Source organism: Schistocerca cancellata, chromosome 2, assembly GCF_023864275.1.
Source record: "Schistocerca cancellata isolate TAMUIC-IGC-003103 chromosome 2, iqSchCanc2.1, whole genome shotgun sequence".
NCBI classification, from domain to species: domain Eukaryota; kingdom Metazoa; phylum Arthropoda; class Insecta; order Orthoptera; family Acrididae; genus Schistocerca; species Schistocerca cancellata.
The window spans coordinates 273,672,573-273,744,661 of NC_064627.1; positions in this window are offsets into that span (position 1 = coordinate 273,672,573).

Consider the following 72,089-nt stretch of genomic DNA (forward strand, 5'->3'; position numbering starts at 1 on the left):
ATTTTCAGTCAACTTAATGTTGGAGTGTGATTTCATAAGTGGTACTGGGTTGATGTTAGATTGTCAAGAGAGATTGTTTATTTTAAATTCAACCCAGCTGAGATCCGTGTTGCTCTCCTGCAGGTTGCCACGGGAATTATTATTCTGTTAGCGTGATGTTCACCACTAGGCCCAGGCACCTGGATCCAGTAGAGGTGAGACAGGTGCTGGAAGGTCTTGATCGATTTTCGCAAGTGCTGTCTAACAGGCTGGGTATCACCAATGAAATCCAGTAATAGATTCGCCTTATGGACAATCCTTACAGGATTTCTCCACCGAAGATGAAATTTTTACGTACTTTGGATAACAATGTTGCGCGATGGAGTCATCAGGCCCTCCACCTCGCCCTACGTTATTCCCATATTCTTAACAGCTAGGAACATCAATGGGTAGTTTCGTTCACTGGTGGATTTGTTTGAGTCACGAGTCTTCTCACTGGTTTTATGCGGTCCGCCAGGAATTTCTCTCTTGTGCCAACCTCTTCATCTCAGAGTAGCACTTACAACCTACGTCCTGAACTATTTGCTTAATGTATTCCAATCTCTGTCTTCCTCTACAGCTTTTGCTCTCTATAGCTCCCTCTAGTACCATGGAAGTCATTCCCTCACGTCTTAACACAAGTTCTACCATCCCGTCCCTTCGCCTTGTCAGTATCTTCACATATTCCTCTCCTCTCTGATTCTGTGCAGAACCTCTTCATTCCTTACCCTATCAGTCCACTTAATTTCCAACATTCATCTGTAGCTCTGATTCTCTTCTGTCCCTGTTTTCCCATAGTTCACGTTTCACTACCACGCAACGCTTTGCTCCAAACGTACATTCTCAGAAATTTCTTCTTCAAATTAAGGCCTAATTTTGATACCAGTAAAATTATGTTGGCCAGGAACGCCCTTTTTCTAAGTGCGAGTTTCCTTTTCTGTTCTCATTTCTGCTACATCTCATTACTTTCGTCCTTCTTCGCCATATTCTCAGTCCATATTCTGTACTCATTAAACTGTTCACTCCATTCAGAAGACCAAGTAATTCTTCTACATTGTCATTCTGGATAGCAATATCGTCAGCGAATCGTATCACTTATATCTGAGCCGTGTACGGCTCGAGTTTACCCCATTTATTGTTTGTCATCTTCTACTACGATACTGGTGCCTCGTTTTCTAATTCTATTTACTGGGGCCACTAGCAACCTGCCTTACTTGCCCGTGAGCGGCAGCAACAGTACGTATCGATAAGTGCACTGTCGTTCCATCTCTGGAGCGACCAATAGTATTTTCGGATCGTGGTGTGTCTGGCCGTTAGTTGGAGATGGACCATCAGTGCAGTCGGAATGCAGCAGCAGTGAAGTAGGAGACGGAGCGCCGCTGAGGCGCCGAAAGCCAGTGCTCGCCGACAGCTGGCGACACACATAAATTGTCAGCCGGCCGGTGTGGCCGTGCGGTTTTTTAGGCGCTTCAGTCTGGAGCCGCGTGACCGCTACGGTCGCAGGTTCGGATCCTGCCTCGGGCATGGATGTGTGTGATGTCCTTAGGTTAGTTAGGTTTAAGTAGTTTAAGTTCTAGGGGACTGATGACCACAGATGTTAAGTCCCATAGTCTCTGAGCCATATGAACCATTTTTTTAGGTTGGAAAATTCTAGCCACTCCCTGGTGGAGTTTCATTGTTTTTGGTTATTTGAACTGAAGTGTACCAGCGGAATCTTCTACCTTGTGGCCATTAACGTTCCGGTTTAAATGGCTCTGAGCACTATGGGACTTCGCATCTGAGGTCATCAGTCCCCTAGAACTTAGAGCTACTTAAACCTAACTAACTTAAGGACATCACACACATCAATGCCCAAGGCAGGATTCTAACCTGTGACCATAGCGGTCGCGGTTCCAGATTGAAGTACCTAGAACCGATCGGCCAACCTGGCCAGTTAACGTTCCCGTTACCTGCTCAAAATTCGAATGGTTCAAATAGCTCTGAGCACTATGGGACTTATCATTTTAGGTCATCAGTCCCCTATAACTCGAAACTACTCAAACCTAACTAACCTAGGGACATCACACACATCCATGCCCGGCCACAGCTGCGGGACTGGTTATCTGCTCTGGCCGTTATCGTAAATTTGAGGCACTGTAGTTTCTTAATCGTGTTGTTGCTGTCCAACATGGTTTATAGTTAGACAGCTCCATGTATGATTGATTGTGGGCGTCAATATCTTCTGCAGTGTTCCGTTGAACCCCCGTTGTGCCCTGGTCAGGTGAAGTGGAAGTTATCTTGTAGGAGGGTTGACTGTCAGTCAGTTGGGTTGTCGTCGGATCGTGGATGGTTGGCCCGACTGCTTGTCTCACCTAAGGGAGCGTTAGTGTTTGGATTCCAGGCCGACCATCGAACATCTGAGCGCCCTTGTGTGTACTGCTTTTTTAATTTTGTTCTTGTTGTTTATACTTGTAAGGCTTTGTTGTTTTGCTATTAAGATGTAAAATTCTTTAGGCCTTAAGCCTCATTTAAAGAGCTGTTTCACGTAAGACTTTTGGCATTTTAAAAATTTTAGTGTTGTTGAATCTGAAGTGTTGGACCTTCAGCCGATTTTGAGTTTGAGTTGTTTAGCCTTTAAGGCCTTCGGCCTAGTTCAATGAACTATTTCATGTAAGACCTTTAGCATCTTGAAGGTTTCATGGTTGTTGAATTTTAAGTGTTGGACCTTCAGCCGATTTTGAGTTTGAGTGGTTTTTCTCTTAGGCCGTCAGCCTAGTTCAAGGTACTGTTTCACGTACGGCCTTCGGCATTTAAAAAAATTTAATGTTGTAGAATTTTAAGTGGAGGGCCTTCAGTCAATATTGAGTTTGATTTGTTTTGCTTTTAAGGCCTTCAGACTAGTTCAAAGAATGGTTTCATTTAAGGCCTTTGATTTTTTTAAAAATAATTAATGTTGTGGAATTTTAAATGTTAGGCCCTCAGCCCATCTGAATTTAATTAGTTTGATCCTGAAGTGTCTGATTCTTTGGGCCTTCAGCCTAAGAAAAGAACTGTTTTAAGATAAGGCTTTGCCTTTAAATTTCTGTTTTGGTTGAGAACTGTTTTACGTAAGGCCAAATTTAATGTTGTTTAGGCTTAAATGTTGGACTTTCAGCCGATTCTGAATTCAAGTTTTTTGCTTTGAAAGTGTGAGATTTTTTGGCCCTTCGGCCTAAAAAATGAACTGTTGTAAGATAAGGCTTATCTTTTCAATTTCTTATTATGCTTGCGTTTTAAGTTATTGGCCTTCAGCCGTTTTTAAATTACAGCCGGTAATTAAGTCCCAAAGATTAAAGCTATGTGTTTAAAAAAATTCTTTTAGGGGCTCTTGTGATGTTTGAGCAAATAATAAAGTTTTGTGTTCGAGTGTAACTGGCAGCCCCCTTATTTTGGCCCCTTCCCATAATATAAACTACCTGTTCTGTCTTGCGGGTTAAGCTGGGCATCTCGATATCCTTTCACCTTGAATTTTAATTCCATTCCTGAAGTTTTCTTTTATTTCCCTTATTGCTTTTTCAATGTACAGATATAAAAATAGAGGGAAAGGACTACATTCTTGTCTTGGAGTTTTATTCATCCGAGCGCTACGTTCTTCGCCATCCACTAGTAATTTTCCCTCTTGGCTCCTGTACATACTGTACATTATCCGTCTCTCCCTACACCCTACTCCTATTTTTCTCAGAATATCGAATATCCTGCCACATTTTACATCGCCCAACGCTTTTTCCAGGTCACCATATGCTTTGAACGTGTTTTGATTTTTCTTTAGTCTTGCTGCCATTATCAACCGCAACGTCAGGCGTGCCTCTATGGTGCCTTTACCTTTCCTAAAGCCAAACTGATGGTCATTTAACACATCCTCAATTTTATTTTCCATTCGTATGTATATTATTCTTGTCAGCAACTTGGATGCATGAGCTGTTAAGCTGATTGTACGATAATTCTTGCACTTGTCAGCTGCTGAAGTCTTCAGAATTGTATGGATGATATTTTTCCTAAAGTTAGATATATGTCGCCAGACTCATACATTCTACATGCCACCGTTAATAGTCGTTCTGTTGCCACTTCGCCTAGTAATTTGAGAAATTCTGATGGAATGTTGTCCATCCCTTCAGCCTTATTTGTTCTTATGTCCTCCATAGCTTTCTTAAATTCCGATTCTAATACCGGATCCCCTGTTTCCTCTAAATAGGCTCCCGTTTCTTCTCCTATTACACCAGACAGATCTTCCCCCTCATACAGGGCATGCAGCTTTATTGTGTTTAAATGATGATGTATTCTTGGGTAAAATATTCCGGAGGTAAAATAGGCCCCCATTCGGATCTCTGGGCGGGGACTACTCAGGATAACGTCGTTATCAGGAGAAAGAAAACTGTCGTTCTACGGATCGGAGCGTGGAATATCAGATCCATTAATCGGGCAGATATGTTATAAAATATAAAAAGAAAAATGGATAGGTTAATGTTAGACATAATATGAATTAGTGAAGCCCGGTGGCATGAGGAACAGGACTTCTGATCAGATGAATATAGGTTTATAAACACAAAACCCAATAAGGGTATTACGGAGAAGGTTCAATAATGACTAAAAAAATAGGAACGCGGAAAAGCTACTACTAATAGCATAGTGAACGCATTATTGTAGCCAAAACAGATACGAAGCCCATGACTACCACAGCCGTACAAATTTATATGCCAACTAGCTACACAGATGATGAAGAGATTGAAGAAATGCATGATGCGATAAAAGAAATTATTCGGATAGTTAAGAGAGACGAAAATTTAATAGTCATGGGGGAAAAGGCAGAGAAGGAAAAGTCAGTGATGAATATGGAGACGGGGTAAGGAGTGAAAGAGGAAGCGGCCTGGTAGAATTTTGCACAGAGCAGAATTTTATCATAGCTAACACTTCGTTTAAGAATCATGATAGAAGGTTAAATACGTGGAGGAGAGATGGAGATACTGGAAGGTTACAGATAGATTATATAATGGTAAAATAGAGATTTAGGAACCAGGTTTTCAATTGTAAGCCATTTCCAGGGGCAGATGTGGACTGAAACCACAATTTCTTGGTTATGAGCTGTAGATTAAAACTGAAGAAACTGCGAAAAGGTAGAAATTTAAGGAAATGGGACATAGATAAACTGAAAGAACCAGAGATTGTAGAGAATTTAAAGGGAGAGAGTTGGGGAAAGATTGACAAGAACAGGGCAAAGAAATACAGTACAAGCACAATGGACAGCTTTGAGAGATGTAAATGTCATCAGACTAGGGCCTCCCGTCGGGTAGACCATTCGCTAGGTGTAAGTCTTCCGATTTGACGCCTCTTCGGCGACTTTCGCGTCGATGGGGATGAAATGATGACGATTAGGACAACACAACACCCAGTACCTGAGCGGAGAAAAATCTCCGACCCAGCCGGGAATCGAACCCACGCGTTAAGGATTCACATTGTCGCGCTGACCACTCAGCTACCGGGGGCGGACAGCTTTGAGAGATGAAACTGTGAAGGTAGCAGAGGATCAAGTAGGTAAACAGACGAGGGCTAGTAGAACTCCTTGGGTAACAGAAGAGATATTGAATTTAATTGATGAAAGGAGAAACTATAAAAATGCAGTAAATGAAGCACGCTAAAAGGGATACAAACTTCTCAAAAATGAGACCGACAGGAAGTGTAAAATGGCTAAGCAAGAATAGCTAGAGGACAAATGTAAGACTGTAGAAGCATATATCAATAGGGGTAAGATGGGTAATGCCTACAGGAATGTGGAAGGAGTATACAGAGGTTCTATACAGGGGCGATGTACTCGAGGGCAATATTATGAAAACGGGAGGGGACGTAGATGAAGATGAAATGGGAGATATGATACCGCGTGAAGAGTCTGACAGAGCACTGAAAGTCCTAAGTCGAAACAAGGCCCCGAGAGTAGATAACATTTCGTTAGAACTACTGATACTCTTGGGGGAGACAACCATGAAAAAATTCTTCCATCTGATGAGGAAGAAGTATGAGACAGGCGAAATACCATCAGACTTCAAGAAGAATACAATAATTCCAGACCCAAAGAAAACAAGTGTCGACAGATGTAAAAATTACCGAATTATCAGTATAATAAGACATGGTTGCCAAATACTAACACGGATTCTTTACAGACGAGTGGAAAAACTCTTAGAAGTCGACCTAGAGGAAGATTAGTTTGGATTCGGTAGAAATGTTGGAACACGTGAGGAGATACTGACCCTACGACTTATCTTAGAGGCTAGATTAAGGAAAGGCAAACCTACGTATCTAGCATTTGTAGCCTTAGAGAAAGTTTTTGACCATGTTTACAGGAATACTCTTTCAAATTGTGAAGGTGGCAGGGGTAAAATACCGAGAGCGAAAGGCTGTTTGCAATTTGTACAGAAACCACATGGTAGTTACGAGAGTCGAGTGGCACGTAAGGGAAGTAGTGATTGAGGAGGGAGTGAGACAGGGCTGTAGCCTATCTCCGATGGTATTCAATATGTATATTAGGCAAGCAGTAAAGGAAACAAATGAAAAATTTAGAGTAGGAATTAAAATCCATGGCGAAGAAATATAAATTTTGCGGTCCGCTGACGATATTGTACTTATGTCAGAGACAGCAAAGGACCTGGAATAGCTGTTGAACGGAACGGGCAGTGTCTTGAAATGAGAATACAAGATGAACATCAGTAAAAGCAAAACGTGGATAATCAAATGTAGTCGAATTAAATCGGGTGATGCTGAGGGAATTAGATTAGGAATTGAGACACTTAAAGTAGTAGATGAGTTTTGCTATTTGGGAAGCGAAATAACTGATTATGGTCGAAGTAGAAAGCATATAAAAATGTAGACGGCAGTGGCAAGGAAAGCGTTTTTTGAAGAAGCATCGAGTATAAATATAAGTGTAAGGGAGTCCTTTTTGAAAGTATTTGTTTGTAGTGTAGCCATGTGTGGAAGTGAAACATGGACGATAAATAGTCTAGGCAAGCCGAGAATAGAAGATTTTGAAATATGGTGCTACAGGAGAATACTGAAGATTAGATGGGTAGATTACGTAACTAACGAGCTGTACTTTGTGAATAAACGTAATTCAGCATAATTCTCTGTCGTCTACAGCAAGTACAGACGTGAGAATTGAAACTTTTCTATTAAATTATTTATTTATATTTTATTTATTAATCTGTGTATTTTATTAATTCTCAATTCTAACCAATGTATAGGCTTTTTAACTCCAGGGTTACAGCTTCAGGTCACTATTTGCAGCGAGTTAGACAGTGGGCATGAAAGCAGACATGGGCGGCTCGACAATACAACATCATGAAGCTACTTGTTTTAAACAGACCCATGCACATCCTACTTACGTAAAGTACGAGTCACTGGTGGTAAAACTGCAGTTGTTTCGCTAGTATATACTGCTGGTTAGGGAGCTCCTACCCATCAGAAAATCGTTAGGTGATGTAGCAGTTCTCAGAAGTAACTTCCTCATATAGAGACCTGTGTTTGCTGTTGGTGGACTTCTTTTAGTACAAAACGCTGTCTGTGAACACGTCAGCCTCTTACACTATCCTTGCTTCATCATGTGTTATTTTAGTTTCGGGAAAACACAATTCCTTCACATTCTCATTTCTGCTACTAATTACTTACTTTTCTCCCTCTTCATTAATCTAAATGTACATCATATGCTCAGTAATCAGTTTATTCCATTCAACAAGCATATCTTTTTCCCACGCATTCACTGAGATTTGCATTGTCATCAGCGGGTATTATCGTTGACATATTCTCGACTGTTTTTTACTATATATATATATATATATATATATATATATATATATATATATGTATATGTATATGTATACATATATACATATTCCCGTCTTTCCTTCTTCGATCTTCGATGCACAATAACGGCGAAAGCCTGCATCACCACCCTGTGTGCTTTTTAGTTCGATATCCTCTCTCTTGGTTTTCTTATTGTCTCGTCTTGGCTGTTGCCGATATCGTGCATTACCTTTTCCGCCTCAAACTTACACTTATTTTCCTATAAATTTAAAACATCCTCCATCGTTCTGTGGAGTCGACCAATTTTTACAAGTCGATAAGTCATATGTATGGAAGTGGCTAAGCGTCTGCGACCGGAGAATGTTAAGATTAAGTTTTGTGTCAATGGTTTTGCTTCAAGTTGTCAGTATGCTCGTCAGTAGATCCAGTAGAAGGTCAGCGCTACCGTGGCCGAAATGTCAGTTTTATGCACTGACAGTTTACTGCTGTCACGGCACCATAAACTGAAAAGTTTAATCTTGACTACCTTGTTTTACTAAATGTTTCAAGAGATAACTCAACACAGTTGCCAAGAAGTTCAATAACTGTACGTTTGTCGTCAGATGTACAAATTTATTGTGTATTTTCTACAGGTTTCAGTCTTATTGACCATCTTCACAGGAAAAATGCTATACATTGTTTCGATATGCGATGCAACTTTCCACTGGATAAACTGAAAGCCGTAAGAGCCATAAAATGTCTACAGAACCACTTATAACAAGTCTTTATATTGATAACAGCATAAAATTCACTTCACTGAAATTAGAGCAGATGGTAAATATGCGGTTTTCAAATATCTTGGTTAAATTGACGCCTGTCCTTCATTATAATCGCAACGGCAAGCTGCTTCTTCCGTGTATTTTTCTTTTCTAAAGCCATATTTGTTGTCAACTAACACATCCCCAATTTCATTACTCAGTTTTCTATGTAATGTTCTTATCAGTGTCTTGGATGATTGAGTTCTGTTTATCTGCCTCTGCCATCTTCAGTATTGTGTGCATGATGGTCTACCGATGGTATGTCTCTAGCCTACATACACATCGCTCATATTAGACAATAGTTCAAAAGGAAGGAATATTAAAGGTGAAAACCAACACTTTTTTTAAAAATCACAAATGACTTTATTGACTATTTTTAAGTAAGACGCTGTCCTGAGGCCGTTACAAACCCTTAGATACAAAATTATATAGATACTAGGAGTCCTGAACTCAGTACTAACGTTCATTTTGAGGTTGACTCCAACTCTTGCGTCCGTTGTCTGTGTTTGCTTATGATTAAATTAGTTTTTGTCTCTTATAAACGTTGAGACGACGCAAGTGTAAAGTGCAGTTTTCACAGTGAAGGCAGCGTAGAAACTCATAATAGTAAGTGTACACACACATACATACACGCTCACACACACACACACACACACAGAGAGAGAGAGAGAGAGAGAGAGAGAGAGAGACGCACGCGTGAATACGATCTCTTATGTAGAGTGAAGTAAAGTAAACCGTAACAGTCAATCACTCGTAGTCGTAATTTTCGATATAAAAAAGTTTTCTATCTTGCGCTATTTACGGCTGCAGATAACGTACTGTAAACCACTTAAGAAAGAGCGAGAAACCATTTTCTGTTGTCATATTTGTGAATACCTTAATCAAGAGCTGTAGTATGTATACAGAAACATTAAAAAACAATTAATCTTGTTAGTCAACAGAAAACGAATAACAAACATGCCGATGATGATAATGGAACTTCAGAGAAACATGTATTGTTAAAAAGAAGAAAAAATAGTTTGCTCAAGTCGGACTCATTCCAAAACCAGGTTTCGAGTACTGAAGATGGGAAATTGATTTTTTAACTTTAATTGATATGAACAACTTACACATTACAGCAAAAATTACATCGCAAAGCATCTGTTCAAAGTGACGTTCGCCAGTGTCAATGCTTACTTTGTAATCCATTGGCATGACCGTACAATGGACTGAAAACTGCTTAGTCTCATTGCTTGCGTACGTCTTTTATGATACAGGTGTTGCTGCTGATACATCAGTACTCTCCAGACATTATCCTTCCAGGTGATCATTTCCAGAGCAAGTTGACGGCTGCTCACTGTTGAATCTTCTCGAGCACCATCCAACACTATACAAAGTTCCAATGTGCGAACAGTTCCTTCTCCTTGACATGGCCCAGCTCTCTGTGGCTTGAACCACCGAGTTTGTAGTAAATTTCTATCAACGTAAGTTATCCCTTTAGGATTGTAACTGTAATGAAGCGTATGTCTGTCAATTCATTTCGCTTTTTGCGCTATACATCTTGATGCAACGTATGATAAATCCCGTAACACAGGTTCTTGTAACGTGTAACATGTGATGAAGTTTCGAAAGTAGTGAGCATCGTAGACGGAGTTATTTTGTTATGTAGTGTTACGGTCATGTATGAGACAAACAATTACTGACATGAAAAACGACGCACGCCATTCACAAGGCGACTTTGAAACCTTCCCTGCTTCCTGGATGTTCTTCGTACATCAGGTTTTTAAGGTCAGTGCCCGAGCATCGACGAAGAATAACGCGTTCCTCAAGGAAATATGTGAACAAAGTAGCCTTTGGAATGTAAAAGCTATCTCAGCGCCTTTAAGTGCTGACCTTCTAGGGCACTGAAACGTAATCGAGGATTGAATACTTAGCTTAAGGAGACTGTAATGTTTTTTTTTTTTTTTGTGTGTAGTGTGGACTGAAGAGATCATCCTTGATGACTTATTCTTCTAGGATGGGATGTAAGGATAAAAGGAAAACACTTTATTTATTACGCATTCAGTTAGGCTTGGGCACGCAATGGGTCCTTTAGCCTGCTGTCTTTGGTGATGTCTATCTCCTGTGGAGGGTGAAATGTGTCAAGGCTGTTATGTGTGACTGCTTCCTCGTGTTATGACAGATTGCCTACGGGGGGTGAAACGTTATTGACTTCGGTACGCGATACTTGTGCCATCTTGCAGGGTTTACCGTTCCTACCGATTGTAATTGTCGAACTTCGTCCCTAAGGGCATCGATCTTGTCAAAAACTCGTAGAGCCTTGTCATGGACCTTCTCTAGTATAGTGGTCTCGTGGAGTGCGGTGCGGATGTCGACGTTTCTTGTCCACCATGGAGCTCCTGTGATCCATCGATAGCAAATGTTTTGCAGCGCTTGGAGTTTGTTGTAGTTGGAGACGCACGTAGTTCCCCACGTGGTGGAGCCATACAACATTGTGGGTTCCACCGTTGTCTCATACAATTGGAGTTTAGTCTTAGGGTTGAGATCCTTACTCTTCAGGAACGGAATCAACGACCTGGCCATCTTCTCGGCTGCCGTCTTCTTGTCGTCAATATGCTGCGTAAAGAGTAATTTTTTGTCAAGGTAGACAGCGAGATACTTCACTCCCGGTGACCGTGGGATAAATTGGTCAGCTATTTGGAGTCTGTCGTTCAGAACTGGTTTCCTCCGTGTGAACAGAACTGCTGCCGTCTTCGTCGGGTTGATCGTTATCTTATTTTGCAGCGCCCAGCGTTCCATTACAGCAAGTTGCCGTTGCATGCTGTAATGGTAAAGCCACCCGTTCGCATTGTTTTGTATAGCGCCTGGAAGGTGGCGCGTGTGTCTGCTCCTGTAATCTGACAAAGAGGCCGAATGAAAGGAAGCGAGTAGGAGCAGTTGTGGTGAGGCACGTCGGTACTGCAAGTAAAGTAAAAGAGGTTTTTTACTGGTGTATGAACATATACAACTGAATACGTATCTTTGTAGAGATGCGCACATAGGTGTGCAGCCAAAGTCCAGATAAGACGGTCTCAATAGCGAGTTAAGCTACAGCGATGCTTCTCGGCCGTCCGCTCTTCATGAACTGGGCGCAAGTGGAGCGGCACTCGTGAAGCTGCACAGCGTCCGTTAGAGGGCGCTGTGGTCGGCGGAGATCTTCCGGTCTCGTAGTGCCAACCTACGCTGTGGCATTGGAACTAGCGATACACGCATGACGTTAAGTAAAAATTTTTTTACATTTATATGAGTTCCATATTTATTAAAATCAAAAATAGTGCTCAGCAATATATTTAGTAATAGGAACATCTGTTAATAAATATTTACAACTTTTAATAAATATGGAATTTAAATGAAAGTTAAAAATAATTCTGCTATGGAGATTCGAGGCAGCGACTTAACAATCACAAACATATTTCAGTACACTGAACTATCGATGAAAACCTTTATAACAAATATAATTAGCAGAAATGAATAGTTTTCTGGTTAAAATACATAATCAACAGGACAAAGCTGTACCCTAAGGTCGCATTATACAGCCTACGTATTGAGCCTTGAGCCTTGGTCCGTCATCTGACGTCTTTAAGTGTCTTGGAATTCTGTATCTGCGACCCTAGTTCCTACAAGGGATTTGATGTTGACAATATTTACTCATTCAGAAGAAACTGAAAATTGGAGACAATGACCACTAAGTGGATGAACGATTTCATCTGGGCTAACACTTCTTTAAGCAGTGTATATAATGGTGTACACTCTTCAGTACATTTTATTTTTGGTAAGCTTTCAGCAGAATTGATAGAAATTAGTTCAATACCAATCAGTTTTTAATATAACTCTGGTTTAACCCAAATTAAAAATTCTAAGATAATCGTACCCCTATACAGATAGCCCTGAAAATTTATTACTGTGAATTTTTAATAGTTACAAAAGTGATTGCAATAATTAAAACGATAAACATCATCTATGCATGCAATCGCCTCAGTTTTTCATAGGTATTAATTCACAATCACAGAATTTCAGGACTGTCTGTATGGAGTTTGAAGAAAGTCTTTACACTTGTTAGTGCCGTTTAAAAATGTGGTACATAAAATCTATTTTTATTTACATGATTATTTTCTGCTTTTTAATTATGTGTGCGTGAAATTTTTCAATCGATTTAAAAAATCTCGATGAGATTACAACAGAGACATGAGGTAAATTACAGGTACAGTTTCTATTAGCTCAGGGGAGCAATACATCTACGTATATTTCGCGAAAAGGACGTGAAGGTAAAACCTGGGGCGATTTCAGCGCACACGAGGGCTTACCAGCAGACCACCAAGCAAGACAGCGAGTTAACATTGCATTGTCAAATAGTTCTGTGACATGTCGAACGTCTGAGGTCTCCAGCTCATCGGGAAATGGCTGTGGTAAACAAAGTACCCGCCGCCACACAACAGACATTAAAGCGATTTAATATTGCATTGTTGACCGGTTCTGTGCTACACTGAAAGTTTCAGACCTATAGCTCATTCTGAAGTTAATTCAAAATCAATTGCCAAATTTCCACCGAATGGCTGGGCAAACAAGGAAGCGATATAGATTAAACGTTTTTAAAAGGGTGATCATTCTGAAGTCCTCAGATCTAATTTGACACTTTTCCTTGTGTAACACTGTCCTATTCCATACAAGAGTTTCTAGAAGTAGTTTAGAGCTTTTCTCTCTGATCAGTTATCTGTTCGTATACTTAATCAATTATTTCATTAATTCTTTAGTTTCTGTCGTTTATAAATTTACAAATCAGCGTAAACTAACCCTTACTAAGGAGCTTAGGGTCTTATGGTTCCAGCGAGCCTGATAAATTAATAAATAAAATAACAAATGAAGAAGTCTCCTCTCCACTTTTTGCTTTGAAGGTTTTGTGACACGGGGTATAACTTTCACCTACGTGCTTCATCACAAATACGACATTTCCACGAAAATTTCACACGTGTGACTTGGTTCTTAAGTTCCGTTTTTGCTGTGCAGAGTTCCACCGAGCTGTCGAATTGCAAGATGTACTTCAAGAGCGTGGCAAGCGATTTTACGTCTGCCGTTGACAGAAGCACCGAGTCAATTTGTTCCCCTGAGGGAAAAAGACGGAGCTAGTCATTTACTCAGGGTAAATTAAAAACGAAACACTTGGCTGCAACTTTTAAAGGCTCTATTATTCTCTTCTCTTGAGAAGCTATACAAAGGAACTTGGAACAAAAGCGGACTCAGCGCTTTGCACAAGTAGTTCCTAACTGGAGCATTACCTCCTAAGGCGTAATCTTTCATTGCATTACATGTTAACATTTCACCATCATCACATGCAAGGTTCAACTACACACATCAAAAAAAGTTTTGCATCACTTCGGTTCCGAGAGTTCCGGAACCTGTACAGAAAATTGGAATAGAGATCAACATAATCATCGTTTCCTCCCTGTTTATTGCTTGTGAAAACGACACATTGCATGTTGTACCATCATACAACGAAACCTTCTGAGGTCGTGGTCCAGATTGCCGTACACACCGGTACCTCTAATACCCAGTAGCACGTCCTCTTGCATTAATGCATGCCTGTATTTGTCGTGGCATACTATCCACAAGTTCATCAAGGGAGTGTTGGTCCATATTGTACCACTCTTCAACTGCGATTCGTTGTAGATCCCTCAGTGTGGTTGGTGCGTCACGTCGTCCATAAACAGCCCTTTTCAATCCATCCCAGGCATGTTCGATAGGGTTCATGTCTGGAGAACATGCTGGCTACTCCAGTCGAGTGATGTCGATACCCTGAAGGAAGTCATTCGCAAGATGTACACGATGGGGCCTCTAATTGTCGTCCACGAACACGAATGCCTCGCCAATATGCTGCCGATATGGCTGCACTATTGGTCGGAGGACGGCATTCACGTATCTACAACTGTTACGGCGCCTTCTATGACTACCACCGGCGTACGTCGCCCCACATAATGCCACCCGAAAACAGCAGAGAACCTCCACCTTGTTACACTCACTATACAGTGTGTCTAGGTCTTTCTGCCCGACCGGGTTGTCACTAAAGACGTCTCCGACGACTGCTGAAGGAATATGCGACACTCATCGGTTAAGAGAACGTGATGCCAATCCTGAGCGGTCCATTCCGCATCTTGTTGGGCCCACCTGCACCGTGCTGCATGGTGTCGTGGTTGCAAAGATGAACCTCACCCTATTGCACATAGTTGGAGTCGTAACAAGACATCCTGTGGTTGCACGAAAAGCATTATTCAACATAGTGGCGTTACTGTCAGGGTTCATCCGAGCCATAATCAATAGGCAGCGTTCGTCCACTGCTTAGTAGCCCTTGGGCGTCCTGAGCGAGGCACGTCATCGACAGATTGTGTCTCTCTGTTTCTCCTCCATGTCCGCTTCAGTTCACTCCGAGACGCCTGCATACTTCCCTTGCTGAGAGCCCTTCCTGGCACGCGACCGAATCTCGGTATTGACCGTCTATGCATGGTTGAACTACATTCCTAGTGGAATGACTGGAACTGATTGGCTGTCGACCCGTTGCGTTTAAAAGACGCTGCTCATGAATGGTTGTTTAGATCTTTTTTTGGGGGTTGGGGTTAGTAACGTCTCTGCACAGTCAAATGGACTGTGTCTGTGATACAATACCCGCAGTCAACATCTATCTTCAGGAGTTCTGGGAATCGTGGTGATGCCAAACTTTTTTTGATGTGTGTATTTTAGCAGTACTATGTTCGCTGAATAAGAAATAGCTTTCTCCAGCCTTAGCTGAGCTCCAGGACAGCTTTTGACCACTATATGAGCAACCAGTCAAATTCCCTGTAAATAACGTGATGATGCTTGAAGGCTGTTAGAAATGAGAGCGTGAGGCTTCTCGGTCTCTCTTGCATTGGCGTAAGAAGTAAAGATGTAAAGGGGACATCAGTCATTTACGTGAGCACAGAACAATGTGTGTGTGTGTGGGGGGGGGGGGGGGGGGGAATATCCGGAAAAATCACCACATCTCATTTAAATGGGTTATCTTTTTCATTCAGAGAATACACATTACTGTAACAGACGATACCCGGGATTCCTCTCTGATACAATTACTGGACAAGTTAGATTCCATTCAGAGACTTCACCGACGCCCCGATCGAAATCACTGTGTGTTAGTATAGAGTGTCTCGTGATATTCTTCGATCCATATAAGTCCGATGTTATTGTGTTCAACATAAATTTGTAACAAAATTTTTAAAATGCGCACATTAAGCGGCAGGCCGACAAGTCGAAATATACATGCGAGCTAGAAGTTTATCGTTAGCGGAAGGAAGCTAAGTTGAAGTTCACTAACAAGAATAATTCTTTTCGTGATCATATAATTCAAGAGACTAAAAAGCTACGAAATCATACGGTTCAAAAGAACATACAAGTAATGTTGCTTTTATCTGCAAAGTAAATAAAGATTCGATGACATTTAATGTTTGTACTATACCAATAAAAGCTCAATCGTGGAGCCTTTTTGTCCATCTGTTTCTGTCTTTCTGACCGTCCGAATACTACTCAGAGCTAGCGTATTTAAAATAGCGTTTTAATCGCATGCGAAAAGGACTGTTTAATACGCGTTCTAAATAAATACCACACAAAGATTCTTCATTAAATTAAATAAATTCGTGAATGTTGTTCTAATTTTAAATGCTCACAAAAAAAGTACTTCGTAACCTGAAGAGTGTCCGAATGGGACGGTTAAACGGTAGTCGTAACGTTCATGTACAGACAAACAAATTATAAGTTTCAGAAAAATTTAATTACTCAGTAGAAACTGTTTCACAAACTGAGAAAGTCAATATCGCGTTGGGCCACCTCTGGCCCTTATGGAAGCGTTTATTCGGTTTAGCATTGATTGACAGTCACTGTATACTCTCCTGGGACATATCATACTAAATTCGTCCAATTGGCACATTACATAGCCACAATCCCGAGCCGGTTGGAAGTCACTAGCCGTAATGTTTGAGGAGAGATCCAGCCACATTTCTGGCCAAGGTAGGATTTGGAAAGTACGAAGACAAGAAGTAAAAAATGCTCGTCGAGTGCAAGCGGCTATTGTTGTTGTTGTTGTGGTCTTCAGTCCTGAGACTGGTTTGATGCAGCTCTCCATGCTACTCTATCCTGTGCAAGCTTCTTCATCTCCCAGTACCTACTGCAACCTACATCCTTCTGAATCTGCTTAGTGTATTCATCTCTTGGTCTCCCCCTACGATTTTTACCCTCCACGCTGCCCTCCAATACTAAATTGGTGATCCCTTGATGCCTCAGAATATGTCCTACCAACCGATCCCTTCTTCTGGTCAAGTTGTGCCACAAACTCCTCTTCTCCCCAATCCTATTCAGTACCTCCTCATTAGTTATGTGATCTACCCACCTAATCTTCAGCATTCTTCTGTAGCACCACATTTCGAAAGCTTCTATTCTCTTCTTGTCCAAACTATTTACCGTCCATGTTTCACTTCCATACATAGCTTCACTCCATACAAATACTTTCAGAAATGACTTCCTGACAAATAAATCTATACTTGATGTTAACAAATTTCTCTTCTTCAAAAACGCTTTCCTTGCCATTGCCAGTCTACATTTTATATCCTCTCTACTTCGACCATCATCAGTTATTTTGCTCTCCAAATAGCAAAACTCCTTTACTACTTTAAGTGTCTCATTTCCTAATCTAATTCCCTCAGCATCACCCGACTTAATTCGACTACATTCCATTATCCTCGTTTTGCTTTTGTTGATGTTCATCTTATATCCTCCTTTCAAGACACCATCCATTCCGTTCAACTGCTCTTCCAAGTCCTTTGCTGTCTCCGACAGAATTACAATGTCATCGGCGAACCTCAAAGTTTTTATTTCTTCTCCATGGATTTTAATACCCACTCCGAATTTATCTTTTGTTTCCTTTACTGCTTGCTCAATATACAGATTGAGTAACATCGGGGAGAGGCTACAACCCTGTCTCACTCCCTTCCCAACCACTGCTTCCCTTTCGTGCCCCTCGACTCTTATAACTGCCATCTGGTTTCTGTACAAATTGTAAATAGCCTTTCGCTCCCTGTATTTTACCCCTGCCACCTTTAGAATTTGAAAGAGAGTATTCCAGTCAACATTGTCAAAAGCTTTCTCTAAGTCTACAAATGCTAGAAACGTAGGTTTGCCTTTCCTTAATCTTTCTTCTAAGATAAGTCGTAAGGTCAGTATTGCCTCACGTGTTCCAGTATTTCTACGGAATCCAAACTGGTCTTCCCCGAGGTCGGCTTCTACTAGTTTTTCCATTCGTCTGTAAAGAATTCGTGTTAGTATTTTGCAGCTGTGGCTTATTAAACTGATTGTTCGGTAATTCTCACATCTGTCAACACCTGCTTTCTTTGGGATAGGAATTATTATATTCTTCTTCTTGAAGTCTGAGGGTATTTCGCCTGTTTCATACATCTTGCTCACCAGATGGTAGAGTTTTGTCAGAACTGGCTCTCCCAAGGCCGTCAGTAGTTCCAATGGAATGTTGTCTACTCCGGGGGCCTTGTTTCGACTCAGGTCTTTCAGTGCTCTGTCAAACTCTTCACGCAGTATCGCATCTCCCATTTCATCTTCCTCTACATCCTCTTCCATTTCCATAATATTGTCCTCAAGTACATCGCCCTTGTATAGACCCTCTATATACTCCTTCCACCTTTCTGCTTTCCCTTCTTTGTTTAGAACTGGGTTTCCATCTGAGCTCTTGATGTTCATGCAAGTGGTTCTCTTTTCTCCAAAGGTCTCTTTAATTTTCCTGTAGGCAGTATCTATCTTACCCCTAGTGAGATAAGCCTCTACATCCTTACATTTGTCCTCTAGCCATCCCTGCTTAGCCATTTTGCACTTCCTGTCGATCTCATTTTTGAGACGTTTGTTTTCCTTTGTGCCTGCTTCATTTACTGCATTTTTATATTTTCTCCTTTCATCAATTAAATTCAATATTTCTTCTGTTACCCAAGGATTTCTACTAGCCCTCGTCTTTTTACCTACTTGATCCTCTGCTGCCTTCACTACTTCATCCCTCAAAGCTACCCATTCTTCTTCTACTGTATTTCTTTCCCCCATTCCTGTCAATTGTTCCTTTATGCTCTCCCTGAAACTCTGTACAACCTCTGGTTCTTTCAGTTTATCCAGGTCCCATCTCCTTAAATTCCCACCTTTTTGCAGTTTCTTCAGTTTTAATCTACAGGTCATAACCAATTGATTGTGATCAGAGTCCACATCTGCCCCTGGAAATGTCTTACAATTTAAAACCTGGTTCCTAAATCTCTGTCTTACCATTATATAATCTATCTGATACCTTTTAGTTTCTCCAGGATTCTTCCATGTATACAACCTTCTATCATGATTCTTAAACCAAGTGTTAGCTATGATTAAGTTGTGCTCTGTGCAAAATTCTATCAGGCGGCTTCCTCTTTCATTTCTTAGCCCCAATCCATACTCACCTACTACGTTTCCTTCTCTCCCTTTTCCTACACTCGAATTCCAGTCACCCATGACTATTAAATTTTCGTCTCCCTTCACTATCTGAATAATTTCTTTTATTTCATCATACATTTCTTCAATTTCTTCGTCATCTGCAGAGCTAGTTGGCATATTATCTTGATGAAATGTAAGCCCAGGATGGCTTGCCCCGAAGGGCAACAAAACGGGTGTACAGTACCGTCGACGTACCGTTGTGTTGTAAGGGTGCTACGAATGACAGCCAAAAGGTTTCTGCTATGGAAAAAGTGGCATCCCAGACCATCACTCCTGGATGCTGAGCAGTGAGGTTGCTATCCCACGGCTGTCCGGGGCGTCTCTATACAGGTATTCGGCCTGCCGTCTCACTGACTGGAGTCGAGTTGTCTTGCGAGTGAGCTCCGATGATCAGCGAAGACTTGTTTGAAAGGCACCAGACAACAGTGGAATATTAAACAACCTGTCTCCCTCCATACGTCCCGACAACCAGGAGTTATACATGCAATACTTGAAATGTATTTTCATTTGAGAAAATAAACAACCATGCGCTGCTTTATGGAATGACAATAAAAATTTGTGCCGGCCCAGGACTCGATACCGGATTTCCCGCTTATCGCAGCGATCGCCTTACGCTGTGGCTATCTGAACAAGACTCAAGGCCATACACAAACTTCGGTACGCCGTCAAGCATGTATCTGCAATCTGAACAGGAACATCTATTATGTATATTATTATAAAGGACAGAAAGTTTATTTGATAGTAGCTTGCTCGGCGTCGGCGGAGAAATGAGATACTGCAGTGCATGTGTTATCCCGAATCACGATACAATGATCTTTCAGAGATGCATAGCAATTGGTCAGAATCTGGCACGGTATCCGTCAGGAGGACATACAACAACTCTATCAATTAATGCCAAGCCAAATAACTGCTTGTATAAATTTCACAGATGGAGCCAAGTGCTGCTTCTCTCGCATAAATCATCCAATTTTGTGGAAACTGTCATAATTTGAATTAATTTAAATTTAAAGCGATTCCTGAGATCTTTAAAAGATATAGTGAAAGGCCGGAAGAATTAGATTTCCGCGATGGTACTAGCTTTAATAAAGAGGTGGAAAGAATGAAAATAGTCTTTTTAATTCCAGAATTTACAAATATTACACTGGAAATCGGAAAAAGAGGGACAGGAATAAAAATAGTACCATCTAATAAAAATAGTATCACCTAATTTTATAGTGATATGTTAAAATTAACCCTACTTAACTGCTGAAGTCAAATATTACATGTGAAGGATACTTGCCACTAACTAGCGAAAGACTGGAAAACTGCACACGAAAATATTACAAAACTGTGAAAGATTTTTATCTGTATACCAGAAAAGGAAAACGTAGATTTGTGTCTAATACGAAAAGAGAATATTATTTTCATAAATTCACGTGTAATTCCTACAGTTGTTCAGCACTTCTGCTAACAATTTTTCGCTTGCTTCAAAAAATTATGTGTGAAAACTTTGTAGCCCTTAAGCAGCAGATAGCACTTAACGTGCTGTTCTCAACGGGACGAAATCGACAGTTATGTAGATAATTATTTTTTCCCTTGACGAAACCATTCGGAGCCGCCCAAGAAAATACCCTGTTGTTTGACATTCGGAAGCCCTGAATATATTATTACGATTCATATAAATGTTTATTGTCTTTTTAGTAACATTTCTGCTGGCAACCAACCAATCGTAGTTATATTGTAAACGGCTTGTTTCCACATCGACGTTTATTGCAAAGGTTTTTCTTGTACACACATCAAAAAAAGTTTTGCAACACCACGGTTCCCAGAACTCCTAAAGATATACGTTGACTGCGGATTTTGTATCACAGGCACAGCCCCTCTGAATGTACAGAGATGTCACTAAACCCGCCCAAAGAGGCACACAACCATGCATGAGCAGCGCCTATTAGACGGAGGGGTTCCGACAACCGATCAGTTCCAGTCATTCCACCAGAAAGGAGGTACATGGCTCTTGTTGTCTGTAGTTCAGCGATGCGTAGACAGTCGATACCTCGGATCGATCGCGTCCGCATTGTTACATTATGCCAGGAAGGGCTCTCAACAAGGGAAGAGTCCAGGCGTCTCAGAGTGAACCAAAGTGATGTTGTTCGGACATGGAGGAGATACAGAGAGACAGGAACTGTCGATGACATGCCTCACTACGCCCGCCCGAGGGCTACTGCTGCAGTGGATGACCGCTACCTACGAATTATGGCTCGGAGGAACCCTAAGATCAACGCCACCAAGTTGAATAATACTTTTCCTGCAGCCACAAGACGTCGTGCTACGACGCAAACAGTGCGCAATAGGCTGCATGATGCGCAACTTCACACCCGACGTCCACGGCGACGTCCATCTTTGCAACGACGACATCATGCAGCGCGGTATAGATTGGCCCAACAACATGCGGAATTGACCGCTCAGGATTGGCATCACGTTCCCTTCACCGGTGAGTGTCGCATGTCGCTTCAACCAGACAATCGTCGGAGACGTGTTTGGAGGCAACCCGGTCAGGCTGAACGCCTTAGACACACTATCCAGTGAGTGCAGCTATGTGCTGTTTTGGGGTGGCATTATGTGGGGCCGACGTACGCCAATAGTGGTCATGGAAGGCCCCGTTACGGCTGTGCGATACGTGAATGCCATTCTCCGGCTGATACTGCAACCATATCGGCAGCATATTGGCGAGGCATTAATCTTCATGGACAACAATTCGTGATTCCATCGTGCACATCTTGTAAATGACTTCCTTCAGTATAACGACATTGCTCGAATAGAGCATCAAGCATGTTCTCCAGACATGAACCTTGTCGAACATGACTGAGACAGATTGAATAGGGCTTTTTATGGACGACGTGAGACACCAACCACTCTGAGGAATCTACGCCGAGTCGCCGTTGAGGAGTGGGACAACCTGAAACCAACAGTTCCTTAATGAAGTTATGGATAGTATGCCACGACGAACACAGGCATGCATCTATGCAAGAGGACGTGCTACTGGGTAATAAAGGTACCTGTTTGTACAGCAATCTTTACCACCACCTCTGAAGGTCTCGCTGTATGGTGGTACAACATGCAATGTGTGGTTTTCATGAGCAATAAAAAGGGCGGAAATGATGTTTATGTTGATCTCTATTCCAATTTCCTGTACAGGTTCCGGAACTCTCGGAACCGAAGTGATGCAAAACTTATTTTGATGTGTGTATTATCGTATACCTTCACCAAACTAAATTTTCAATACTAACTACGATAGCTTCCTGCATACTGATTTGTGACTTGGTCACTTCTGGGACTCCTACCACAAATAGCTCCACAAAAGGCCGCTTGTGTCGCCTGGGCCATTAATCGGCTCTGCGAATCCACTGTTTGATCAAAAATATATGAACATTATGATGAAATGAATCCACACTTCGCCTTTATAACGGGTTGAACTTAGCCGGGGACACTTTCAATGATATTTATGAATTTCGGTGAAGGTTACAAATGGCTCTAAGCACTATGGGACTTAACATCTGAGGTCATCGATCCCCTAGACTTAGAACTACTTAAACCTGACTAACCTAAGGACGTCACATACAGTCATGCCCGAGGCAGGATTCCATCCTGCGACCGTAGGAGCAGCACGGTTCCGAACTGAAGTGCTTAGAACTGCTCCGTCACAGCGGCCGGCTTTTTGTGAAGGAATTGCAGTCCATTCTTTCTCAAGAGCATAAACCAGAAATGATAATTATGTGATTTTTGGTACATAGGTCTGAAGCGAAGTCGATGTTCTAACTCACCCCAAAGTTCAGGCCTGGACTTCATCAGACAAGTCCGTCAAGAATTTTATTGTCCAAAACCCACTACTTTAAAGATCCTGCTTTATATCGGGTCACATGGATATTGTAATACAATCAACCATCGTCTCCCATCTTTTACTATTCTGTACATGGTACAAAATTCTGTGTAATTTGTGCATATTCCTCCGCATTTATCCTCTTCGTAAGCACAGCGAGGGGACCATATCCTAACAACGGAAAATACCCCCACACGGCAGGCCAACCTCCTGAGTACTTCACTGCTCACCTTACACTTGACGCCAGATACGGTAACACCAAGCATTCCCAGATTCATAGTATCGTCACAGGGCATAACGTCGTTCACCATTGCAAAGCACTCATTTCGAATCATTCGCCCTCCATTGTCGTCGCCCTTTACTCCGCCTCAAGCCTAGCATTGATTACGGAAGTTTATGAGGAGTTGCTCGGCCGTTGTAATCCATTCATTTTTAAATCCCAGTGCACATTTATTGTGCTGCAGCACTGTGGATCTCACGAGTTTTATTTTATGCGATTGTTTTAAAACCACGCTCCTCAATGCTTGACGGTTCTACTCCGTCAGTAAACGATGTCCGCCTGGTTTTGTTTCAGCCGCGGTTGTTCCTTCGTGTTTTCACTTTAGTTCATCAACATCAACAATCGTCTTGAGCAGCATTAGAAGAGTTGAAATGTCCGTAACGCGTCTATTACTCAGGTGTCATCCAATAATTACTCTACGCTCGAGATCAGTAAGCTCAAATGATGGACCCATTCTGCTTTTAGTTATTCTCCATTGAAAACGAAATCGTGCCCCCATCCTTTATTACTGTTGTGTCCATCTTCTTTGTCATCTAATGGTCAGCTCTACGTTACATAGGTATCGTCGGATACTCTTGATCTGATAGTGCAAGTACGAGGGCTATTCTGAAACTAAGGTCTGATAGATGGTGAAACAGAAACCACAGTGAAAATCCGATGAAGCTCTTCGTAGGTGTGATTGAGAGTCTCTAGTTAACCCGTTGATAGCATCACGTTGCTCTTTTCAGTTCTGAACACAAAGTGAGCACGTAACGATGACTAGAAAATAGTTCCTCCTGCCAAGTATGAGTGCCTGTGAGAGATTCCGCTTAATTTATTGCGACCCACACAATGTAGCTGTCATGCACTACCTTCTTCGGCCATATACTGCAGGGGCAATAAAGACATTCCTGCAACGTTTCCGATGGAAGTGTTTGATCACCCACCATTCACCCAGAATTGGCTCCCACTAATTTTCATATATGCTGACATGAACCGCTGGCTATGAAGGCAATATTTTGGCACAGACAACAAGTTGCAGATCAACGTAGAGCATTGGCAGAAAACAAGGCTGTTGGCGTCTATGACAAAGGTATTAGGAAGTCCGTACAATGCTACGACAGATGTCTCAGTCGGAGCTGCAATATTGTAGAGGAGTATCTGGAAGGTTTAGCTAACTGTTGCAAATAAAATAACTGTTGCAAATAAAATAACTGTCGCAAATAAAGTAACTGTTGCAAATAAAATAACTGTTGCAAATAAAATAACTATTGCAAACAAAATAACTGTTGCGAACAAAAATTTTTGATTTTAACCGTGTTTTCCATTTCGCGATCTATGATACCTTTCCTTCCGAATAGCCCTCGTAGTATGGATGGAGAGCCACAGCATAGAAGGACTGTGGTGTTGCTAGTAAGTGCTATGCATAATATTTATGTGGTGTTAAGACTGTAATTATTTGTGACATGTCTTAGGAATGTACACTCAAATAAAATTTGGTCACTAGATAGATTGTAGGAGAAATATGTAAATTGTAGTGCGATTCTGACAGGCCAAAATATTTTCATGGTATGATGAGGAAAACATACCGCGTCGGGACTGAATTAAAGACAACACAAGTTCGGAACTCTCAGATGGAAATCTGCGTAACGACCTCGGAGCGTACGGGGAACAATTGAGACTTATAACTAATAATGGTTTGCCACTAACCTGCCCTGACCGCTAGTAAAATAGTACAAAAATGTAACAGTAATTTGGATGGAGGTCATTCAGAATGTACGCAAGTGCTTTCGTAACTTGTGAAACTATTTATTGCGTCCTCCACTAGTATAATTAGTGAAATTGTTGGTGTTGTCAGGAAGAGTGGGGCTCGCGCATTTTATTTCTGTAAGTAACACCACACCCGCCTGGTTTAGGTGCGCAGCCCATCCGCCAATGAGTGGTTTACTAGTGTGTCAGAAAATCTTAGAAAACCCTAACTCCACATGTTTAGCTATTAAGAATGCTTCCCACACTACTGCGGGAGAGGAAGTATAAACACAGGAAGCTGTTATGTTCAATGTTGGTGGTCGTGGCTGTTTATCTGCAACAGAGTCTTTCATTTAGACAGGATTAACGCTTACACATCAGTACAAAAGGTGGAATTCAACCAACTCACGTACCAAGTGTACTGTACAGAGAGCCCACTTGTCTTCACAACGAAAGAGGTAAACACGCACGGCTTAAGATGGAACGCAACTTCGCACATTCGCTACGGAATGACCCGCAATGTGAAATAATAACTCTGCATATACATCTAGAACAGGAATGCACAGAACACGGCCCGCGGCCTTAATTGGGGCATAGGAATCCCATTTCGGAATAATAACTTGTCTCACAGCACGATATTATTGAATTTGAAGCCATTACGTAGTCACAATAAAGAATTTGCGGTCCGCGGTACTAGGTATTCTGTACAACCCTGTTCTATAGTCATTCTTTACATATCACTGTTAAGTGAAGGATATTAACACATGGGTAGCTGGCAGAATAAATGTTCAAATGCCTCTGCGCGCTCTGTACTTAATATAACTTTGTCGTGATTCGTAGGTTTAGATTTAAAGGCGGTTCTTAAAACTTCGTAAGTAGTCTTTCTCGGAATAGCGTTGTGGCTATCCTTAGTCATCCACACGACTCCTAATAGAAATGTGTTAAATTCGGTTACACGATAAATCAGTCCGATAGTCGTTAATGCAACCGACTGCGTATAAATTACAACTACGAACCACTTCAATTGGAAGGAACACACGGCATTTCTCGTTGCTGCGGGATCTTGTCAAGAAATTTCAATTATCAACTTTCTCCTTCCAATGTGAAAATATTTTGTTGACGCCGTCCTACTAAGAAGCGATCATCATAATAAAATAAGGAGAATCATAGTTTTCACGGAAAGAGACAGGTGTTCGTTTCTTCAGAGCTCTGTTCGAGAGCGGAATAATAGAGAATTATTGTGAAAGTGGTTCAGTGAACCTTCTGACAAGCGCTTGTGTGACTTGCAGAGTATCCTTGTTGATGTAGATGTAGATTTTGCAACTGGCTGCATACATTATGGTTCACATAAAGAAATTCCGTGATCAGTCGTAGAGGCTCAAAACCGTCATTGCATACTCGGTAGGGTGTTCCGCACACTGGTCTCTCAGCCGTTGTCAGCTTTCCAGTCCAGCTCTTCTCGTTGACGTAGCTCCACAATTGGCCTGACGACGCTGTGTGCACTCATCTTCAGTCTGCCCACCAAGAAATAAAATCCTTGCCAGAATCAACAATGTAGCTCGCGTCCTCTGCAACACATTCTTACTGCTCAGTTATGGACACGGACTTAAGTTCACGCCGGCCACGGTGGTCTCGCGGTTTTAGGCGCGCAGTCCGGAACCACGCGAATGCTACGGTCGCAGGTTCGAATCCTGCCTCGGGCATGGATGTGTGTGATGTCCTTAGGTTAGTTAGGTTTAAGTAGTTCTAAGTTCTAGGGGACTGATGACCACAGCTGTTAAGTCCCATAGTGCTCAGAGCCATTTGAACCATTTTGAACTTAAGTTCACCGGACAAGAGTTAGTCACCCCAGTGCACATTCCCAGATGAAACGCCGAGCCTTTATAGATGGCATAAAGATCCTATCATGTGTTCAATCGGACGTGCACAGCCTCTACACGAGCATAAAACAGGAACGATCAGTGAGACATTCATGTTTCAAGCTTATATTGTAAGGGAACAGTCGTAATTGTAAGTTTGTGACAGGGTGGCAAAAACGGGCACTCGTCTTTTGCCAATTCGATGACCACACAGTGTGTTTAGTTGCTGGATTTGTTGGTGTTTCAGGGTGGACTGTCAAAGAGTCTATAAGCAGTGACGTAATACACGTGGCAACGAAAGAAGACGTCGTAAGTATGGTCGAAGAAAGATCCTGACTGACAGGGACCGACCGGAGACGCCTCCTGAATCAAAATCGCTTCCAAACCCGACAGGAATTGCTGAAGGCAATTAATGAACGTCCAGTCCAACCTGTTAGCTAGAGAACGTTAGGACAGGAACAGGGAGCAATGAAGATATAGAATCGCTCACCTGGCAAGAGGCCACTGTTCGCAGAGACATATACAGACAACAGCAAAGTTTATCGGGCTGGAAAACTATTCGACTGTTTTTTCTGATCACACCCCAACTCTATTACTTCACGACTGTCCTACTAAGCCATCTGACCTGAAACACGTAGAAATCTGCGGAACATGGCTGAAACACCGCGTGAATAGGAATTTTGTGGAACTGCGATATTAAATCTTCAGACAGTGGCTTTATCTGCTTGTGAGGTACCTGCGCTTCCTAATCGATTCCAGGCGGTATCAATTCCAGGGACGGAATTACGCGGTATTAAGTGATCCTTCTAATGATTTTTGTAGAGGCGAAAAATTTTTTGTTTGGGGGAGATTAGTTTACTTCACAGATGAAGAGAAATTCGGTTACCGCTACAGTGAAGGTGTTGATGTGCGACTGGAACCGTAAGAATAATTAACTGCACTGACACAATGAGATGCGCTCTCTGTCATGATCTTCACAGTGCTTCATAAAGCAAATGTGTAGACAGCATCGCTCCACGGGCATTCATCTGAAGTTTCTCTCCAATTCATAAACGAAAGCCGGAGTGGTTTTATTACGTCCAGCAGTTTGTCACAATACCAGTGATTTGTGTCATGAGCCCCAATTGCTGCGCTGTAAATAATTCGACCTGCAAACGCAGCGGTGTGTCACTCATTGGCTCCGAATTACGTGGGCGAGCAGTGCGATTCCAATTCGGCTATGATGTAGTTAATAATACAGAAACCAACAGCGAGACCAGTGTTCGTGTGACATTCATCGATAATACACCCGGAAACTTAACAAGAGACAAAATATTTCCCACACTTCACAAACAATAACAATTGTCTGGATATCCTGGTGTTTGCCTCTGTTGTACAGGAATATCAGCATAATTGCAATCTCGCGGAATTTCATTGACAAATATGGTAGGGCATTAGTATATTCGTATTTCAATTAATGTCGATTTTCTACTACTGTCCCTGCCTCATTTACGATGATCGTGAGTTACAGAAAGTAAGAACATTTGGAAACGTTACACTTACACGTGGTTGGCAGGCAGTTTCCCTGAAGTGTCCTTTCTTTAATGCAATTAAAATCAAAATGTAATACAGTCACTTAATATTATGCTTTCTTTTATTTATTTACAACTCGTTTCGGAGGCGTTTCTCCAGTGTCAGGTCACAGCTCACGTGCATTGTACCTAGGAAACCAATGACTGCCTGCAGTGCAGCGCATCGTAGAGTGCTCGAGAGTACTGCGACGGAGCTGTGCACATGTGTTGTTAATAAACATGTCCTGTAAATTTTCTAGACAGTCAATGTGGAAAAACTCGGTGATGAATGTAAGCCATGCCGGCTTTACAGCTATCGATATTCGTTCAGAGATGCTATCTTTTCGGCGCTTGGGAGTCGGTGGAGAAATGGCGCGGCGGTGAGCGGATCGACGGGGGACCGCGAGAGGTTTTGGGAGGTGAGAAGAAGACGATGCGATTGCCCGAGGAGGGGAGGTAACACGGTCGGTGAAGAGGTGTTTTTGAAAAGGCATTGCACAGGCTACCGTTGTAACGGCTTTGTCTTGAGATGGTCTGCGCAGCCAAGCCTTAGGTGACAGTTAACCGGTTACATTTTATTGGGTGATTGTACTGGTGACCTACTTCTCTGATCCTGTTGGACGATTATTTCGCTCACCTGATAGAGAGACATCATTCTATTTATGTCTTTCACTGACCATGCACTTTCCGCCTCCTCTTTGCAAGTGTAACTCACCAGAAATAAACTATCAGCGTGTGCTCAGTTCTGAAAATCTGTTAGTAGTCCATGTTGTAGTCGGACGCCACGCTTTATTGCGCTATTCTGATCGAACTGTTGTTGCTTGGTGTCTAGTAGCGACGGCATTCTGCCTTACCATCCAAGCCGTTGGGCTAATTGTGTATAATGTTTTAAAACTGAGTGATTAGTTTTTCCAGACAATATTGTGGATCTTGAACTGTATGATGTACCAAAGTACACTAACTCCGTGAGACACTTGTGCGGTGATTTGAATGTCAGCAACCACGAAGGGCTCGATTATCGTAAGGATAAAATATCATTTGGTGATTTTTTTTTTTTTTTTGGGTGCCCGAGAAGTGAAGTCGGACGCACCTACTGTACTTCGCGCCCACAGTCGGGCTGCTAAATCGGGCCCGAACGGCACAACCAGGTATTGGCTGCTGCGCAGGACGTTCATGGCCGCACTTGGCCGACGCCGTGAGCTGGGAACTACTGTATTTGTAAGAGAAGTGTCTGATGTAGATTGTTGCCTGTCTAGTTGGGAGTCCGTGTGTAGCGTTACTGTTTCTTTTAAATGAATATATTTGGGCAAGGTTTTAAAACTGTCTGTAAGTGAGCTTACGGTAGCCCTTCAGGTGTTCAGTGTATTCTACTTTTAAAATTATTGAAAACGTAGTCACTGATCTTAAAATTTGTTAAAATTAAAATTTAAAACAGTTCTGCAGTAACATGAGTGTCGAGTGTCGACGGAAATCGTTTGGCAGTGTCCATCCACTTTTTATGAAAGGTATCTTTCCCGTTTGTAAAGTTGTTATATTTTCTTTCGTATTTAAATCCAACTGCTGGCCTTCATGTAGAAATGTTCTCTCAGTTGATGTTTATGATAATAGTTATTTGTATTGACTGACTTCAATAAATACTGTGAACAATAAAAGGTGAATGCTCCCCTGCCCTGACGTCCAGTCCTTCCGCTTAGTCCATTCAGCGTTTTATGATACGTCGAGGTAATACCGGTCTCAGAATGTATTTATGTATTCTGTGTGCAGAGACTCAGTAAGAACAAATATTTTCAGACTACATTACTCTGTCATACTGACCAACCACTTCGCGTGATGTTATTGTGAGCCAGTGGGTACACAAAGCGATCTTCTTGTACTACGACTGTAGTCATGAAAGGTGAAATTGTTACTGCAATTTGTGTAAAGTTAACTAACTACATCCCTTATAGACACTTGTAGTCCAACAACTGTCTGTTAATGTAAATTTCTTTTACATAAATGTCAAATGTAAATGTCAATTTTATTTACAGTACTCTGAGAAAGTTACAACTCTGGCTGATTATCCATTGTATTGATTAACACAAGTTGCTGCCCTGCAGTTACCCCAGAATGCTGAAAGTGCGTGGTTTCCTTCACGATTCATTTGTGCCATAGTTCTGCTTTTGTTTGATCTAATCTGGTCGCAAAACGACATGTTAGTGAGAGGAATTGTGATATGCAATATTTGCTCTTGAACACTGCATTCCATAGTCGTTAAAGAGTGTCACTTGAAGAGACGGTTTCCGGAGCACGGCAGACATGTGCTCTTTTTAACTGCAACATGACGGCAAATCTTGGTTGATTGCATCGGTCTTTTCATGGTATCTTTTTGTGGAAATGTAGTCAAATCAATAAACAAACACGCAACGAGTCGTTTTACATTGTAAATTATTATTGTTCTCTTTGCTTTTTTGGCACGAACTGTTAGCATAGAAAACGAGTACCGACTGCATAGGCTCGAGTAATCATTCCGAGCGACGCGGCGCAGTGATTAGTGCACAGCATAAACATGGGGAAGGACGATGGTTCAAATGTGCTGGCGGCCATCCAGATTTTGCTCTCACGCGATTTTGCTAATTCGCTCCAGGCAAGTATCGAGATCGTTCCTCTGAAAATGGCACGGCCCATTTCTGTTCCATCCTTCTGTAATCCATCTCTAATGACCTTGCTGTCTACGGTACTCACTTACTCACGTGAACAGCAGGGAGGGGTTGACAACAAGAAGACACATGCCCTTCACGTGCTCGACAGAGAAATGCAATTTCCTCTTGGAAAAATTCCTTGTCTTTACGGAATTTTTATAGTCAAATACACACGTTTCCACTGCAGGGGCGCATTTAGATATTCTTTTACATGTAAATAATTTTAATCATCTCTGAATTAATAAAAGTATGAGGTGACATCTGAGATCTCTAAAGATATGGCCACTTTACAACCTCGACTTTGCTTAGCTGGTACTTCACCTTCCCCCCACCTCCCCTCTCCCCACCCGATAAAGGCTGTTTGACTACTGGTTGTATTGGCCAGCACGTTTTCCACTGAAAACATCTCGTCATGGGTTGCCGACCACTGGCACATCATCACTTGTCAGACGTTACAACTCATTACCTCTGTCATAAACATGAAGCTGAATGGAATGATGTAGATGTGTCTCTCATCCAAGTTCAATTCGATTCGATGAATAGCTAGTTTAGAACAATTGTCTACCAGAGGTGACACCTCTGTTCTACTAATCTTTGCATAATGTGCATTTACCACCAAATCACCTACAAATTTAATCATGAGTTCCTCCAAATATACAGGCTCACAATAATAAGTTAAATTTCGTTTTCAGCCATTCTTCTTAGTGTTCAGTTGCAATCAGTGGCGGACATAGGTGGAGAGGTGGGGGGGGGGGAGGGTGGCAGAGGGGAACCCTGCCCCCGCCCCTCCCACCTCCAGGACGGGGTAGCATAAAATATCGCTTGTCAGAACAATGATCCTTGACCCACGTACTCTGCACGTTTGTACTTGCAACTTTGGACGCAAGGTGATTGTATTCTGTTATACCCGTTCGACATAATTTAATCAAGCAAATGTGGTAAGCTGTTACTACTGAAATGAACATGACGGGCGCTGTCACATCAGCCATTGTTTGTAAGAATACATTATTGTGTTTGCTTTCCATTGTGTGTTAAACAAGAGACGACATGAGTGCCTCTAAACGGCAAAAGACGATTAACGGGTTTTGTCCCTCGTAAAAACTCAAAAAGTGAAAGAGGAATTGATGTCGGAGAAGGAGCATGACTTCCAACAATTTCGGATTCAGCTCCTACTAGGAATCCCTCTGTAAGTAATGTGACTGGTTTATGTAATACTGAGACAATTGTGGATAAACATGATGGACAATCATGGTATCGGTAATTTGGTGAACAGAAGACGACATCTGATGCACGGGGAAATATTTCAAGGGTTAAACTGCATTTGGGTGTCTCCTTTGGGTAATAAAATGCGATCGATTTAGAGAAAATGGCTATAAGAAAACGTTTGGCTAGCCTACAGCAACAAATTAAGTGGCAGATTTTGTAAAGTTTGCGTCTCTTCGGTAGGGCCGAAGGAGGCAACACTGATTGAAAATTAGGAAGACTATTGAATGAACCAATGATACTGTATAAGAAAGAAACTGAAATTATATACAAACACAGACAGAAAGAGAAGCACAAGAGCAATTTTGGTTGACTGGCAGAAATTTCTGCACGTGAGTGAAGTCAACAGATGTTTTAGTAAGAATGGATGAGGTTAGAACGAGAAGAGTGGACGTCAACGGAAAAGAACTAATCCTATTTATAAAGACAATAATGTTATGTTATATAGGCTTGTGGGAGCATAGAAGTGATGTGTTACTGATCGATGAAGGCAGGCAGAAGATGGACAGTGAATCATTGTATGCAGTCGATCTCAAAAATGCCAGTTGTATCAATAAGAAAACACAAAATGGTGTTCTAGATTGCTGTGCTGATGTCACTACTGCAGAAATGGTTGCTTCAAAAAATGGAACTGAAATTTTTGCAATAATAGCAGATGAGGCAACTGATATAAGCATCTACGAACAATTCGTATGTTTCTGTGATGTCGATAGTAGCGTTGCAACAGAATACTTTATAAAATTCATTGCTTTTACTTACCCCATGGGTGAAAACTTTGCAAACACCATCATGCCGCAGATTAAAGCAAATGGCAATGACGTTGCTCATAGCCAAGGACAGTCCTATGACGGAGAGGCGAATATGAATGGTAAATTTAAAGGATTTCAAGCAATGTTATCGCAGGAACAGCTATTAGGAATTTACAGCCACTATATTAGTCACAGGCTCAGTCTTGCACTAAGCAAAACCTTTTCTGTAAGCAGCATACGAAATGCTGTGGCCGTAATTGGAACAGTAGCGAACTTCATCAGGGAATCTGGCCTAACGACCACACATACTACAACAGTCAAGTCTGCCAGCAGAAAAGATTCACACACTACAGAAACTGTGTGAAACACGTTGGATAGAGAGGCATGATAATGTCTTGCATTTTCCAGACATCATTCCTTGCCTACATATTGTGCTGCTGTGGAAGCAGTATTGCAACAACTGCATTTTCCTTACTTGATGCTGCACAGTCATTAGAATTTGTTGTAAGTGTGTGTTCTTGCAGAGTGTTTGGGATAACATTACCACTTGCTCGACAACTGCAAGGCAAGGAAATCTATCTATGCCAAGTAATACGACTCATGGAAGCAGGTTGCGACAGCTTAAGAACTTCTTCAGGACAGTATTTTATACTTCCATATCAATATTTTTAGTATTTATTAAGATCAAAACTGCAGAGAACTTCGGTAACTGACGATCATTTAAACAATTCAAATTACAAATATTTTATTTGAAAAGAGCAATCACGAGAAATGAAAAAAATTTTCTTATGAAAAGTATGTATGTCACTATTCCAGTCTCAACATTAACAAAATTCACAATTTCGCATCTACAATTCAACCTTTTATGTCTATACTTAAACACTACTCTCCCTTTTGAAATGTCATTTACGTCTGACTTTCATAAACAAATAATTAGACGCCCTTTTCACAGTGACTCACAAGGCTCCAAATAACTATACTAAACCCAAGGCTAAAATCGGTAAGATTACAAAGAGTACCAAAATTAACAAGTTGTAGCGAACAGAAAGGAAATTCGTTTCATGATTTCTAAAGGATTCAGTGGCAACTAGCTGGTATTAATGCTCACGGCACAGACATAATTAACAAAGTGTGGCCCTGTCCCAGCAGCTGCAGCATCACGTACACTGTTCGTCGGTATCCTGCATCTGTTTACTTCAGTCCACAGAAGGACTAGACAATACCACTCTTACACGTGGTTGTTGTTGTTGTTGTGGTCTTAAGTCCTGAGACTGGTTTGATGCAGCTCTAAATGCTACTGTATCCTTCGCAAGCTTCTTCACCTCCCAGTACCTACTGCAACCTACATCCTTCTGAATCTGTTTAGTGTATTCATCTCCTGATCTCCGTCTACGATTTTTACCCTCCGCTCTGCCCTCAAATACTAAATTGGTGATCCCTTGATGCCCCGGGATATGCCCTACCAACCGATCCCTTTTTCTAGCCTAGTTGTGCCACAAATTTCTCTTCTCTCCGACCTCCTCATTAGTTATGTGATCTACCCATCTAATCTTCAGCATTCTTCTGTAGCACCACATTTTGAAAGCTTCTATTATCTTCTTGTCTAAATTATTTATCGTCCACGTTTCACTTCCATACGTGGCTACACTCCATACAAATACTTTCAGAAACGACTCCCTGACACTTAAATTTATACTCGATGTTAACAAATTTCTCTTCTTCAGAAACGCTTTCCTTGCCGTTGCCAGTATACATTTTATATCCTCTCTACTCCGACCATCATCAGTTATTTTGCTTCGCAAATAGCAAAACTCCTTTACTACTTTAAGTGTCTCATTTCCAAATCTAATTCCCTCAACATCACCCTACTTAATTCGACTACATTCCATTATCCTCGTTTTGCTTTTGTTGATGTTCATCTTATATCCTCCTTTCAAGACACTGTCCATTCCGTTAAGCGGTTTTTCCAGGTCTTTTGCTGTCTCTGACAGAATTACAATGTCATAGGCGAGCCTCAAAGTTCTTAGTTTTTCTCCATGGATTTTAATACCTACTCCGAACTTTTCTTTTGTTTCCTTTAGTGCTTGCTCAATATACAGATAGAATAACATCGGGGATAGGCTACAACCCCGTCTCACTCCCTTCCCAACCACTGCTTCCCTTTCATGCCCCTCGACTCTTATAACTGCCATCTGGTTTCTGTACAAATTGTAAGTAGCCTTTCGCTCCCTGTATTTTACCCCTGCCACCTTCAGAATTTGAAACAGGGTATTCCAGTCAACATTGTCAAAAGCTTCCTCTAAGTCTACACATACTAGAAACGTAGGTTTGCCTTTCCTTAATCTATCTTCTAAGATAAGTCGTAGTCCGTATTGCCTCACGTGTTCCAACATTTCTACGTAATCCAAACTGATCTTCCCCGAGGTCGGCTTCTACCTGTTTTTCTATTCTTCTGTAGAGAATTCGTGTTAGTATTTAGCAGCCGCGGCTTATTAAATTGATAGTTCGGTAATTTTCACATCTATCAACACCTTCTTCCTTTGGGATTGTAATTATTATATTCTTCTTGAATTCTGAGGGTATTTCGTTTGTCTCATACATCATGCTCACTAGATTGGGGAGTTTTGTTAGGCCTGGCTCTCCCAAGGCTGTCAGTAGTTCCGATGGAATGTTGTCTATTCCCGGGGCCTTGTTTCGACTTAGGTCTTTCAGTGCTATATCTCCTATTTCATCTTCTTCTACATTCCCTTCCATTTCTGTAATATTGTCCTCAAGAACATCGCCCTTGTATAGACCCTCTATATGCTCCTTCCACCTTTCTAATTTCCCTTCTATGCTTTGAACTGGGTTTCCATCTGAGCTCTTGATATTCATGCAAGTGGTTCTCTTTTCCCCAAAGGTGTCTTTAATGTTCCTGTAGGCAGTATCTATCTTACCCCTAGTGATATGCGCCTCTACATCCTTCCATTTGTCCTCTAGCCATCCCTGCTTAGCCATTTTGCACTTCCTGTCGGTCTCATTTTTGAGACTTTTGAATTCCTTTTTGCCTGCTTCATTTACTGCACTTTTATATTTTCTCCTTTCAGCAATTAAATTCAGTATCTCTTCTGTTACCCAAGTATTTCTATTAGCCCTCGCCTTTTTACCTACTTGATCCTCTGCTACCTTCACCATTTCATCTCTCATAGCTACCCATTCTTCTTCTACTGTATTTATTTCCCCCATTATTGTCAATCGTTCTGTAATGCTTTCCATGAAGCTCTCTACAACCTCTGGTTCTTTCAGTTTGTCCTGGTTCCATATGCTCAAATTCCGACCTTTTTGCAGTTTCTTCAGTTTTAATCTACAATTCATAATCAATAGATTGTGGTCAGAGTCCACATCTGCCCCTGAAATAGTCTTAAAATTTAAATCTGGTTCCTAAATCTCTGTCTTACTATTATATAATCTATCTGAGACCTTCCAGTATCTCCAGGCTACTTCCATGTATACAACCTTCTTTCAGGATTCTTGAACCAAGTGTTAGCTATGATTAAGTTATACTCTGTGCAAAATTGTACCAGGCGGCTTCCTCTTTCATTCCTTACTCCCATTCCATATTCACCTACTACGTTTCTTTCTCTTCCTTTTCCTACTATGTAGTTCCGGTCACCCATGACTATTACATTTTCGTCTCCCTTATCTGAATAATTACTTTTATCTCATCATACATTTCTTCGATCTCTTCATCATCTGCAGAGCTAGGAGGCATATAAACTTGTACTACGGTGGTAGGCGTGGGCTTCGTATCTATCTTGGCCACAATAACGATTTCACTATGCTGATTGTAGTAGCTTACCCACATTCCTGTTTTCCTAATCATTATTAAACCTACTCCTGCATTACCCCTATTTGATTTTGTATTAATAACCTTGTATTCACCTGACCAGACGTCTTGTTCCTCCTGCCAACGGCCGGCCGTTGTGGCCGTGCGGCTCTAGTCGCTTCTGTCTGGAACTGCTTGACCGCTACGGTCGCAGGTTCGAATCCTGTCTCGGGCATGGATTTGTGTGATGTAGTTAGGTTGGTTAGGTTTAAGTAGTTCTAAGTTGTAGGGGACTGATGACCACAGATGTTAAGTCCCATAGTGCTCAGAGCCATGAACCTCCTGCCAACGAACTTCACTAATTCCCAATATCTCTAACCTATCCAATCCCTTTTTAAATTTTCTAACCTACCAGCCCGATTAAGGGATCTGACATTCCACGCTCCGATCCGTAGAACGCCAGTTTTCATTCTCCTGATAACGACGTCCTCTTGAGTAGTCCCCGCCCAGTGATCCGAGTGGAGGACTATTTTACCTCCGAATATTTTAACCAAGAGGACGCCATTATCATTTAACCATACAGTAAAGCTGCATGCGCTAGGGAAAAATCACGGCTGTAGTTTCCACTTGCTTTCAGCTGTTCGCAGTACCAGCACAGCAAGGTCGTTTTAGTTATTGTTACAAGGCCAGATCAGTCAATCATCCAGACTGTGGCCCCTGCCACTACTGAAAGGCTGCTGCCCCTCTACAGGAACCACACGTTTGTCTGCCTCTCAACAGATACCACTTCGTTGTGGTTGCACCTATGGTTCGTCTATCTGTACCGCTGAGGCACGCAAGCCTCCCCACCAACGGCAAGGTCCATGGTTCATGGGGAGCTTACACTTGGTAAGGCTCAGTATTACAGACTAGTAGTTACTGCTTCTAGAAGCCAAATAGCTCCGGCAGACTTCAGCTCCAGTCACTTTACACCATGGCCACAACAAGAGGCCTTATGCCAAGGTTTAATAAACAACCAGGCACAAGTTAGCATTAACTACACTCCTGGAAATGGAAAAAAGAACACATTGACACCGGTGTGTCAGACCCACCATACTTGCTCCGGACACTGCGAGAGGGCTGTACAACCAAGGATCACACGCACGGCACAGCGGACACACCAGGAACCGCGGTGTTGGCCGTCGAATGGCGCTAGCTGCGCAGCATTTGTGCACCGCCGCCGTCAGTGTCAGCCAGTTTGCCGTGGCATACGGAGCTCCATCGCAGTCTTTAACACTGGTAGCATGCCGCGACAGCGTGGACGTGAACCGTATGTGCAGTTGACGGACTTTGAGCGAGGGCGTATAGTGGGCATGTGGGAGGCCGGGTGGACGTACCGCCGAATTGCTCTACACGTGGGGCGTGAGGTCTCCACAGTACATCGATGTTGTCGCCAGTGGTCGGCGGAAGGTGCACGTGCCCGTCGACCTGGGACCGGACCGCAGTGACGCACGGATGCACGCCAAGACCGTAGGATCCTACGTAGTGCCGTAGGGGACCGCACCGCCACTTCCCAGCAAATTAGGGACACTGTTGCTCCTGGGGTATCGGCGAGGACCATTCGCAACCGTCTCCATGAAGCTGGGCTACGGTCCCGCACACCGTTAGGCCGTCTTTCGCTCACGCCCCAGCATCGTGCAGCCCGCCTCCAGTGGTGTCGCGATAGGCGTGAATGGAGGGACGAATGGAGACGTGTCGTCTTCAGCGATGAGAGTCGCTTCTGCCTTGCTGCCAATGATGGTCGTATGCGTGTTTGGCGCCGTGCAGGTGAGCGCCACAATCAGGACTGCATACGACCGAGGCACACAGGGCCAACACCCGGCATCATGGTGTGGGGAGCGATCTCCTACACTGACCGTACACCACTGGTGATCGTCGAGGGGACACTGAATAGTGCACGGTACATCCAAACCGTCATCGAACCCATCGTTCTACCATTCCTAGACCGGCAAGGGAACTTGCTGTTCCAACAGGACAATGCACGTCCGCATGTATCCCGTGCCACCCAACGTGCTCTAGAAGGTGTAAGTCAACTACCCTGGCCAGCAAGATCTCCGGATCTGTCCCCCATTGAGCATGTTTGGGACTGGATGAAGCGTCGTCTCACGCGGTCTGCACGTCCAGCACGAACGCTGGTCCAACTGAGGCGCCAGGTGGAAATGGCATGGGAAGCCGTTCCACAGGACTACATCCAGTATCTCTACGATCGTCTCCATGGGAGAATAGCAGCCTGCATTGCTGCGAAAGGTGGATATACACTGTACTAGTGCCGACATTGTGCATGCTCTGTTGCCTGTGTCTATGTGCCTGTGGTTCTGTCAGTGTGATCATGTGATGTATCTGACCCCAGGAATGTGTCAATAAAGTTTCCCCTTCCTGGGACAATGAATTCACGGTGTTCTTATTTCAATTTCCAGGAGTGTAGTTCCGTAATTAAGAACACAGCACACTTCATAAATCATGTCACACGACACATACTCAAGATGCCACCTAGTCTCTCTAATTAAAAGGTCGCACAATCAACAGCTCATAAGATTCAGCAGTATGATATCGACGCACGATAGAGTGATACTGCTCCAAAATTATAACAATGCAATATTGCTGAGAGACACCATCTGTTGCAAACCTTCCCTTAACAAAACAGCTCCATTTACACTTCACGTATGTAGTCTCCTGAGACACAGTATATGCACCGCCGTCTACTTAGAGTCACTGTGGCTCTCACATACTCCTTGCGAGAAGCTAACTGCTCTCTCCAGCGTAGCCTCGACTGTGTAAACAGCGGCGCTGTTGCTTGGTGCTCCGCTTTCAAGCACAGGCGTGTAGTTCCTCCCCTCTCCGTCAGTCGGCACCCTCTGTCACATACTGCCACTGTCTTCCTTCTCCCCTGAAAAGCACTACTATTCCCCAGATAAACCACTTCCTCCTCAGAGGAGTTTCGCATACCATGGATAGGAAACTACCACCAGCCCAAAACCGAAGTTCCGCGCGGGATAGCCGCACGGTCTAGGGCGTCTTGTCACCGTCCGCGCGGATCCCTCCGTTGCAGATTACAATCCTTCCTCGGACATGGGTGTGTGTGTCGTCCTTGGGATAAATTAGTTTAAGTTAGATTAAATAGTGTGTAAGCTTAGCGACCGATGACCTCAGCAGTTTGGTCCCATAAGATCTAACCACAAATTCCCAAATTTTCAAAAAGAAACCGAAGTCAACTAGTGCCAAACTAGGCCACTGTGCGATACATGGCGCAGTGACCCAGAGCGGATTAGTATTTCCCATAGCAATCGGGCAAACGGAACTCGATATTAGGCGCTGAGATTCGAGTCATCTTGATGCCTTCTTCATTTCCTCGCTCGTGCATACCTCTTCCTTTCCGTGCCTCATTAGTAGTGTGGTCACACGATGCATAAACCGTAATTTTCACTATGCAATTGAAGCACGATGACTAATTTCGGAGCAGGCCTGAGTGGCCGAGCGGTTCTAGGCGCTACAGTCTGGAACCGCGCGACCGATATGGTCGCAGTTTCGAATCCTGCCTCGTGCATGGATGTGTGTGATGTACTTAGGTTTAAGTAGTTCTAAGTTCTAGGGGACTGATGACCTCAGGGGTTAAGTTCCATAGTGCTCAGAGCAATATGAACCATTTTCAACTAATGTCGGTTGTTTTCCACAGTCATCTTCAGATCGTTCAAATAGTGCTTCCTCAAGGTAGTTGGTGGGTCACGTCGTCCATAAACAGCCCTTTTTAACCTATTCCAGGGATGTTCGATAGGGTTCATGTTTGGGAAAGATACTGGCCACTCCAGTCGAGCGACGTCGATATCCTGAAGGAAGTCATTCACAAGCTGTGCACTTTGGGTGCGCGAACTGTCTGGCACGAAGACGATGCCTCGCCAATACGCTGACGACTTGTTGCACTATCGGTTGGAGGATGGCATTCACATATTGTACAGCCATTACGGTGCTTTCCATGAACACCAGCGGCATACGTCGGCCCTGCATAACGCCACCCCAAAACAGTGGGGAACCTCCAACTTGCTGCACTCTCTGGACAGTGTATCGTCTCCGACGATAGTCTGGTAGATGGCATATGCGACACTCATCGGTGAAGAGAACGTGATGCCAATCCTGAGCGGTCCATTCCGCATGTTGTTGGGCCCTTCTGTACTGCGCTGAATGGTGTCGTGGTTGCAAAGATGGACCTCGCCATGGACGTCTGGAATGAATGTGTGCATCATGCAACCGGTCGTGCACAGTTTGAGTCGTAACACGACGTCCAGTGACTGCATAGAAAACATTGTTCAACGTAGTGGCGTTGCTGTCAGGGTCCAGGAGCCATAATCCGTAGGTAGCGGTCATCCACTGCAGTAGTAAGCCTCGGACGGCCTGAGCGAGGCATGTCATCGACAGTTCCTGTCTCTCTGTATCTCCATCTCCTCCATGTCCGAACAACATCGCTTTCGTTCACGCCGAGACGCCTGGATACGTCCTTTGTTGAGAGCGCTTTCTGGCACAAATAAGTAATGCGGACGCGATCGAACCGCAGTATTGACCGTCTAGGCATGGTTGAACTACAGACAACACGAGCCTGGTGGAATAACTGGAACTGATTGGCTGTCGGATGCCGTCCGTCTAATAGGCACTGCTCATGTATTGTTGTTTACATCTTCTGGCGGGTTCAGTGACATCTTTGAACAGTGAAAGGGACTGCGTCTGTGATACAATATCCATAGTCAACGTCTATCTTCAGGAGTTCTGGGAACTGGGGTGATGCACATCTTTTTTATTATGGGTGTATTACAGTGAAAAGATTGGTTACCGTTGCTTTGAGGGTTATCATTATAATACCTGGTGTACAATTGGAAATCATGGGCATATGACGCAATTTTTATAATACAACTGCCCAGTTTCCTTATTTATTAACGTCGTCTTGCGATATTCTGGTATTCAACCTGGCTCGCTCACGAATAAAGTTTTTAACAACATACTGCCATAGTTTTGCTGGCCTATAATACGAATGCACGTAATTGCCTAACTAAAGCTAATGATGACGTATTTTCACTGCATATTCATCACCTTTTACCTTCTGAACGTTCTGAAGTAAGTTGTAGAGAACAACCGAAACTAGTCATCGTGCTTTAATATTATATTGAAATTTGCGGTCTTGGTCTTAATATATTTTTACATCAAACAGTTCCTAGCTAATAAAGGGCTCATTAGTGTTCTGTTGGAGATGTTGTCTTAAGAAGTTGTTTGAAAAAACACTATAAAGATTAGTACAACTAATGGGCGCCAGTTCAACATCCGTCCACTAAAACGAATATTTTTGGTAATTTAAGATAATATTTATGTAAGTTCACTAAAATACAGTTTGAAATAATCTTTTCGGCAGCAGTAGGCCTGTTAGCCATCGTGCCGCTAGTATGTTGATCATTGGTACTGCTGGAAATCAATTCAACAGCAGTTTAGCAGCAACTGTAGAATGTCATGTTTTGTTCGCTTGCCTTGTTTTTTTTTTTTTTTTTTGTCCTAGGTTAAGTGACGAAGTAGGTCACGTCAATATTTCTCCGAAAAAGATGTTCAGCATCCACAGTGAAGGAAGTGGATTCCCACAAATAAAAACGCGTATATAGTGGAATGAAGATGGAATGTTTGATAAGCACTGTATTGCTTACTTCTACAGCATATTATAACACTGCTCTTCAGAGAACTTACGGAGCAATGAGTTAAAATGAAGAAACATTTGCATCGTATTTGTGAAACAGTGTATTTATTTCAGCTAAAAAATGGAGCACTTTACTGCCGTGATTTTCTTTAATGTGATACCCTTCCAAAAGTTTTAACGGTAACCTTTTCCATAAGGCACGACGCTTCTCTTGCAGCGATTGCTGTTGTGGTTTCATAATACCCTCCATAAGTCGGTAACACGTATTAAACGGAACGTTGTAAGGAGTTTGTCAGAACTCTTCATTACATAAAACAATATAGTCAACGCTATTCTTTGCATTGTGTAAGCACTCAGATATCGATAGTAACAATCTGAGGGAGAAACATGCGAGCGCGATTCTAAGCATTGTGATGACGAGGTCTGTCTGCGAGAGTGGAAGTAGTGCTGTCAGTCGATAGCTCGGAAATAGAAGTCGTGTCACGCTGCCCTCAGATCGATGATGACAGATTTTACCAAACTCAAGGCCTGATTTCCTTGGTAAGGCCAGAAGAAATTTAAATGGTTTAGCTACGCTTGAAGAAGAAATTCAAGGTAAAAGTCGCAAGCATAGCGCAAATGCAATTGCAGGGATAGGCTCGTGATTGTTAGTCCGAGTTTGCCATAATCCCATGTTTTGCTTGTCATTTAAAGAACCATCCTTATCCTCCAAATAATAATAATTGTTCTCCATACCTAATTTACAAATATGCTGCGTTTATTAATTGTTCATGTAACTCTGAATTATCATAATTTGTCAATCTGGCACTGAGCCATTACTGACATATATGCCAATTGTCACTATCGTTATTAATATTTGTTCATAATGATTGTGAAGTTTTAAATAGACTTCATTAATGAAATCCCTTCTCAAAAGTTATCTAGTGGTTAACAGGACCAAAGGAAACTCATTTTTATTAAATTCATTCTTAGTAACAATAAGCTTTGGCCGCTGCATTGCTGTAAAGCACACGGAAAAAGGCAGTTCTCTAAAGAGGTGAGTGTAAAACTTAGGGCCAAAGCAGAGACACTGACACACCACAACATGGCATGTTCTCTAGTCCAGTAAATTCCGTGGCATACGTCATATTCTGTGTCACTAGTAAATTCTTGTTCAAAAACGCAGTCAGATAGCTCATTCCAACTTTAGTTTTAAGTTTTTCATGTAACGATCTGTTGACGGTTTAAATGGCAGTGAAACTGATACTGATACAACACACGCAGTGTTATGCAGGTTAGATTCCGTCTACCGTTATCTCAGGTTGCTTATCGAGTCCAATTTCACAGACGAACGTAGGCAATATTGGTTGTAGTTAGGTTACATGTTTGTTGCATATACGTTACACATATTCGTTGCATATGTCTCAAAAAGAGCTGTTGTTATTTGGATATATTTCATTAATGTTAATATCGTCTACTGAAACCATTTGTTAAGAATGCCTTTCTGTCGTCAACACTCAAAAGTAATTGTAACTGGTGCTTTTCAAGCCGTCATTTGTCACTTAATCACATTCCTTCCAAAATAGCTTTGCTTCTGTATTACCTGTATCTACCCAAGAGATGACCCAACAGGTTCCTATTGAAATATTTAATCGAGACAATTAATTAGTAACTGAAGTTATGGTTTAAGTACTGTAATTTATTTACAGATTTAATAGTGTCACCGAATCGGACTGACAAACTTAATTTTACTTCGCTGCAACACAATGTGTGTAGCGTAACAAAAAGGATTTGCACTCTGCATTGTTTCTGTACGGTAATAATGGTACGTTATGAAGAAGGAAAATTAATTTTCAGCTCCATTGCCTAAATTAGCCATTAGTGACATTGTCATCGCAGCCAAATTTACAGTGAAATAATAACTCACAAGAAATAGCTATTGCAGCTTGTATAGTGTCGTGTAATTGAGGGTGTTGTTAAGTTTATATAATGACGTTGCGGTTGGTAATGGAAGCAAGACACGCGCATAGAATTTGTCGACCTGGAAAAAGCGTTCGACGCTCTAAAGTGGTGCAAGATGTTTCAAATTCTGAGAAAAATGTGAGTCGGGTAATATTTAGGGTGTACAACAAACAATAGTAAGACTAGAAAATCGAGAGCAAAGTGCTTGAATTAAAATGGGTGTAAGACAGCGATGCAGTTTCTTGCCCTTACTATTCAGTCTATACTATACTACTGTTCAGTGCGTACACGGTCACGGAATAAAAGAAAGGTTCAAGAGTGGGATTAAAATTCAAGGTGATAACATATCACCGATAAGATTCGTTAGCGACATTGCTATCCTCAGTGAAAGAGAAGAAGAGTTAAAGGATCTGTCGAATAAGTGAACAATTTGTTAATAATATGGACTGAGAAGAAACCGAATAAGACAAAGTAATGAGAGATATCAGAAATACGAATAGAACTTAACATCAAAATCGGTGATTACGCAGTTGACGAACACAACAAATTCTTCTACCTCGAAACAATATAACCACCTGATGGACGAAGCAAGGAGGACAAAAAGCAGATAACCTCAGCAAAAAGGTCACGGTAGACAATGGAAGTCTACGAGTATCATACATAACCTCAATTAATTTCAGGAAGAAAATTGGGTGTATCGATAAGGTAAGGGATAAATAGTTTCTTTACAGGACTGGCCAAGTAAAAATTTGTCGTCATATAGATTTTACTGATCCTTTTCGGCTGTATTGTTCCCCTTCTCTTTCTTTAGGAAAGGATTTTCTTTCCCTTGTACATGTTCCACTTCCCACGTCAACACATCTGAAACAGATACCGTAAAAATTTCAGTTTTGTTGTCGGTGAAGGAACCATTTTCCAATTGATTTGCTGTGACATAGTGGAACTACCGAAGGATATAAACCAATAAAGCCGGGAAAGGAATTTTAGCTCATCACTCTGTTTTTACGAGGTTTGCGCTTAGCCGCCTTCCCATATACCGTAGTCCATTGGGAACTGGGCTCTTACCATACCTATAAAACTTGCCGATAAACTGTACGTCTTACTGGCAATCACCGTGGTTCCGTTTGTATGCTCTGGCTTCCACGCGCAAAGAGAAAGCTACAATGTCGAAGTGTTGTCGTCAGAAATAAAAATTGAACCTTTCACTCATAAATTTGATGATCCGAAGGAGAGAATACGCTCCTGAAGTAGTGATGGGTCATATATTTAAAAAATTCTAAGAGATAGAAATGACAAAACCCTAGTGAAATGTGTTTCCTGACTTTTACATGTAAAATACAGAAAAAATTAGTAAAACTAACAGTAAGTTGCATACTACTACGACAGGTGACAGAGTGGGCCCACAACACTGCAATCGTACAACTACAAAATTTTGTCAATAACGCTACAGGCCGGTATATTTTCTATAGCACAGATAGGTCCGAGTTATTGGACGACAATGTAGAATATAAAATTACCGGACTTGCTGATAAGAATGTTCAAAATTCTCATTCAGATAGGGACATTGTTACTAGCTTGGCTGAACATGAACGCAGCTGTACAGAATTCTTAAACCACATATGGCGAGTACGTACTGACGGTTACAATTACCAGCCATAGGCCGAAAACTGAATCTGTTGGCGGCTCTGAAAAATCAGTAAACATCTGGAACATCCTCCTCAATTAGTATTAAATGAAGAAACAGAGCTTAATACTTCCTCTTTCCAAACTTTACTCAGGACTCTAATTTTTCCATTTCTTCCCTTCTGTTCTTCGATTTCTCCTGTAGTTATTTATTTTGGTGTGATTCTCAATGTATTCCAAACAGCTATATATTTTGTTATAAGTATATCTGCCCTACGGTTAGGGTAATTCTGCACACTTATGGATATACTGTCTCGCTTTTCTGTTTCTTGTTACAATTTTCTGTGATACCTTTACCTGAGTTTCATCATCACCTTCCATTTGGAGTAGATTACCGAGCTACCCTCCAATACTCTCGCTTTGTAGGTAATTATTTTGTTTTATTGTGACTTCCAATTTAATATAGACTCTTGTACTCTACTGTTGTATACGTCGTTCAGATGTTGCTCCACATCTTTAAGAGGCAGTCAAATGAAAATCAGAGAGGTATCAAAAGTAATAACCACAAGTGTTAATACATTTATCCTGCAGTCAGATAATTCGTTGAATGTGTCATGGAAAAAATTTGTTGTTGCCGCCTTCCGAAACAAATCGACGGTCGCGAACGTCTTCCTTAAGGCACCAGAAATATGGAAATCGCATGGGGAGAAATAGGGACTGTATGAAGGATGTCTAAGGGGTGCCCAGCGAAACTTCTGCAGCGTAGTCGAAACAACATGGGGGAAACATGTGGCCTTGCCCTACGTCCTCCATACTGTCAGATTTCACCCAATGCGATTTACACATTTTCAAAGCCCTGAACAAAAACGTTCGTGGCAGCCGATTTCCATCCGACGGAAAGGTCCACTCCTGGGTACAAGAATGGTCCAGGAAAAACCACGAATATTTTTCCACCAAACCCTTGGCCATCTTGTGTCACAGTGAGATAAATGTATAAGCAGAGCAATTGTGGCGATTACTTTAGAAATAATGAACATTTTTCTTCCCTTTTATCCATCTGCCTCGTTTTCATCTGACTGTCATTTACACACCTTCTGTGCTGTTGCGCGTAATTCTTCGGTAATGATGCCCGCCATTTTCGTCTCATCCACACAGAGAGAGAGCTGTTGTGCGCCCTCACCAGCACACCGGTCGACACTATAACCAGGAAACATTGTATAGCAGGCGCTGAACTAGGCGCGCCTATGACGAGAGAAGACCAAGACACGTCCCCAGGCTACGTGCCGATAACGCCTCCTGTTCAACGTGCATGTAGGCCGCTGCCGCCACCGACCGATCTGTCTCAATCGCTCAGGCTCAACCTCAGTACCTCACTACGTCGGATCGGGACTCCGTTCGCATTGCAGCTCAATCCACCGCACTGTGCTCTAGTCTTCCACAGTGATGTGGGAATTAGTCATTGTACACAGTTGTGATACGGACGCGGACAAGATTCAAGAATTATCACTGAAGTTAAGAACTCAATTGGTTCCTGTGATCAAGTGTATTTTAACCACGTGTGTATTTTTTGTTGTAGTGAGAGGAGACCGGCCACCCACCATCGAGCCAGGAACCACAAAACATAACAGGAGGGCACAGCCAGAACAGAGAGAGACATCGTTTTTTCAATGTCTAGCTCGAAAGGTTTTCTGGTACGTTCTCTTTACATTTGCTTACGTTTCAGGTTGAAAATTTTGAGTCGTTTTACTGTTTCAGTCTGAGAGATGATATTATTTTTTTTTTTTTTTTTTTTTACAGTGAGTAATATCTTTCCCAGCGTTGTTCTTCTGTACTGTATCCTCATAGATGACGACATGTACAGGTTGATGACGGCCTAGTAACACAGAAAATTGGTTAACTAAGTGAAATGTGATCGCTCTAAGCTTGTTGATACCAGTGCCTACCAATTTTAATTGTATATTACAGCACTGAGGATGGTCACTAATTGACCGAAAATCGATTTTGCGGATAATAAAACAAAAAAATACGACCAATGCTGATTCTCCTTCCAATTCTATAACTACATTTGTATTTAGCGGAGGCTTTCTAACGACAGAACATGTAATTTCTGGATGAGTTGCACTGAAGGACAACAAAACTGTTCGTTGCACATCGTCGACATATCGCTGTGGTATAATGGTGCCGCGGATGGCAGCCATAGGGGTCCTAGTACGAAAAGAAGTGGCACCCCTGACAATCACCCCTGGCTGTCAAGCGGTATGGCTGGCGGCTGCCCAGTTGGTATCTCCAGGAACATCTTTGCTGGTCGTCAGGGCTCAATTCGAAGCCAATTATTCTCCTCCAGTAAGTGAGACTGCAGGTCGTCGATATGTCTGGAGACGCCCCAGACCGTGGTGGGATGTCAATCTGACCGTCGCCCACCACACGGCCCGACATCCGTGTCACCCTTAGAGCACAGCAGTACGCCGTCATTATTCTACGCCCCGTTTTTTGTTGTCCCTCATGGCAAGTCATCCTGGGGTTGCATTTCAACAAGATACTTCCCGCACCCACATAGACGTAGCCAGGGTTCTGGCGTGGAGGGGGTGAATTGAATTAAACAGGACCTTAAAGAGGTTGCTTTAATTTATTATAAAAACACATTTAGTAATTTTTTAATTTGATGTGCATAATTTAGTTTCAGGTGGCTTTCATAGATATACATATATTTCTTTATTTGGGATAATGATAATTTTATTGTCAAACGGATTAAAATTCTAATACTATGTATTGTCTCTTTGCTAACAAAACACAGCTCATTCTTCTAATATGATATTCACTACGGAGAGCAGAACAACATTAATTTTGGGGTGAATAACTTATAAAATTAAACAGGTTCAAACCTCTTTTGACAATAACTATCTTACTCCTACTAGTCTTGTATTTACATTTACGATTTATCTGAAGCCAAGTCAGAATACCTTCAGCATATGAAAACAACACAAGTTCCTCAATTCGATCTCATATTTTATTCAAGCATCTGTCATTTCATTACAATTCTTCAGTTTCCTCAAGTATTCGAGAACGTCATTTCAATGATTATTGCAACATTCCGCTTGAAACTATGGCAAAAAAGTAATTTATCAAGGAAGAGGAAACCCGAGATCAGGCCCTGAAGATCGCGTTGTAGTCGACCGACAACCGTGTCATCCTCAGTTCTCATCGGGTGCGGAATGGTGGTAGCTCACCGTACTCCTGGCCGTTGTCGACGTTTCGGTCTTAGAGCAACTATTTCTCTGTCAGGCACCTCCTTAGTAGGCGTTACGAGGCTGAGTGTACTTCTGTCCAGTCCTCACACCAAGGAAAAATCCCTGGTAGTACCAGGACTCGAACCCAGGTCCACTTGAGGCTCTGTCGCGTTATTGCAGTATTTGCAAGAGCGTGAATGGATTCAGGACTCAAACGGGAGGCCGGGGCGGGGGGGGGGGGGGATGAAATGCAGGGTGCAGCAGGCTCGGGGCTCGGACGAATTCAAGCAAACTTTTCGCTCTCCACAAACCCTTCCCCATCGTTCCGTATCGGAACTGGTTTTCATAATTGAGAACCACCAGAATGACCAAACTAGGTGATATTTTGCCATTTTGGCTACTACTGAGAGAATGTTGACCAAATAGTTTAAAGAAATACAACCAGTGTCATTTGGGTGGTATTTTTGTGAGACGCAAGCAAATTCAAGTTTATTTTTATGCACTGCTCGTGATTTAACGTTATTTGTAATAATGTTTATAGCTCCGCTACCTTGGGAAATACTGAAATATTGCAACCCCGAAGTTTAATCAGCCTCTCAATTATGACCTCAGTGCTAATATCAAGCAGCTATACGCAGGTATGTAGACTAATAATCAATGCATACATATTTTTAACTTATCACAACGCTAATGGACGAACGAATATTAGTTTTCCTCTTCATGCTTGTTACGGACTTATTCACAATTAGAAACTATCAACACAATTAGAAACTATCAGCACAAAAGTAACAAACAGCAGCATTTTAACATTAAATTCAACAATAAGTAATACCTGAACTTATTACCAAAGCAACTGAGCTTAAGTAAGGTCAACAGTGTAGAGCATTTGGTCTTGGCTTAAGTAAGCACGGGCGATAGCCAATAGTGCTAACTGTAAACCGCTAGCTTAAATATATCGATGGCATTGTTGGCTCGATATTGTGTATCCCTTTTTCGTCGTGAGGCTGAAAATCAAAATAGCATTCATTTCCACTATACGGCAACTAGGTCGTTTTCATCTAGGTGATGAAAACTGACATTAATTTTCATTTTAAGGACAGGTAAAATTGTCAAGACATCAAAGATACAGAAGTTAAAATCGTCTGTGTTATTAGGTCGCGTCATATTTCCTCTAAAATTATCGACGTTTTGACCCCTCTGTTGGGATCTTCCTCAGGATCTTCAGGTTTCCACTACTGCTAGAACACTGTCAGAGACGAGCGTCACGTCCTCATATAAAGGGGAGATTTCCCGCCTTCGGCTAGAGAAGTGGTAGTATTGGTTGAATTTCTTATGGCGACAATTGGTGGGCAATAGTCATAGGGTAATATTCCCGTACTGATGCAGAAGAAGGGGCGTTGTTGGCTAAACTGCTGGGATACTATTGGTGGCCCATCGACATTGGATAGAAAGGCACTATTCCACACTACGCTATATAAAAGGACGCGACACTTGTCTCTGATAGTGTTCTAGCAGTAGTGGACACCGGGAGATCCTGAGGAAGATCCCAGCAGAGGAGTCGAAACGTCGATGATTTTAGAGGAAATATGACGCGGATTAATAACCCAGAAGATTGTAACTTCAGGGGCAACGGCCACGACAGCCTGCAGACTTACGTTAAAGAAACAGTTCATTTGCAAATATCAAACATTCCATGATAGCAAACCACCTTCCGTTTGAGGGCACATGATAGTGCACGACCAGTTAAGTATGTTTCAACTCTCCACACATTTTATAACTAGTTTTAAAAACATAAGCCTGGTGCCCATAAAATTCTGTAACTGAAGAACGAACAGTATCTTCTAATCGGCTTTCATTTATTGTAGAACATACTAAATGTTCAAAATAAAAAACAAAATACTTACAAGTGGTGCCAGAAACATATCACTTCTCGCAAAAACGAGAACCGTAGAAAATGCTAGAAACTGGTAATGCTGGTGTCTCGTTCACATTCATTCATGTGATTGTAAGATACGTAATTAGTGTGAAACACTACCCAATAAACATCATGTGTTCCTAAGGAGACTATCCTGAAGGTACATCACTCTCCTGTATTACTTGTGGAGAGAAAAAGTGATAAAAGCTCATCTTGTAATAAATACATAGGTTTCACATTAAATTCTTTCTGGGTGCACTACGACGTTGTCTTCAAAAATACGTAAAATATTAAAATAAACATATGTTACGGTCATGTTGCAGCAGCCTCAAAGCAGGCTAATTAGTTGGGTGTGGCTGCTTTAATATACTGATTCTCTAAAGGTGTCACTAGACCATAAACGTTACACATACTACGTTTTTTGGCCCTAAAATAACAATAGTGGGTGTTAGTAAAGATGGACGTGATACATGGCAGACTGTATGTAGGTCACATGGATTACTGATAAATGATAGCCAGCTTCGAATCAGCGTAAAGATTCTGGGAACCATTTTCCTACTTTTAGTAGCGGAGAAATAACTCCTTGGTTTCTGGCGGCCGACACGCTTGGAGCCTACAGTTGTCTTCCTTTTTGATGAGACGTTGAGATTTCGATAGCCTCTCGTACTTTTGCGTGTGCATATCCATGATTGTTTTGCAAGTAGTTTCGAGCTAATTAGTCGTTGTCCTGAAGAAGGCCTCTGCAGCGCTATCGAAAAATCGGCTCATTTCAGTATTTTTACTGTTAGAAAATGACGGGGCAGTGCTGCCACATTGATATCTAATGAGGTCGATTCTGAAAGTCTGTAAATACGCACAGATCTGAAGAGTAATTTTTGGTGGCTGTTAACTGATCAAGTATCTTTCTGACCCCACTTTCGGAAATGTTTTCGGTAGTGAATACCTTTCCCGTGATGTCCTTTAAACAGCACCCCATGGATTTTGTGCCCACTGAAATATGCGCACGGAAAATATCGAGAGGAAGTCCACTAATCCACCTGCTGAGACTTGGTAACATTCGACATAGATAGAAGAGCGAAGAGCAGAGGGCATCTACCTGGAGTATTACTTTATAATAACGCCAGACGAAGAGGACTGGAGAACCTCTAATAAGAATAGTAATTCAGAATTTTTGCAGTCAGATATAACCATAATTTATCTTAACGAAATCACAAAAATTTCCTGATGTCCTTGTGATTTGGCCCGATGGATTTATAATGCGGTCTTCGTTTTATGTTGTTCTGCCATTTCAGCAAATCACGCCCTCGATTGCGCAGGTCACCCAACTCTTCGAAAAATATTCTAGGAATCTCGTTTTATTCCTCTTGTACCGCCTTCTTCACCCGACTGAGCATAGGATACTTCTAAGTGAGCATCTTGTGGTGCTACACATGGATGCTCGTTTGAACTAAGCACCTTATAGTCTTGGTTTTAAGCATACCTCGGCAATACGTTGTCTTGCATTTTGAGAAGCGACAAATCATACTCCATCTACTTTGGTTCTCGTTAATGTACAGGAGTAGCCTTCATAGGGGCTATAGGGCTCATAGTGGATGCTCGGTGCCACTTCCGTATCGAACTTGTAAACACAAAAGCACACAAGGCGTACAAACTGAGCGTTACGAAAGAGATGACGCGGTCATGGGCGGTGTTGGACGACGACTTCGAGAGCGCAGGTAGGCTCGGAGGGAATGTTCGTGGCAGACGAGGATTCTCGGACTATTGGTGGTCTGTGAATTATTGAGCGAATAGTTCCCCAGAAAAATAGGTGCAATTTCACGCGGTGTGCGGCGGAGGGTAGTTTGTGTACCATGTCCCTTCCCCTCTTTCGTATTACAGTGGTATATACACGGCTGGCCATCCAAAATGCAATACCAAGAAAGGGCGGAGGTATCACAGCTACATAGATTTAGGAGATATCACTCTACACAAAGATCATATGATTGAAAATACCGCCCCATGTGAAGTGAGAAAGATGATGAAATTAGAACTGAATGTTGCCACCATTGCTGGCTATAACCACAGCTGCACGCCTCGGACTTAAATCAAAGAGACTATGGATGTGTTGCTGAGGTGTAGCAGTCCACGCTACGGGTGAGGTATCCCGAGCCAGTCGTTCCGCAGTCATCGAATAGACGTTTTCGAAAGGTGAGAGATCAGAAGAACAGCGAGGCCAAGGCAACAAAGCAATCCGACCGGCGACGAAGAAGTGTCGAACATTGCGTACCACGCGTGGTCGCGCATTATACTGTTGCATTGTGGCCGTCTGCAAGCTCCGAAGTTGAGGGACTACTACATTTTCTCGTTATGAGAATACTGATGGGCGATCTGTTTTAATTGTTAAAAATCATTCAAAAGCCAAGATCGCACAAAATATTTTTTATTCGAGACAACCGGTTTCAACAGTCTTAGCTGCCATCTTCAGGTCTTAAAAAATTTTTTTGTACTAAAACACGTTCATTCTATGCTGACCTCATGCACATCAAGTGGATGAAACTCAGCACATTATAAATGATTTTCATAGCGAAAATATTTGAAAACAGATAGCATTTTGTCCAAAAGGGCATGTCAATATACATATTGCTCACAGAGGCTTGTTATATGATACCAATTCGTACACAATAGCAGATCTGTTGACATGTGCTAGAGACCTACTTATATACTCATGTGTCTAGCATATGTAAACAGATCTGCTAATGTGTGCGTATCTGCGTCGTGTGACAAGCATCTGTGAGCAATATGTTCATGCACATGGCCTTTTGGACAAGATGCTGTGTGTTTTGTAATTGTTTTAGTGATGACAAGCGTTTATAATATGCTGTATTTCATCCACGTGACATCTTGTGCATGAGGTCAGCGTAAAAGAACAATTTCGCTACAAGAAATGCTTAAGATCTGAAGGTAACAGCTAAGACTTTTGTAACTGGTTGACTTGAATAAAAATTGTTTCGTGCGATCTTGGTTTTAGAATGGTTTTTAAATGTGGGGGGACAACAGGCTGCAACACTTCAGAGATGTAACGTTGGCTGGTTAGTGTACTGGTAGTGCGTAGTAGGGGTTGCGGGAGTGAAATCCAACACCACACCAAACTATAGTATCGTGTGCAGGACCAGACTCGTGATGCATAAGGAAACGGGGTCACCAGAATCAATCCGACAAACGTGGTGGTGCAGGCAGAATCAGGATTCGTCGGTAAAAACAATATCGTTCCACTCGGTTGTCCATGTCCGTCGTAAATCACACCATTGCCGGCGCAAATGCCCAAGACGTGGACTTAATGAACGCTATGTAGGCAGTGAAATCTGCTACAAACGACGTCGAATGGTGCACGCGGACACTGCTTATGGCGCAACTGACCGAATTTGTTGTGATGTGTTTCATGATGTGGCAGAGCGATCCGTCACTGCCATATACACAATATGGTTCAAATGGCTCTAAGCACTATGGGACTTAACATCGGAGGTCATCAGCCCTCTAGACTTAGAACTACTTAAACCTAACTAACATAAGGACATCACACACATCCATGCCCCAGGCAGGATTCGAACCTGCGACCGCAGCAGCAGCGCGGTTCCGGACTGAAGCGCCTAGAACCGCTCGACCATAGCGGCCCGCTGCACAATATGCTTGTCACTATGTGTAGTGGTGCAACGAGGTGGGATCATTCGGTCCGGTCGTTCGGTCGTTCTCTGCTGCATCCAGCAGTTACAGATCCTCCTCAAAGTTGCTTGGATCCCTCCGACATAATCGACGATTTCTCTGGAGGATAATCCACAATTCCTTTAGGCAACTATTCTCTCTCGTTGGAACTCCGAATCGAGCTCGAAATACGCTCGCTGTCTTACGCGAGACATACTGAAGGCGCTTTCGCAAAACAACCGCACGAAAGAACAATTCTAGCACTTCCGCACGGCCGTCTGTTCACCGTTTATACTGCACTTGAAGCTGGCGACACTGGCACCCATGATATGTGCCTGCGCTGAGATGTTGATCATGTGTACCTCTCATCGCCGGAAACGCATGCTGCCAATTTCACCTGATTTGGATGCTTCCTTCAGGATGCTTCATTTTGGTTAGCCACCAGTGTAATTTGAGGGAAGAACGATTGCTGTTAAGTTTCTGTCTGGGCTCGAATGTCTGCTTTCGTCTTTGTGGCCTTTTCGTGAGATATATGTAGGAGGAAACAACATACTGGTCAACTCTTCTAGGAACGCACGTTATCGAATTTCGGTGGCAGACCGTACCGTGACGCACAACGCCTCATCGAGTGAGATGGCGCAGTGGTTAACACACTGGACTCGCATTCGGGAGGACGGCGGTTCTAACCCATACTGATTCAGGTTTCCCGTGATTTTACCTACATCGCTTCAGATAAATGCCAGAATAGATCCTCTGAAAGGGTATGGCTGCTTTCCTACCCCATCCTTCCCTAATCAGTCCGTCTCTGATGACATCGTTGTCGACGGAACGTTAAGCGCTAATCTGTTTCTCCTCCTTCTGAACGCATCTCTTGCAGCGTCTGCCACTTCATTTGGCTGAGCATTTCAGTAACTCCTCCAGCTTTCTAAAGGAAACTGTGATGAAACGTGATGCTCCTATTCGGACCTTCTCTATTCCCTCTAGGAGACGTATCTGTTATAGATCACACACTGACGAGCCGTGTTTAGGCAGTGCTCGAACGAATATTCTGCAAGTTGCTTGATTTGCTGAAGTACTACGTCTCCTGAGGATTCTTGCAGTGAATCTCAGTGTGGCGTATGCTTTAATTGGGATTATATTTGTGTCGTCGTTCCACCTCAAATCACTCCTTACCCACTCCCAGATACACTGCTGACCATTAAAATAGCTACACTACGAAGACGACGTGCTACAGACGCGAAATTTAACCGACAGGAAGAAGATGCTGTGATATGCAAATGATTAGCTTTTCAGAGCATTCACACAAGGTTGGCGCCGGTGGCGACAACTACAACTTGGTCACATGAGGAAACTTTCCAACCGGTTTCTCATACACAAACAGCAGTTGACCGGCGTTGCCTGGTGAAACGTTGGTGTGATGCCTCGTGTAAGGAGGAGAGATGCGTACCATCACGTTTCCGACTTTGATAAAGTCGGGTTGTAGCCTATCGCGATTGCGATTTATCGTATCGTAACATTGCTGCTCGCGTTGGTCAAGATCCAATGACTGTTAGCAGAATATGGAATCGGTGGTTTCAGGAGGGTATTACGGAACGCCGTGCTGGATCCCAACGGCCTCGTATCACTAGCAGTCGAGATGACAGACTTCTTATCCGCATGGCTGTAACGGATCGTGCAGTCACGTCTCGATCCCTGACTCAACAGATGGGGACATTTGTAAGACGACAATCATCTGCACGAGCAGTTCGACGATGTTTGCAGCAACATGGACTATCAGCTCGGAGACCATGGCTGCGGTTACACTTGAGGCTGCATCACAGACAGGAGCGCCTGGGATGGTGTACTCAACAACGAAATTGGGTGCACGAAAGGCAAAACGTCACTTTTGTGTATGAATCCACGTTCTGTTTACAGCATCATGATGGTCGCATCCGTGTTTGGCGACATCGCGGTGAACGCACATCGGAAGCGTGTATTCGTCATCGCCACACTGGCGTATCATCCGGCGTGATGGTATGGGGTGCCATTGGTTACACGTCTCGGTCACCTCTTGTTCGCATTGACGGCCCTTTGAACAGTGGACGTTACATTTCAGATGTGTTACGACCCGTGGCTCTACCCTTCATTCGATCGCTGCGAAACCCTACATTTCAGCAGGATAATGCATGACCGCATGTTGCAGGTCCTATACGGGCCTTTCTGGATACAGAAAGGCCAGCACATTCTCCAGATCTCTCACCAATTGAAAATGTCCGGTCAGTGGTGGCCGAGTAACTGGCTCGTCACAATACGCCAGTCTCCACCCTTGATTAACTGTGGTATCGTGTTGAAGCTGCATGGGCAGCTGTAAATGTACACGCCATCCAAGCTCTGTTTGACTCAATGCTCAGGCGTATCAAGGCCATTACTACGACCAGAGGTGGTTGTTCTGGGTACTGATTTTTCAAGATCTATGCACCCAAATTGCGTGAAAATGTAATCACATGTCACTTATCGTATAATATATCTGTCGAATGAATACCCGTTTATCATTTTCATTACTTCTTGGTGTAGCAATTTTAATGACTAGTAGTGTATTTTATGGAAATAAATGCCTCCGGTGATTGTTTTCATATATCTCTTTCCAACCTCCCAGATAGGAATAGGCCATCTTCCCCCTCCCCCACCCCCACGCCTCTCTCCGTCGCTAAACCGCTGGCTTTCACCCTGTGTACCCCACTCCACCGCCAAAGCCACCCGCTCTCCCTCAGACGCAGTAGGCAGTGTCTCGGGCACTTTGCGCGGGCTGAGCCGTGTTTACACGCGGTCCCTGGCCTCTGGCTGCCGAGTGCTCCACGCTATCGATTGCCTCGCTCTACTCGCACCATGAGCCATCCTCTTGACTTCTGCAGCCCGGCTTTGGAGGTGACACAGCACTCATCCTGTGTCAGAAACATCTTCTCCTTTTGTTCTCCTTGGCCTGTAACGCCATGTGTTCTTCATCTTGGTGGAGGAGCAGACGCTAGACCGAATGGTGGATTTGCTTCAGGAAACAGATTGTGAACTTTATTTACATAACAAAGATATTTGGCTTTGTAGAGTCTACACAAAGGTATGTTATACGATTTACTACAAGCAGAAGCTGTGTAGTCATTTGTCTTCTGCCTGGTTTGAGGAATTTGCATGGAACGTATTCCTTGACGTATTAACTGATGTCCTACTATGCTGTCCATTCTTCTTTCCAGTATTTTCCATATATTACATCCCTTAACGATTCTGCAGAAAACCTCCTTACTCCTTAATTTGGCAGTCTATCTAATTTTCAATATTCTTCTGTATCACCACATCCCAAATGCTGCGAGTCTCTTCTTTGGTTTTCCCACAGTCCACGTTTCAATAGCATACAATGCTGTGCTCCATATGTACAGAAACGTAGAGAAGTCTGTTCTTCAAGTTAATATCTATATTTGATACTAGTAGACTTCACTTGCCTAGGAATCCTCTCTTTGCAAGTGCTAGTCTACGTTTTATGTCCTCTTTCCTCCGTCCATCATGGGTTATTTTGCAGCCTAGAATTCCTTAACTTCATCTACCTTCTGATAATCAGTCCTGATGGTTAGTTTCTCACTGTTCTCGTTTGTGTTATCTCTCACTACTTTCAGCTTTCTTCGATTTACTCTCAATCCATATTCTGTATTCGTTAGGCTATTCATTCCATTTATCAGGTCCTGTAATTCTTATTCACTTTCACACAGGATAGCAATGTCATCACCGAATCTTATCACTCACATCCTCTTACCTCGATTTTGAATTCCACTCCTGAAACTTTTTCTATTTCCGTCATTGCTTCTTCGATGTATAGGGTAAATAGCAGAGGTGAAAGACTACATCCCTGTATTACACCCTTTTTAATCCGAGCGCTTCTTACTTGGTCTTACACACTTATTTTTCCCTCTTGGTTCTTGCATGTTGTATATTGCCCGCCTTTCTGTGTAGCTACCCGTATTTTCCTCAGAATTTCGAACATTTTCCACCATTTTACGTTGTCGGACGGTTTTTCCTGGTCGAGAAATCTTATGAACGTGTCCTGATTTTTCTTTAGTTTAGCTTCCATTATCAACTGCAATGTCAGAACTGCCTCTTTGGTGCCTTTACCATTCCTAAGCCAAACCGGTCGTCATTTAACATATTCTCAATTCTTTTTCCCATCCTTCTGTATGTTATTCTTCTCAGCAACTTGTCTGCATCAGCTGTTACGCTGATCGTGCGATAATTATTGCACTTTTCGGAATGATGTGGATGACGTTTTTCCGAATGTCAGATGGTATATCACCAGATACACAACATAGCCGTTGTGTTGTCACTCCCACCACACCCCCCCCCTCCCCCAACTCATGAGTTTAGAAATTCTAATGGAATGCTATCCATCCCTTCTGCCTTATTTATTTTTAAGTCTTCCGGAGGTCTTTTAAATTCTGATTCTAATACTGAATCCCCTATCTCTTCTATACTGAAGCGTGTTTCATCTTATATCACGTCATCAGACAAGCCCTCCCCCTCATAGAGGCCTTGAATGTATTCTTTCCGGTTACCCGCTGTTTCCTCTGCAATTAATTGTGGGAATCCCATTGCACTTCTAATTTTGCCGCCCTTGCTTTAGGCCCTTGAACACTTTTATACTTCCTTCTTTCATCGATCATCTGAAGTATTTCTTCTGTTACCCATGGTTTCTTCGCACTTACTTTCTTTGTACCGACGGTATTTTCTCCAACTTCTGTGATTGCCCTGTATCTTTTGCATGACGGTTCACCTCCATGGCTACAACTGAGATGATGATGTTTCCATAGCGGATATACAAAGAAATAAAGAGTAGTGGAGAAAGGTTTGGCATTCATTTGGCAAACTGGCTGATAAATTCAGAATTAAATTCCTAATGTAGGTTAAATTGAAGGTCCTCAGTCGCTGTATAAATTACAGGTGTGAACTCGTAAATTTGGATGAAGTTATGTTTGCCTACTAAGCAATAGAAAATATACAAGTTGGATACAACAAACTGGAACAGTAAGACAATATAAATGGATAAGAGAGAAGACAGTAGTTGAGGACGTGTTAGTGACTGTTTTGAAATTTAAACAGAGATGGACTTGCCATATTGCTGGACGAAATGACGGGAGGCTTACTAAGGACGTTCTCTGTCGTATTGATACTGAGAAGAAACGATCTACATCACGATATACTGGAAGACATAAACAAGTAGGACAAGCTTACACAAAAAACCCTGAAGATCATAATTTATGGACTCGTCTGTAAGAGGTCTATATCTGTCTGGGGATGATAAATGGCAGGTTGTTATCGTCGTCGTCGTCGTTGTTGTTGTTGTTGTTGTTGTTGACGATGATGATTTTCCTTTGTTCCGCGTCCAAAATTATTGCCCGTTATCATAGTGTCTTGGTGTGATCTGTGTTGAGCTACTACTGGCCGTGTAAGTACTTACACAGCAGTTTATTTTATTCATCGAATGTACTAATAGAGAACAGTGCTTTAAAAATGGATTAAAAACAGTCTTGAACGTAATAAAATAATTATTTGCAATGGCTACTGGTTTCGAGCAGAATGTGGCCATTTTCAGAGCATTTATACGATGATGGTAGGCGGCGGCAGTGAACGGAGCACATGCTGCTTCCTTGCCTGTGCCCGGTTATCTACAGGGTCAGTACTTCTGTTTAGTTTGAGCCAATGTTAGTGACAGTGGGTGGTTAGGTGCTCCTCCTGGAGCTAACCGCCCCCCCCCCCGTCCCCCCTATCCCCCTTCCAGTGTTGCAGGATATCTGTGTACCCCATCTCTCTGCAGAGCATGTCTCATGTTAAGATGGAGAACGTTTTCTAAATGTTTGCGTTGGGAGTAACTGAGGCAGAACGAGGGTACAAGCCCAGTATTCACCTACTGGGATGGGGGAAACCGCATAAAAATCGCATCCAGGCTGGTCACCCACCAGCCCTCACCGTTAATCCGATCCGGGACAGGCTCGCCTGCCCGAGTGGGTTAATGCTCTCGGCTATCCTGAAAATTCATGTCTATATAAGCTGTTTTCACGAGATAAGAAGTCAAATGTTTCCCAAGTCCGCATCCAAGCAGATATCGACTGTCACCAAGTACGATTAATCTTACGGAAAGAATTCTAGGTTTACGCTCTACAAGTCACTAATCTCTATCGCTCACCTCCTAGAGCTTAAATGTAATCGGTGCCATCGTTAATTAGGCAAGAAATTAATCAAATGGCTGTGAGCACTATGGGACTTAACATCTGAGGTCATCAGTCCCCTAGAACTTAGAACTACTTAAACCTAACTAACCTGAGGACATCACACACATCCATGCCCGAGGCAGGATTCGAATCTGCGACAGTAGCAGTCACACGGTTCCAGACTGAAGCGCCTAGAACCACTTGGCCACTGTGGTCGGCAAGAAATTAATCCTCGCGTGTAAACTAACATTGTGACCGGCTGTCTGTATAATGTCCACGTAGTCCAAAGCTGTCATGCAGCCTTCGATTACTACTACAGATACCTTGGAAGCCCAGTTGAACATCTTCCAACATAAAACTGTCTCCACCACCCTACGTCCGTGGCACACCTCTGCCGTTAGCCTGGATAAGAGCGTACCTGGACACAACAAGAAAAGTGATTCAGCTGAACACATAATACCCTTCGATTGATGCACTGTCGATCTCATGCCCACTGCAGTCATGATTATGTCGTTGGATCAACATGGGAACACATACGGATCGTCTGCTTTAGAGTCCCATATTCAGTACTGTGCGCTGAACATTATACTCTGAAAGACTTGTGCCTCACCAGTACTGTACTCTGACGACATATTTGTCACAGGTCGCCACCTATCCCGCTCTACGAGTACAGAGCGGGCAAACCTACGACACCCCCGATCTGTGACGAGATACGTTCAACCTCTTGTCACCTGTTTATGGTATCATCGTCCTTTCACCAAATTACGTAGATGCCCACGATAGTAGCAAACGAATGGCCGAGCACTTCGCCTTTTCTGAGACTCTCATTCGCAGGTGCTGGGCCATAGCGACCTGCTCTTTGTCACTATCGCTTATGTCAGTTGATTTTCCCATTTTCCCCACCTATCGCAGGTACAAAGATTTCCCGCTCGCCACTGCTCCGCTCTCATAGGATGTTTGTAAATTTTTTTATGAACTTCTATGACTTCTAGAAGGGAATGAGTACATAATACCCGGTGATCAAAAAGTCAGTATAAATTTGAAAACTGAACAAATCACGGAATAATGTAGATAGAGAGGTACAAATTGACACACATGCTTGGAATGACATGGGGTTTTATTAGAACCAAAAAAATACAAAAGCTCAATACATGTCCCGACAGATGGCGCTTCATTTGATCAGAACAGCAATAATTAGCATAACAAAGTAAGATGAAGCAAAGTTGGTGTTCTTTACAGAAAATGCTCAATATGTCCGCCATCATTTGTCAACAATAGCTGTAGTCGAGGAATAATGTTGTGAACAGCAGTGAAAGCATGTCCGGAGCTGTGGTGAGGCATTGGCGTCGGATGTTGTCTTTCAGCATCCCAAGAGATGTCGATCGATCACGATACACTTGCGATTTCAGGTAACCTCAAAGCCAATAATCGCACGGGCTGAGGTCTGCGGACCTGGGAGGCCAATAATGACGAAAGTGGCGGCTGAGCACACGATCATCACCAAACGATGCGCGCAAGAGATCTTTCACGCGTCTAGTGATATGGGGTGGGGCGCCATCCTGCATAAACATCGTACGTTCCAGCAGGTGCTTATCAGCCAGGCGATTCTGTAACATATCGGCGTACCTCTCACTCGTCACGGTAGCAGTTATAAAACCAGAATCACGCATTTCCTCGAAGAAAAAAGGCCCGATAACGGTACATGTGGTAAATCCAACGCATACCGTGACTTACTGCAGTTGGGGGCGTTGACAGACCCTCGGAGCGTGAAATGAGCTTCGTCGGTCCACAACAAGTTACTCAAACAATCGTCATCTTCCGCCATCTTTTGAAACGCCCACACCGCAAATGCCCTCCGCTTCACTAAATCGCCAGGTAACAGTTCATGATGCCGATGGATTTTGTACGGATAGCAACGTAGGGTACGCCCAAGTGCCAACCAAACAGTAGTGTATGGAATGCCGGTGCGACGTGCGACTGTACGAGCGCTGACTTCCCCGTGCATAGACGAACCCGCTATTTTCTCCATTTCTTCCAGAACTGTCTCACCAGCACTACGCCTTGTGCTCGGTCAGCCACTACGGGGTCTATCGTCTAAACAACCCGTGACTTAGAAATTCGAAATCATTCTCGCCACAGCTGCATTTGTCAACGAACCTTTACCCGTTCGAATCCCCATACTATGGCAATAGGATCGTAACGCTGAACTAGCACATTCCCCATTCGGATAATACAGTTTCACTAAGAGCGCCTTTTCAGGTAACGTCAACATGCTGTAACTGCTGGCGCATCTGAATCTCTCTCTCATTACAGCTCCTTTTATACACGATTGTCATGCGCAGTCACTGAAGTTTTGCTGTCCAGAGCCATCTGTCGGACTTTTGGGAACTTTGTTTTTTTTTTTTTATTCTAATAAAACCCAATGTCATTCCAAGCATGTGTTTCAATTTTACCTCTCTATTCTACATTATTCTGTGGTTTATTAAGTTTTCTAATTTATACTGACTTTTTGATCACCCGGTATTTTGAATAGGAAGCCATGTCCGGAAACTGATCATTTCCGTATTACAGCTGATTGAAAACTTGCTTTCCAGGTAGGTATGCAACAGGGTACTCAGGCTATGGGGTGCTTATGTCGGATCGACTGATGTCACTTCATGTGTATCCTACCTCTCTAACCTGATTAGAGCCTCACTCATGTCTGTGAGTGTGAAATCAACATGACTGAGTACTGACACGATCCTTTTGAATGGTGAAGCTTACGGTAGTGGAAGAACTGCTCGTCGCCTTTATCAAGATCGTCTCAACAACGTCCGACTCCATTGCATACCCTTTTCGGCACAACTACACAACGGTGTCGAGAAAGGCTAACTTCACCGTCAGGAAGCGTGTCTATAGTGCACTAAGGAGACGCCACACACCACAATTAGAAGAGGAGTTACTGTTTCACATTGAAGAGAACCCGTCGACAATGTTACAAGCAATTTTTGGCTGTTAATGAGTGGAATTCTAAAACAAGTGCTGAACTGGGTCATGCCTATTCAATTACTTGTAAGTGTGCTGACGTTCTCAAAGTGATTTCAAGTGGATGTAGCATGGAAACCGTGTCTTTCCGGAGACGAGTTCCTGTCGAAAATATTATCTACTCACTCCCATCTACACTTCATAGTAGTTTTTAATAGGAATTTCCGAACACCAAGTATACAGGGTGATTACAATTAAATCCTCGCTACCTGAGAGGGCCCCAGTCAAAAACGAGTGATTAGACAATGAAACGTTGTGGAAACATTTGTAACGACATGAAAAAGAGAAATAGCGAATAAACCATTGAAAGGAACACATTTTAATTTCCACATGAGAGGATTACATTTGTTAACTTAAGTACCATGTTGAAGTTCGACGCTACTAATGTGGCTCAATGTGATGACCGTCTGCACCCCCGAAGCCTGGAACCGCACTAGTGACAGCGTTTCGCAATGGTTCGCAGTACTCTTCGAACTGTGGACCATGGTATGCACAGCTCGTGCACTGCTTGACGATCGCACATTGCGTCCAGCATTCCAGACGCGGCAACAGTAGCTTCGTCAACAATTTGTGGGGCAATTGACCTATCCCAGGAGCAATTCCCTAATCCCCAGTTAACTCGAACTTCCGAATCGTTTTCTTTCACGCCGGTGCGGAAAGAGGATCTCTCCACATTCATTTAATGCGTAAATACTCGTGAAGAGCAGCGTGTTGTTGTTCTGATAAAATAGCCTTACGGGTAGTCTTCCTCAGATTCCGAGAATTCTTCCGGGTTGTGTGGCCGTGGTTCATGGAACTCTTCTATCCCTGACGTTTCAACCAATGCTAATTTGGACATCTTCGGAGGTGCTGCTGGTTGTACTGAGTCTTGCCGACTGTCGAATCGGACGTTGAAGAACAGCCTAAATACCATGGAAAGTGGGCGTGGTATAGATAGCAGAGATAAACCTTGTAAGGATAAAATATAACTATCGATCATAGTACGTCAAAGTTAAAAACTTCTCATCGATTCTGTAGCGCAACTGTCCATGTCTCGCTGAGTTTCATAACTTCTTCTTTTCTGTTAAAATTATCTCCATGTTTATATATTTCGATGGCTTCTCTATATAGCCATGGATAAAGTCTTTCGGAAGGTAACACATACCGACAGATACTTGCATAAGGATTTCAATCATCATCCCCAACAGAACAGAGGTGTAATTAAAAGTCTACTGGACAGAGCTAAAAGGAATTGTGCGCGGGAATACCTGGACGCCGAGTTAAAATATCTGAAGCAGGCTTTTGAGAAGAATGGGTAAACTAGTAAGGAAATAAATAGAGTTTTACAACCGAATAACAGAGCGCTTTAAGGACAACGATAGGACATCAGAAAAGTAACGGATCAAATCAGCAAGATTTTAAGGAAACGCAACGTCCGATCGATTTTCAGACTAAATAAGAAAATAAGCCAAGCACTTAGTACCGTAAAGGATAAACGTCCCCCTCTGTCTGCAAGTTGTGTATATAAGATTCCGTGTACATGTGGTAGGGTCTACATTGGAACTACAAAGAGAAGTGTGAATACATGGTTGAAGGAACATAAAAGCCTTTGCCGACTACGGAAAACAGACAAGTCAGCCGTGGCGGAACATGCTCTTCAGTCGCGTGATCACGTACTGAAATTTTCGGAAACTGAAGTTTTATGTACTATAGCGAACATTTATCCACGCGTGTATAGAGAAGCCATCGAAATATATAAACTCGGGATAATTTTAACAGAAAAGTAGAAGCCATGAAACTCAGCGATATATTGACAGTGGCGCTACAGAATCGATGAGATGTTTTTATTTTGACATACTATGATCGATAGTTATATTTTATCCTTGACAAGTTTTATCTCTGTTATCACGTGAAACCCAGACCACGCCCACTTTCCACGGTATTTAGGCCGTTCTTCGACGTCCGACTCGTTAGTCAGCAAGACTCAGCACAACCAAGAACAAATCCGAAGATGCCCAACGTAACTTTTGAAGAAACGTCAGGCATAGAAGAGTTCCATGGAGCACGGCCATACAACCCGGAAGATTTCTCGGCAGCTGAAACATCCGGTCGTGAATGCCTTCTTTGTAAAGTCTTCCTCACCCTGTCCAGATCCATGCTGACTGTCTGCAGCTGTATTGTACGCCGATGGATTTGTTTTAAACCTACGAGTACGTCGCCATACCAGTACCGGCGCCTTCCGGCAAGTCATGACACCAGCAATACTAACACAGCAGATCCTGCAGGCACTGTCTGAACATCATTCCTATAAAGTTGGGCACCCATACGGTATATAGTTTCCCGTCTACACTGGCTCAAGTAGCTAAACTTTAATTATAACCACCCTGTACCCTTATCGAGTCACATGCCATAGGCACCATACGGCATTCACTGTCACGGAGGGGAGTGGCCATTATGTCTGGCTCCTTATAACTAACAGTTTTACATGTCTGACTAAATAATACTTGTATTATCATTCTAAGGCTATGGCGTAGTTGACATACCAGCTGATAAAACCTTTGCATCTTCCCAATGGGTCAGATCCAAACAGGATTTGTCCGCCGCTCGTGGTCTCGCGGTAGCGTTCTCGCTTCCCGAGCACGGGGTCCCGGGTTCGATTCCCGGCGGGGTCAGGGATTTTCACCTGCCTCGAGATGACTGGGTGTTTGTGTTGTCCTCATCATTTCATCATCATCCAGGAAAGTGGCGAAATTGGACTGAGCAAAGGTTGGGAAATTGTACGGGCGCTGATAACCACGCAGTTGAGCGCCCCACAAACCAAACATCATCATCATCATCCAAACAGGATTAATTCGAACACTGTGCTCCTTTTTAGCAGATGTGTGGGCTCTCCGTCAACGAATACCGATATTGCTGAAAGGATAACGTGTTTCCACAGCAAATAAAAAACTGTGTGACGGCTTTACAGTAGCGAAAACTGAGTGTTAGACGCAGGACGGCAAATGAGGAAATATTCGAAAAACAGAGCATTTACTGGCGTGAAATATAGATGGCCTCAGGCTTGTAGCGCCATTGGAACCCATTTATCGACACGGTTTATCCATTAACGGGCACAGATACGATTAGCCGTAAAAATTAACGAGACCAGTTAGAAGTCCGCTACCAACAAACCATCCGTTATGCCGAGAGCACATTTTCAGCCATTCATTCCTAATGAGCACGTTCTGCTACAGATTTATGTCGGAGCAGATGGACGTTGTTACTGGTCGTTACGGGAGATGCAGAGTGCGATAACGATGCTACATTCTGGTTTCCCCTCCAACAGGAACCAAATCTGCTTTGCCAACAGTCGTTTTTCAGTTCGTGCGCTTCCTTTGCGAGATGCTCACGTCACCAGAAGCATATTTATCTACTTATATTTGTCATAATACGCAGTCCTCGTTAGTAAAAGTAATTTATGCACATACGTTCTACTTATGAACAATTTTAGGTGAAACCAAAAAAATCGCACAGCGAGAGTACAATTACGCAATATCCATTCCGTAATAATGTGTTTCAAAGTCAGTATATCACAAAAATGCTTCAGATGTCTTAATGACTACCTGCAGACCATTTACGAAATTGTACGAGGGTTGTTCATTAAGTAATGCAACACATTTTTCCTGACAAAAGGTTGATTTTACACAGGATTTCATTACACCATATTTTTTACTCTTCTTACTACGAAACCCTATTTTTCAACATAATCTCCTTTCAGTGCCAATGCCTTACGCCACTTTACAGCGGGGGCCCGCAAGCCCACATGGTACCACTCTACTGGTCGACGTCGGAGCCAACGCCTTGCTGCATCAGTAACCTCCCCATTAAGCACTTGTATTGTATTGTATTATTGTATTGTATGTTAACCGGGGATGTACAAATGACAGAGAGGCTCCGTCCCTGCCGCAGCCGCAGTGGTCCACAACCCCACGACAACTACCGCAGTCCACTTCATCCCTCCGCCGCCCCACACTGAATCACTCTTTCAGAGTTATTGTGCACTTCAGCACCAGGTGCCGCCCCCCCCCTCCTCCTCCTCCTCCTCCTCCTCCTCCTCCTCCAGGGAACGTCTTACACCAGACGAGTGTAACCCCTATGTTTGCGTGGTAGAGTAATTGAGGTGTACGCGTTCTTGGAGAGCTGCTTCGCTCATCAATCGCCGACATAGTGTAGCTGAGGCGGAGTAAGGGGAACCAGCCCGCATTCGCCGAGGTAGATGGAAAACCGCATAAAAACCATCCACAGACTGGCCGGCACCGGACCTCGACACAAGTCCGCCGGGCGGATTCGTGCCGGGGACCAGGCGCTCCTTCCCAGTCCGGAAAGCAGTGCGTTAGACCGTACGGCTAACCGGGCGGCTCATTATCCACTTACTGCTTGCTGCGGAGTGCGTCCTGCATTGGGCCAGATGAAGCCGGAAGGTGCGAGATCTGAGCTGTAAGATCAATGTGGAAAAACAGTCCAATGTAGTTTTTTGAGTTCCCGTCAGGCGCGCAGACTTGTGCGAGGCCTCGCGTTATTATGGAGAAGAAGGAAAAGTTTGTTTGCAATTTTGTGGTGACGAACAAGCTGAAGTCGTTTACTCAATTTCTGACGGAATCACAGCTGTGTATGGCCAGCCGGCATGCGGAAGATCGGGCAGGTTTGCGTGACCTTGTTGCGATGATGACAGTTTTTGGAAAGTACTTATTAATATTTGTGAAATTTTAGTTTTCTTCCAAGAAAACTCAATGGCAGCTCTCTGCTTCAAACGCACTCCCGTAACAGACGCCATTTTGAAGGCTAAGCACAGTGCCGCCATCTATCGGAACTTCGTGAAACTATAGGGGCTGAAAAAGAAATATTGCTGAAAGGATAACGTGTTTCCACACAAATTTTGCGTTCTTTTATCCGAAACTGGTCAAGAAAAAAAAGGTTGCATTTGTTACCGAACGACCCTCGTACTCGCATCTACTTGCTCTACGAGACTTAATGTAATTCGCGGTGTATAATCTGCAGCATAAAAGAAGCTCTGACTTTCGTGATATTGTAAGTCGTGTATGAAGTATAGAGGTGTAGCAATGCGCTCAAGAACGTAACAGTTTCACCTGAAATTATGATTATTAAGAGCAGTTTTCGTCAGGCACATAATACACTGTGATGTTACCATAAATAGAACCAGCTGGTACGGATAATGAGTTATTTGTTTAATCATTTTCCTTGTAACATGAAAGTTCAAGAATTACAGTTTATTTTTGCTAACGGAAAGTGGCGGACAGGTTAGGGGGAGAGAAAGAGAAACGTAGCGTCCCTGTTTGACAAGATAAAAGAGAAATAAGGTTATCCGGGAGAGAGAAACTACCATATACTCGTACGATGGGTAGTGGGTATGTTTCAATGATTAGTTCGAAAAAAATCAAACTTGATGTTAATCCATCTCTATATATTTGTCCTTCGCTGCGACAAATGTTTTCCTACGATGGGTGACTTGGCAGAAGAATGTGTTTTGGCCGTTAAGGAAGTTTTCCATCACGAAAATCATCTCGTCGACCTTCTGGGAATGCGTGCCGCCCACCGGTTTCTTCGTCTGAGGAAAGAAGAAAATGGGTACAATATCAAAAGATTACGGATGGAGAGGCCAAATTCTATAGCGCAATGAAGTAGCATGTGTACGTCCTGTGCAGAATGAGCACGGGTGTTGTCGTGGAACAAAATCATCTCTTGAACATCTTCCCAGGCGAAAACCTCTTGTAATCCCCTCAGGACATTTCGGTAATAAGCCATGTACGAGCATAATTCGTTGGCGCTTATCATCACCACGCGCTACGATGGTTTGGTCTTCGTCTTTCTCATGTTTTTCCACTGCTTCCTTTGCTTCTTGGACTCTTAGCGATAACACACAGCAGTCGCTCGTAATGATTGGGCAATAAAAGAACTCATCTGGATTGGTCTGACTCAGCTGAACACTTATATAAACGTAACAGGGAACAGAATTGAGTGCAGAACGCATTGTAGGTGAGTTTGAAATGTTTATGAATGGGCACAGCTACGATACTATATTGGTACTATATCGTGAATGTGACGTTAAGGTACGAGGTACTGGGTCACTTTCGCACTAAGAAGTCAATGACGTAGTCATAGCATATGATAGTGACACCACTTTTCTAACCGCAGCCATCCTAATTGGGTGTATAAGTGGTTCAACGTAGTTAAAATGATGGATGTTGCAAACGTAATGCACACAACCATTGAAGTTCAGTTGCAAGCATCTAGCGTTTTGCCCGGATGCACAGTGTTAAATCACATGGCAATAGCTGAGGAACGGCAGAACAAGTCGTTTAACGTCGTGTGGAAATAAGTTCCAATAGGTCTACAGTGCATGGACGGCTATAGAAGTGTTCCTGCATGTGAAAGTGACTTTTCTTCTGCTTAGCTGAAGTGCTCATCCAACCTTATACGCAAGTTGGTCGAAATTTTCTGAGCTGTTATTGGGGTACTGTGGAGATGAACAGGTGTAGTTGTTCATGGAACTCAAATCTAACTCATTCCTGTGGGATACTAAAATTGCTTGATACTTCTTCGCATTTTGTTTAAGTACAGAGCCCATCTGACCACTGAATAAACATTATCGGTCATCTCGACGAAAGCAGTACTGATATCCTCACGTCTGGATATCATCGCCATAGAAATAATACATACAGGACAGAACTGACTAAATATCATTGACATAAGCTAACGTCCCGAAAACTGGCACTGGTCAGAAGGAACAAAGTGCGATACGTATTTACGATAAGACCTCAGTTAAGCATTGTCTTCAACGCTAGCATAATGATTATGACCTAGATGGGAATTTAAAATGGAAAAACAACAGGAATGTTAGAATATCTGATGCTAAAGGGGAATGAAAGGCTCAAAATATTGAAACCGTTTGAATTTATAAGCTATGAAGTTGGTGAAATTGGTGTTTTTACTTAAATTCTAATCAGCTTTTACCTCCAGTCTTAAGTTAATTCATTTTTTTCTCTTCATTTTCACATGTTCATCACGGTAAAGCATGAATCGGAGTTTTACGCAGCACCACATTTACTGCCCTGTGTTTAAGTCACGTCTGATAATTTTCAATTTGAGAACAACAAGTTAATAGTCTCCAAGAAAGGTGTCACCCCCGATAGCTGAATGGTCAGCGTGACGGACTCCCGTCCTAAGGAGCCCGTGTTCGCTTCCCGGCTGGGTCGGGGATTTTCTCCGAACAGTGACTTGTCTTCATCACTTCATTAACATACGGCGCGTAGGTCGTCCAATGTGGCCTCGAATGTAATAAGACCTGCACCAAGGCGGCCGGAACTGCCCCGTAAGCGGCCTCCCGGCCTATGACGCCAAACGCTCATTTCCATTTTTCCAAGAAAAGTAAAAATATTGTTTGGAGGCTGAAAAAATGACACAAAATGTGATGTAAATGTTTATCAGTGAGAGTTATAATGTTCAGAAAGATACGGTGATCTAAATTATATTATTGAAGCAGAACAGTTTAGACGTTTCCGAAGCACTAGTAAACTGAGATATTTCGCATACAATCAGATAAAAAGAAACGCAACTATGCGCTGAAATTATTAGACAGAATGAGATACTGAATGTGTTTAGTGAACAAACTGGTACCGAAAGTAATGTACATAAAATAGCTGACAGACATATCTGATATCATTGTAGTATCTGCAGAAAATTTATTTTTCTTGTTCTCAGACTACATTATCTGTTATCCTGAGAGTACATGCGGTAGGTAAAATGCCGTGTATTGCTTCTGTGCACCCTTATATCCACTTTTTTG